This window comes from Chiloscyllium plagiosum, unplaced genomic scaffold, assembly GCF_037043375.1.
Source record: "Chiloscyllium plagiosum isolate Xiang-an unplaced genomic scaffold, Cpla_swu_hap1 HiC_scaffold_5, whole genome shotgun sequence".
In the NCBI taxonomy this organism is placed as follows: Eukaryota; Metazoa; Chordata; class Chondrichthyes; order Orectolobiformes; family Hemiscylliidae; genus Chiloscyllium; species Chiloscyllium plagiosum.
This window is the reverse complement of record NW_028270143.1, coordinates 93,147,763-93,219,851: the sequence shown is the minus strand read 5'-3', so window position 1 is coordinate 93,219,851 and position 72,089 is coordinate 93,147,763. Positions and strand designations below refer to the sequence as shown.

The window sequence follows — 72,089 nt, the reverse complement described above, 5'->3', positions numbered from 1 at the left end:
TTACCCCTTCTCGGGACGACAGCGCGCACAACGGCCTACTCACCTTGCAGCTCTCAGAGCAACTGGCATCATGACGGCCTACCCACCTTATGCCTCTCAGGGTGACCAGCATCTGGGCAGCCTCCCCACCTTTTGACTCTCTGGGCAGCCTACCCACCTTCTGTTTCACAGGATGACCTGCCCACTCTCCAGCTCTCTGGGCAGCCTACCCACCTTTCAGTTCTCAGGGTGGCCTACCCACCCTCCAGCTCTTGGAGTGACAGCTTTCGGGATGACCTATGTGCCTTCCAGCTCACAGTGGGGCCTGCCAGATCCCGGGACATACAAGATAGTGCAGGTGATAAACCTGACAAGCAACAAGACAGAGTCAATTACCAATAAACAGAGTCCCTACTCGTACACAAAGTCCATTAGTATAAACAATTCTCTTCAGAATGTAAAGTCCATCCAGAAACATAGTTAACTCCAGTATGAAAAGTGAATTGTCAGAAACAGAGTCCAAACCTGAAGGCAGAACCCACTCCAATGTGCAGAGTCCACTCTTGAAGGCAGCAAATGCATATCCCACAGCACACACACAGGTGTTCAATCTCCATAGAGGCCTGGTCTATCCACAGAGGACCAGGCCCACTCAGAGGAATATAGTTCATTATAAAAGGTGCAGTTTACTTACAGGGGATGGTCCACTCCTGAAGGCAGCAAATGCTTACCTCCCAGAACACACAATATTCAGTCTTTACAGAGGCCTAGTCCACCCACAGAGAGCCAGGCCTACCCACAGAGGAACAGTTCATCTGGAAAGGTCCACTATCTCATAGGGGTTCAGTTCAAACATCCAAAAAAGTGAAACCACATGCAAAATAGAAAGAAAAACAGAGTGCAAGGGCTAAGCCCCTCCACAAAAGCAAACGAAAAGACCAACATGCAGGCTATAACCATCCAGTGGAACAACAGTTCCCCAACAAGAACTGAACAATGCCTGCAACACACTGACCGTGTAGATCAGGCAGCCCAGAAATCAGTCTTCAAGAAAAATGGGCACCAGTTAACAAAATGGCCACGCAGACTAGTCAGCCCAGGAACCAAAAAAACCAGAAACCAACAGTAGCAGCACACATTGGCTGTGAGGCCAGCCAGCTCAGAGTCAGTCCCCTCAGAGACTTTATGGAGCTTGGTGCCCAATTTTGTTTGATAAAACCCATGTGAAACACTTTGTCTGTTTTACATGTTAAATGTACAGCAGTAATTCAAGAAGGCAAATCATTATCACCTTCTCAAGGACAACTAAGTGGTAATAAATACTGTCCCATTCAGCGAGTCTTCATCCCCAAATGAATAAAAAGCTTCTTGACAAACGCAAGTAGTTCTTGTTATCAATCAAAATTGTCCTTTGTGCTAGGAAGTTGTAACCTGTGGGATAACTTAAGAAAAAGTATTTGTGCCTCATTTATTTTCATTCAATGATAATGACTGATATGAAGGCACTGTGTACAATGTATCCAGGTTTACAGATGGTACAAAGGGAATTGCCGATGTAGGGAGCAAGGAAAATACAAAGACAGTTTGGGTGAGTGGGCAAGAACACATCAATGAAATTCACTGTGGCAAAGTGGGAAGTTATCCAGAACTAAAGAAATTTTTGAATGGTGAGATACTGGAAGTTTTGCACTTAGAAGTATCTGCATGTCCTTCTACAGGAATAACAGAATGTTACCATGGTACAGCGAACAATTAGAAAGACAAATGATATGTTTGTTTTTGTTACAAACTAACGGGAATATAAGAGTAAAGAAGTCCTGTTAAAATTATACAGGGCCTGGGTGCAGCCTCATCTGGAGCACTGTGCTTATTTTTGTCTCCTTACTAAAGGGAGGACATACTTAGGAGTGCAACCAAGATTCACTGACTGATTTCTGGGATAGGCCTGTATTCCCTGCTGCATGAGAGGTATTCGATTTGAACCATACAAAATTCTTAAAGGACTTGACAAGTTGGATGCTGAGAAAATAATCTAAGTAAATAATCTAATCTAAGGGTAAAATGTCGGGGAATGGGTTTGGGTGGGTTGCGCTTCGGCGGGTCAGTGTGAACTTGTTGGGCTGAAGGGCCTGTTTCCACACTGTAAGTAATCTAATCTAATCTAAAATGTTTCTCATTCCTAGAATTCTAAAACACCCTCATAGTCTCAGAGAAATGGGCAGCTACTCAGGTGTGAGACATGACAAAATTTCTTTATGTGAATGATTATAAATCCTTAGAACTTTTACCACACCCCAGCACAGATCAACTAATACAACATGAGGTCGGTATGAAAACTGAGGAGCATCCTCAACTCCAATATCACATTGGGTTACAAAACTCTTAGAGGTATTCCTTCACAGAAATGTAGAGAACTGTTTCACATTTCCTGCCTGCATATGATTTGGCCTGGTTATTTTCCCAGCTAAGCAGGGACAGTCCTGTTTGACCTTGCGAGTTCTCAATGACTGAGTAGTGAAAGATGAAGAAAGGACCATATAACTGCTGTCTGAGCTGGTTGTTACTCATGCCGCTGGCAATGGATGCACATTCCATAGCTCACATGCTTCCTGCTTTCTGTCCTATCTTTGCCTCATGTCAACGCTGCTCTGAGGCCTACTGCCAGGCATCGCCTCACGAGACTCCAGATTGAATCTGCTATACTATAGCTTCCTCAGAGGACGCTATAGGATAGCAGATTGATAGGGAAAGCACGGGTGGTATCGGAGCCAAACTATGATCTCCAGAGATTCACACTTGGAAAAACAAAAATTGGAAGTGTCCATCTTATCATGAGTACCAGTCCATTTGCATTTATTACAAATGAGGCATCAAATAAACCAGGTTTACTGTAGTTAGTTCTACTTCTCTTCCAGATCGCTAGAACCCGAAGGTCATCTTCACACTGTTTGACTGCTGTTAAATCTCACATTCATGTTTGGCATTAGGTTGCGTGTGCTGCTATGTTTTCCCCAGGCTGGCAGGGATCCTGCTACTGTTCGAGAATTGTGAGCGTTTCAAATCCAAGGGGAAGGCTGACACTTATTTGGCCTTCATCAGGCCATCACTTCAAATAAGGTCATCCACCAGCAACAGCCCTGTATTCTGGGAGCTCCCGGCAAGCAGAGACTGACCGGTGACTCATCATTGTGTCCGTTACGAGCAGAAGTGGCAGCTGGCAATACTGTACCCAACAGAGGCCTAGCATCGCAAAGGGAACCCAGGCCACAGCCTGATAGAAATCAAGATGTGGGGCCTGAGGGTGGATGTTGTGAAGAAGAAAATAGTAGGTTGGAGGCAAAGGAAAGGAGTCTGTTTCTTTTCAGCAACTATTCCCTGCCTGATGCAGGGTCCCACAGAATGTGTGATGGTGAGGGCTGGATCTAGGTGGAATGCTCATCAGAGGGTCATTGCGGACTCGACAAACTGAATGGCTTCTCTCTGTGGGGAGTCTATGATGCTGTGACCTGACAGGGTAGATGCTGAGTGGTCACATTCCGTTGTGGGAGAGTCTAGAATGGGAGGGCGTTACCATTTAAGAGAGAGCTGAGGTGAAAGTTCTTCTCTCACAGGGAAATGAAACTGTCGATTCCTGACCAGAGAGCTTTTTTAGATTACATTACAGTATGGAAACAGGCCCTTCGGCCCAACAAGTCCACACCGACCCGCCGAAGCGAAACCCACCCATACCCCTACATTTACCCCTTACCTAACACTACGGGCAATTTAGCATGGCCAATTCACCTGACCTTGCACATCTTTTGGACTGTGGGAGGAAACCGGAGCACCCGGAGGAAACCCACGCAGACACGGGGAGAACGTGCAAACTCCACACAGTCAGTCGCCTGAGGCGGGAATTGAACCCGGGTCTCAGGCGCTGTGAGGCAGCAGTGCTAACCACTGTGCCACCGTGCCGCCCATCGTGCCGCTATTGAGACCGAGGTTGTTAAAAATATTATGGCTGATTTAGACAGGTATTTAATCCGGATGGGAATGGAGAATTATGAAGAGAAGTCAGGAAAGTGAGCTGAGGATGATCCGATCAGCCATGATGTCATTGAATGACAGAGCAGGCTGATAGCTTGAAAGGCCTACCTCTGCTGCTTTGTCCTATGATCTTAACTGCTGCATCAATGGCTTTCGTCGAAATAACTGAATAACAATTCTTAGCTGAGTTTTAGTGGCAGACGACAACACAACCCCTTATCATGTGACCGGTAACAAGTGCAAAGTGCTTCTCAAGTTTTACAGGGTGGGTTTCATGATGATTGCTCAAGCTGTGCTATGGTTACACACCTTTGAGACTCACCCTGTCTGGTTTGGTTGGGGAAGATCAGCAGGATAGAAGGGAAGGGTTGATAAGTTCATTCACTTCCATCTGTCACAAACTGAGTACCAACCTTTTCTCTTGTCCAACACAAAACAAAGATACAGATAATCTGGATATTTTATAGTTCCATTGTATTGGCCTGTCTTTCAACAAAGAGCTATGTAGATTTTCTGGATGGCGGTGAGTGTCTATATTTAATCAGGTATTCCTTTGAGACTTTGTACCATCAATAGCTGAAACGCCATATGTTACATGATTTGCCACAGTCATTTTAATAGCTTTTTTGTGTCCAGCTTTTAAAGTATAATCTGAAATTCATGATATGTTATCGTTATACTTAACATGAGACTCTCAAAAGCCTACTTCTCTATTTCTCCCTGGCTTAACTGACCTCCTGAAAATCTGTTTCCTCAACCCGAAACTTCACCATTCCTTCCTGCGGTTGCCTATTCTCCTTCATGACGTGCCTTGAGATGTTTTACAACATTAAACATGCCAAATAAATGTAAGCTAACATCCTTGTTTTATAGAATACAGTGAGTAGAAATGTCTGCTGGAGCTTATGATCATTTGTCTCCCTCATTAATTTTACTTCGTGATTAAGTAAACTTTCTCCATCTTGCTTGTTGACATGTCTTTGGTCCCTTGTTTGCTATTGTGGTTCAGACAAATGCAGTTACCATGGGAACAGGAAACCATGAATGGTCAGGATCTCTCAGTGGTCATTATAATTACTTTTTTCTAACCTTGTTTATCCTGTCACAAACAGAACTAGCAGACAGAAGAGCAAGAAGCTTTGGCAAATATGACCTGATGCATCCACAAGAGTTATAATTTGGCCAAAAATGCCAGAAAACTCCTCAGCATCAAAGTTTGCCATCATTTATAAATGATTTGAAGTTACCGGTGTTGGACTGGGGTGTACAAAGTTACAAATCACACAACACCAGGTTATTGTCCAACAAGTTTAATTGGAATCACGAGCTTTCGGAGCGCTGCTCCTTCATCAGGTGGTTCATCAAGTGAAGGAGCGGCGCTCCGAAAGCTAGTGTTTCCAATTAAACCTGTTGGACTATAACCTGGTGTTGTGTGATTTGTAATATCATTTATAAAGGTAAAGAACAATAGCCACTTCAAATGGGAGCATTTGATTTTGTTACAGTGAAAGAATTGCAATGATAACTTTGTAAATTATAGAACACGACGGATAAGAAGTTGAACACCCCGCCCGGGACTCTTCTCCTCTGCTTGGCCTTATTCTTTTATTGACTTTTCTGAGCAGTCCCAGAGAGGTGCGAGAGGAGACCTGTGCCCTGAAGTAGAGTGAGGGGGAATCCCGAGTCCCGGTGCAGTGTGAGGGGGAATACCGAGCCCCGGTGCAGAGTGAGGGGGATTCCCGAGTCCCAGTAGAGAGTGAGGGAGAATCCCGAGCCCCGGAGCAGAGTGAGGGGTAATTCCGAGTCCCGGTGCAGAGTGAGGAGGAATCCAGAGCCACGGAGCAGAGTGAGGGGGAATCCCGAGTCCCGGTGCAGAGTGAGGAGGAATCCCGAGCCACGGAGCAAAGTGAGGGGGAATCCCGAGTCCCGGTGCAGAGTGAGGGGGAATCCTGAACCTCGGAGCAGAGTGAGGGGGAGCCCCGAGTCCGGGAGCAGAGTGAGGGGGAATCCTGAGCCTCGGAGCAGAGTGAGGGGGAGCCCCGAGTCCGGGAGCAGAGTGAGGAGGAATCCTGAGCCTCGGAGCAGAGTGAGGGGGAATCCCGAGTCCCGGATCAGAGTGAGGGTGAATCCCAAGTCCCGGTACAGAGTGAGGGGGAATCCCGAGTCCCGGTGCAGAGTGAGGGGGAATCCCGAGCCCCGGAGCGGAGTGAGGGAGAGCCCCGAGTCCCGGTGCAGAGTGAGGGGGAATCCCGAGTCCCGGTGCAGAGTGAGGAGGAATCCCGAGCCACGGAGCAGAGTGAGGGGGAATCCCGAGTCCCGGTGCAGAGTGAGGGGGAATCCTGAACCTCGGAGCAGAGTGAGGGGGAATCCCGAGTCTAGGAGAAGTGTGAGGGGGAATCCCGAGTCCCGGATCAGAGTGAGGGTGAATCCCGAGTCCCGGTACAGAGTGAGGGGGAATCCCGAGTCCCGGTGCAGAGTGAGGGGGAATCCCGAGCCCCGGAGCGGAGTGAGGGGGAATCCCGAGCCTCGGAGCAGAGTGAGGGAGAGCCCCGAGTCCCGGTGCAGAGTGAGGGGGAATCCTGAGCTCCGGAGCAGAGTGAGGGGGAATCCAGAGCCCCGGTGCAGAGTGAGGGGGAATCCCGAGCCTCGGAGCAGAGTGAGGGAGAGCCCCGAGTCCCGGTGCAGAGTGAGGGAGAGCCCCGAGTCCCGGTGCAGAGTGAGGGGGAATCCAGAGCCCCGGTGCAGAGTGAGGGAGAATCCCATGTCCCGTTGCAGAGTGAGGGGGAATCCCGAGCCCCGGTGCAGAGTGAGGGGGAATCCCATGTCCTGTTGCAGAGTGAAGGGGATTCCCGAGCCCCAGAGCAGAGTGAGGGGGAATCCCGAGCCCCGGTGCAGAGTGAGGGGGAATCCCGAGTCCCGGAGCAAAGTGAGGGGGATTCCCGAGTCCGGGAGCAGTGTGAGGGGGAATCCCGAGCCCCGGAGAAGAGCGAGGGGAAATCCTGAGTCCCGGAGCAAAGTGAGGGGGATTCCCGAGTCCGGGAGCAGAGCGAGGAGGAGTCCCAAGTCCCGGAGCAGAGTGAGGGGGAATCCCAAGCCCCGGTGCAGAGTGAGGGTGAATCCCGAGCACCGAAGCAGTGTTAGGGGGAATCCCGAGTCCCGGTGCAGAGCGAGGGGGAATCCCGAGCCCCGGAGAAGAGTGAGGGGGAATCCCGAGTCCCGGAGCAGAGTGAAGGGGAATCCCCGGTCCCGGTGCAGAGTGAGTTGGAATCCCGAGCCCCGGAGAAGAGTGAGGGGGAATCCCGAGTCCCGAAGGAGAGTGAAAGGGAATCCCGGGTACCGGTGCAGAGCGAGGGGGAATCCCGAGCCCCGGAGAAGAGTGAGGGGGAATCCCGAGTCCCGGAGCAGAGTGAAGGGGAATCCCCGGTCCCGGTGCAGAGTGAGTTGGAATCCCGAGCCCCGGAGAAGAGTGAGGGGGAATCCCGAGTCCCGAAGGAGAGTGAAGGGTAATCACGGGTACCGGTGCAGAGTGAGGGGGAATCTAGAGCCCCGGAGCAGAGTGAGGGGATTCCGGAGTCCTGGTACAGAGTGAGGGGGAATCCCGAGTCCGGGAGCAGTGTGAGGGGGATTCCCGAGTCCCTGTGCAGAGTGAGGGGGAATCCCGAGCCCCGGAGCAGAGTGAGGGGGATTCCTGAGTCCCGGTGCAGAGTGAGGGGGAATTCCGAGTCCTGGTGCAGAATGAGTGGGAATCCTGAGACCCGGTGCAGAGTGAGGGGGAATCCCGAGCCCCGCAGCAGAGTGAGGGGGAATCCCGAGTCTGGGAGCAGTGTGAGGGGGAATCCCGAGCCCCGGAGCAGAGTGAGGGGGATTCCCGAGTCCCGGTGCAGAGTGAGGGGGAATCCCGAATCCCGGTGCAGAGTGAGGTGGAATCCTAAGCCCTGGAGCAGTGTGAGGGGAAGTCCTGAGCCCCGGTGCAGAGTGAGTCGAAATCCCGAGCCCCGGAGCAGAGTGAGGGTGAATCCCGATTCCCGGTGCAGAGTTAGGGGAATCCAGAGTCCCGGAGCAGTGTGAGGGGGATTCCCGAGTCCCTGTGCAGAGTGAGGGGGAATCCTAAGCCCTGGAGCAGTGTGAGGGGGAATCCCGAGCCCAGAGCAGTGTTAGGGGGAATCCCGAGGCCCGGTGCAGAGTGAGGGGGATTCCCAAGACCCGGTGCAGTGTTAGGGGGAATCCTGAGCCCCGGTGCAGAGTGAGGGGGAATCCCAAGCCCCAGAGTAGAGTGAGGTGGAATCCCGAGCCACGGAGCATAGTGAGGCGTTTCCCGAGTCCCGGTGCAGAGTGAGGGGGATTCCCGAGCCCTGGAGCAGAGTGAGGGGGATTCCCGAGTCCCGGTGCAGAGTGAGGGTGAATCCCGTGGCCCGGTACAGAGTGAGGGGGATTCCCGAGTCCCGGTGCAGAGTGAGGGGGAATCCCGAGTTACGGTGCAGTGTGAGGGGGAATCCCGAACCCCGGAGCAGAGTGAGGGGGATTCCTGAGTCCCGGTGCAGAGTGAGGGGGAATTCCGAGTCCTGGTGCAGAGTGAGGGGGAATCCCGATCACCACAGAAGAGTGAGGGGGAATCCCGAGCCCCGGACCAGAGTGAGGGGGAATCCCGATTCCTGGTGGAGAGTGAGGGGAATCCGGAGTCCCGGAGCAGAGTGAGGGGGATTCCCGAGTCCCGGTGCAGACTGAGTGGGAATCCCAAGCCCTGGTGAAGAGTGAGGGAGAGCCCTGAGTCCCGGTGCAGAGTGAGGGGGAATCCCAAGCCCCGGTGCAGAGTGAGGGGGAGCCCCGAGTCCCAGTGCAGTGTGATGGGGAATTCTGAGCCCTGCAGCAGAGTGGAGGGAAATCCCGTGCCCCGGAGAAGAGTGAGGGGGAATGCCATGACCCAGTGCAGAGTGAAGGGGAATCCCGTGTCCCGGTGAAGAGTGAGGGGGAATCCCGAGTCCCGGAGTACTGTGAGGGGGAATCCCGAGTCCGGGAGCAGAGTGAGGGGGATTCCTGAGTCCGGGAGCAGAGTGAGGGGGATTCCTGAGTCCCAGAGCAGTGTGAGGGGGATTCCCGAGCCCCGGAGCAGAGTGAGGGGGATTGCCGACTCCAGGAGCAGTATGAGGGGGAATCCCGAGCCCCGGAGCAGAGTGAGGGGGAATCCCGAGCCTCGGAGCAGAGTGAGGGGGAATCCCGAGTCTCGGTGCAGAGTGATGGGGAATCCCGAGCCCCTCAGCAGTATGAGGAGGAATCCCGAGTCCCGGAGCAGAGTGACGGGGAATCCTGAGTCCCGGTGCAGAGTGAGGGGGATTCCCAAGTCCCGGAGCAGAGTGAGGGGGAATCTTGAGTTCCGGAGAAGAGTGAGGGGGGATCCCCGAGTACCGGTGCAGAGTGAAGGGGAATCCCGAGCCCCAGAGCAGAATGAGTGGCAATCCCGAGTCCCGGAGCAGAGTGAGGGGGAATTCCGAGTCCCGGAGCAGAGTGAGGGGGAATCCTGAGTCCCGGTGCAGAGTGAAGGGGTATCCCGAGTCCCGAATCAGAGTGAAGGGGAATCCCGGGTCCCGGTGCAGAGTGAGGGGGAATCCCGAGTCCCGGAGCAGAGTGATGGGGAATCTTGAGTTCCGGAGAAGAGTGAGGGGGATTCCCGAGCCCCGGAGCAGAGTGAGGGGGAATCCCGAGTCTCGGTGCAGAGTGAGGGGGAATCCCGAACCCTGGAGCAGGGTGAGGGGGAATCTCGAGTCCTGGTGCAGAGTGAGTGGGATTCCCGAGCCCCGGAGCAGAGTGAGGGGGAATGCCATGACCCAGTGCAGAGTGAAGGGGAATCCCGTGTCCCGGTGAAGAGTGAGGGGGAATCCCGAGTCCCGGAGTACTGTGAGGGGGAATCCCGAGTCCGGGAGCAGAGTGAGGGGGATTCCTGAGTCCGGGAGCAGAGTGAGGGGGATTCCTGAGTCCCAGAGCAGTGTGAGGGGGAATCCCGAGCCCCGGAGCAGAGTGAGGGGGATTGCCGAGTCCAGGAGCAGTATGAGGGGGAATCCCGAGCCCCGGAGCAGAGTGAGGGGGAATCCCGAGCCTCGGAGCAGAGTGAGGGGGAATCCCGAGTCTCGGTGCAGAGTGATGGGGAATCCCGAGCCCCTCAGCAGTATGAGGGGGAATTCCGAGTCCCGGAGCAGAGTGACGGGGAATCCTGAGTCCCGGTGCAGAGTGAGGGGGATTCCCAAGTCCCGGAGCAGAGTGAGGGGGAATCTTGAGTTCCGGAGAAGAGTGAGGGGGGATCCCCGAGTACCGGTGCAGAGTGAAGGGGAATCCCGAGCCCCAGAGCAGAATGAGTGGCAATCCCGAGTCCCGGAGCAGAGTGAGGGGGAATTCCGAGCCCCGCAGCAGTGTGAGGGAGAATCCCGAGTCCCGGAGCAGAGTGAGGGGGAATCCTGAGTCCCGGTGCAGAGTGAAGGGGTATCCCGAGTCCCGAATCAGAGTGAAGGGGAATCCCGGGTCCCGGTGCAGAGTGAGGGGGAATCCCGAGTCCCGGAGCAGAGTGATGGGGAATCTTGAGTTCCGGAGAAGAGTGAGGGGGATTCACGAGCCCCGGAGCAGAGTGAGGGGGAATCCCGAGTCTCGGTGCAGAGTGAGGGGGAATCGCGAACCCTGGAGCAGGGTGAGGGGGAATCTCGAGTCCTGGTGCAGAGTGAGTGGGATTCCCGAGCCCCGGAGCAGAGTGAGGGGGAATCCCGAGTCTCGGTGCAGAGTGAGGGGGAATCCCGAGCCCTGGAGCAGGGTGAGGGGGAATCTCGAGTCCTGGTGCAGAGTGAGTGGGATTCCCGAGCCCCGGAGCAGAGTGAGTGGGATTCCCGAGCCCCGGAGAAGAGTGAGTGGGAATCCTGAGTCCCCGCGCAGAGTGAGGGGGAATCCCGAGCCCCAGAGCAGAGTGAGGGGTAGTTCCGAGCCCCGGTGCAGAGTGAGGGGGAATCCCGAGCTCCGGTGCAGAGTGAGGGGGATTATCGAGCCCCGGTGCAGAGTGAGGGGGAATCCTGAGCCCCAGAGCAGAGTGAGGGGTAGTTCCGAGCCCCGGTGCAGAGTGAGGGGGAATCCCGAGCCCCGGTGCAGTGTGAGGGGGAATTCCCAGTCCCGGTGCAGAGTGTGGGGGATTATCGAGCCCCGGTGCGGAGTGAGGGTAAATCCTGAGCCCCGGTGCAGAGTGAGGGGCAATCCCGAGCCCCGGAGCAGAGTGAGGGGGAATCCTGAGCCCCGGAGCAGAGTGAGGGGGAATCCCGAGTCCCGGAGCAGTGTGAGGGGGAATCCTGAGCCCCAGAGCAGAGGGGGAATCCCGAGTCCCCGTGCAGAGTGAAGGGGAATCCCGAGCCCCGGAGCAGGGTGAGGGGGAATCCCGAGTCCTGGTGCAGACTGAGTGGGATTCCCAAGTTAAGGAGCAGCGCGAGGGGAAGTGAGTCCCAGAGCTGCGAACTGACCTTGGTGCAGCTGAGCGCTGGTGTGGAATATACGGGAGGCTGGGAGTCGAGCGGGACAGTTGTTGGCCTGGGGCCTGGTATGGACAGTCCAACCATGTGCTCACTGGACTACTGTAGTGTCTTAGAGTCATAGAGCCATAGAGATGTACAACACCGAAACAGACCCTTCGGTCCAACCCGTCCATGCCGTCCAGGTATCCCAACCCAATCTAGTCCCACCTGCCCATATCCCTCCAAACCCTTCCTATTCATATACTCATCCAAATGCCTCTTAAATGTTGCAATTGCTCTGGCAGCTCATTCCATATACGTACCATTCTCTGTGTGAAAAAGTTACCCCTTAGGTTTCTTTTATATCTTTCCCCTCTCACCCTAAACCCTCTAGTTCTGGACTGCCCAACTCCAGGGAAAATACTTTGTCTATTTATCCTATCCATGCCACTCATAATTTTGTAAACCTCTGTAAGGTCACCCTTCAGCCTCCGACACTCCAGGGAAAACAGCCCCAGCCTGTTCAGCCTCTCCCTATAGCTCAAATCCTCCAACCCTGACAACATCCTTGTAAGTCTGAACCCTTCCAAGTTTCACAACATCTTTCCAATAGGAAGGAGACTAGAATTGCACGCAATATTCCAAAAGTGGCCGAACCAATGTCCAGTACAGCCGCAACATGACCTCCCAACTCCTGTACTCAATACTCTGACCAATAAAGGAAAGCATACCAAACGCCTTCTTCACTATCCTATCTACCTGCAACTCCAGTTTCAAGGAACTGTGAACCTGCACTCCAAGGTCTCTTTGTTCAGCAACACTCCCTTGGACCTTACCATTAAGTGTATAAGTCTTGCTAAGATTTGCTTTCCTAAAATGCAGCACCTCACATTTATCTGAATTAAACTCCATCTGCCACTTCTCAGCCCATTGGCCCATCTGGTCCAGATCCTGTTGTAATCTGAGGTAACCCTCTTCGATGTCCACTACAGCTCCAATTTTGGTGTCATCTGCAAACTTACTGACTGTACCTCTTATGCTCGCATCCAAATCATTTATGAAAATGACAAAAAGTAGAGGGCCCAGCACCAATCCTGTGGCACTCCGCTGGTCACAAGCCTCCAGTCTGAAAAACAACCCTCCACCACCACCCTCTGTCTTCTACCTTTGAGCCAGTTCTGTATCCAAATGGCTAGCTCTCCCTGTATTTCATAAGATCTAACCTTGCTAACCAGTCTCCCATGGGAAACCTTGTCGAACGCCTTACTGAAGTCCATATGGATCACATCTACTGCTCTGCCCTCATCAATCCTCTTTGTTACTTTTTCAAAAAACTCGATCAAGTTTGGGAGACATGATTTCCCACACACAAAACCATGTTGACTACCCCTAATCAGTCCTTGGCTTTCCAAATACATGTACATCCTGTCCCTCAGGATTCCCTCCAACAACCTGCCCACCACCGACGTCAGGCTCACTGGTCTTTAAGTGGGATCTACACACCCCAACCCCACTCCTTGGCCGATGTAGCAAGAAATGTCAGCCAAGGTTTCAGATACTGATGCTGTTAAAGTGAAAGTGCAAGACGAGTGATGTGATGAGTCTCTGCTGTGTAATTTGCCTGCTCTTTGTTTGAAAACACTATGACTGCTAATTGAAACACCTTTCGACTTCAGTAGACCACTTGGGTCTCCTGACACCTGCCATGAATCAGGGCTCTCAGACACCAGGAAAGAGGAAGAAAACGCAAAGGCCACAACAAATACATAAATGTATATTTATTGCAAAGCAAGTTTACATCTGTAATTCCAGAAATAGCTCCAGTATGTACATATTCCATGAATAGCAATTAAAGTTAACAAAGGGTCACAGGATCTGAAACGTCAACTTTGATTTCTCTTCACAGATGCTGCCTGATCTGCTGAGCTTTTCCAGCAACTTCAGTTCTTGTTTCTGATTTACAGCATCCACAGTTCTTTCGGTTTTTCTGCATATTCCATGTTGACTGGCAGCCAGGGAGCATTCCAGTATGTCATTCACCTCTTAAAACAAGGGACTTTGATTTAAGCCCTGGGTCTTGGAGCATGTAATCTGGGTTAAAGATAATTGTACAAAGTATTTCCCATACAAAATAAAATAAAATGGGTTTGCAATTTGGAGCACTTTTCCCCATATCCCAAAGCACTTTTCAGCAAATGGCGTACATTTACCTGTAACCAGGACTATAACATAGGAAACACAGTGACTGCTGTGTCTGTGGCAAGTTCCAACAAACACCAAGATGGCAAATCAGGTTGTGATATTGGTTGAAGGATGACTGTTGTCCCAAACTGCTCAAACTAGTGCCAAGAAATCTTATAGCAACAATTGAGAGAGCAGACAGAACATTGAATTAATATGCCCTCCAATAGATAGCGATTCTTACCCAATGCACTAGAGTCAACGTAGAGTTTGTATTCAAGTCACTGGTTAGGGACTTGAACACACAACCTATCGACTCAGAGATACAAGTGCTGGCAACTGAACCACAGCCTGATTATAATGTTTGTTACTTCTTAAGCCTAATACTGAAACACCATTTTTTTCTGGCCATCAAATTGGGTGGAAGTCACTTCTATTTGTTTCTTTCCCCTAAAATATAACGTGTCTCAAATGACACAATCTCAGCAGTGACTGATTACTTTTAAAAATAAATTAAATCTTTCAGTCAATAGCTGGAAGTATGACACATCAAGATTTCATTTTTCTTTTAGATGTTTACTATAACAAGACTAAAATTACGGTGAATTAAATGTTAACTTCATAGGCAACTTGTACTTTACACCACAGAATGGATCAACTTCCTTCTGACTTGTGGCACTGTTGCAAAAACACACATCATGGGGATTCATTATCCTTTATGAAAGCAGTCAACTCTTCCAGAATCAGTCCAAGTTGTTTCTCAGCTGCTGAGGGATTACTCCCGTTCCTTTTCTTCCTTATCCAATCACAGAACACTTTGAGAGTATTAATTGGAGACGGGCACTACAGTACAAACCAAATGAATCTGCCAATGTCATTCCAATTTTTCACAAATTTGTTCTTTTCAAACTGAACCCAGGTTTTCAATCACATTCCCATCTTGCTGCTCTCCTTCTCGTGGATCCTGGCAAACATAGACCAGACCATAAAGACATTGGCTGAAAAGATAGTCAAAATATCTCCTTTATTGAAGGAAGGAGGACGATAGGAAGTGTAAATGATGTGCGTAGCTGTCTGATCCAGCAGTAGCATAGAGCTTACTGCTTCTGCTCACTGGTTTCAGATATCTCTGGACATTGGAGTTCGTCAAAGAAAAATTAACAAACAAGTGAAATTTATAGCTGAGCTGAAAATGTGTTGCTGGAAAAGCGCAGCAGGTCAGGCAGCATCCAAGGAACAGGAGAATCGACGTTTCGGGCATAAACCCTTCTTCAGGAATGAGGAAAGTGTGTCCAGCAGGCTAAGATAAAAGGTAGGGAGGAGGGACTTGGGGGAGGGGCGTTGGAAATGCGATAGGTGGAGGGAGGTCAAGGTGAGGGTGATAGGCCGGAGTGGGGGTGGGGGAGGAGAGGTCAGGAAGAAGGTTGCAGGTTAGGAAGATGGTGCTGAGTTCGACGGTTGGAGGAAGAGCGCCTCATCTTCCGCCTGGGAACCCTCTAACCACAAGGGATGAACTCAGATTTCTCCCGTTTCCTCATTTCCCCTCCCCTCACCTTGTCTCAGTCAAACTCGAACTCAGCACCGCCTTCCTAACCTGCAATCTTCTTCCTGACCTCTTCGCCCCCACTCCACTCCGGCCTATCACCCTCACCTTGACCTCCCTCCACCTATCGCATTTCCAATGCCCCTCCCCCAAGTCCCTCCTCCCTACCTTTTATCTTAGCCTGCTGGACACACTTTCCTCATTCTTGAAGAAGGGCTTATGCCCGAAACGTCGATTCTCCTGCTCCTTGGATGCTGCCTGACCTGCTGCGCTTTTCAAGCAACACATTTTCAGCTCTGATCTCCAGCATCTGCAGTCCTCACTTTCTCCTCGAAAATGTATAGCTGACCCTGGAGAAACCTATGTGGCAAAACTCACAGCTGGGGAGCAGCCACCTGGTTAGTTTTTAAGAGTAATTTTACTGTTTTTGTTTGTAAATGTACAATAGTGAGTAAAGTAGGTTCTTTATATTGAGAACTGTCTCTTGATTTGTGATGATGCTGCTCCTTTAACAAGGTTGTGTTGACCTTGGTTTTTTAGAGGAGGTCATATAAGACACAGTTTCTGAAAAGTCAGGACTTCGATGGGTTTTAGGGCCAGTTTGGGTTTAGCTAACAGATACTGCCTCAGGTGAAAGGATTTCAAGATTTTGAAAAAAAATTATGCAATGAAAGGGGAGTGGCCAATTCTCCCAGTTCAGCTTTTCTCTGGTTTGGTCTGGCTATTCACTGAAAACAGTCAGGCAGTAGTAAAAGCTAATGAGTTTTGAGAAGATTTGTAGCTCTGGTTGAGGTTCTGGATATAGGTTTCGTCACCGTATGGTGATGAAACGTCTGAAAAGGAACCTTCCAGCTCAGTGAGCAAACCTACATCCAGACCAGTAAAAGCTGCTGGGCCCAAAGAGGCAGGTCCATGCTGATCCTCCTCTGTCTCTGACATCTCTCCTGTAAGAGTCTGTGTTTGATTTTACCTTTTGTGCCAAATGGTGTTTATGAGGATGGTTGTAAGTATTCAGAACAGCATCATTAAGTTGGGGTAGTCTGTTGGGTTTTCAGTTAGGTTACGTTATTCGCTGTTCTGTTCCCTTTTGTTTGTGTTTCATTCACTAATCTGGTCAATAAATTCGGTTTTGTTTAGAACTGCATGGTTTCACCAACTGCATCCCTCATTGAATATATGTGTTGCACCTGCTTAAAACAACTAGCAAGATTAGGGTGTGGGCTACTTTCTTGAAATGTTTTGAGGGTGTCTAGCCTGGTCCATGACAGATTAGACTTCAAAAATATAAAACATTAAGTATTAAGTTAGCCTGGAGCAGTGTTTTCAGACCAGATTGTGCTATTTCCTGTAAATTGTTAAAGTGCAAAGATGGCCTTTATAGAGTGATGTGTTCCTCCTGTCAGATGGGGGAGTTTAGGGTGAATTTCCATTTTACTGATGATTATGTCTGCAGGAAATGTGCTTGGTTGCGAATCCTATTGGATCGCATGGATCTGTGGGAGCAGCAGTTGGAGGCAATGAGGAATTTACAACAATGAGGGGGTGTGATGGATGACAGTTATCGAAAGGGAGATAAAAACCCACAGATAAGTTCAGATAGATGGGTTAACTCCAGGAAAGGTAGGAGGGGTAGAAAGGTAGTGCAGGAATCTTCTGTGGCTATCGCCATCTCAAGCAAATATGCTGTTTTGGAAAATGTAGAGGGTGATGGACTCTCAGGGGAATGTAGCACGAACAGCCAAGTTTCTGATATTGAGAATGGCTGTAATGAAATGAGGGGTATGTCGGGTTCCAAGCGATCGATTGTGATAGGGGACTCTCTAGTCCGAGGCACAGATAGATGTTTCTGCGGCTAACAGCGAAAAATCAGAATGGTGCGTTCCCTCCCTGGTGCCAGGGTCAAGGATGAGGATAGAATATAGGAAGCTAGGCAGGAATTTAAAAAGTAGGTCCTCGAGGGTTAGTAATATCTGGATTACTCCTGGTACCATGAGCTAGTGAGGGTAGGAATAGGAGGATAGAGCAGATGCATGCATGGCTGAAGATCTGAGAGGAGAAAGATTCCTGTTATTGGATCATTGGAATCTCTTCTGCTTTAAGAAGGATGGATTGCCTTTGAATTAGAAAGGGATTAATATACTGGCAGGGACATTTATTAGAGCTGCTCAGGAGGTTGTAATCTAGTAATAGGTGGTGGGGGATGGTGGGAGTGGAATATGGTGGGACCCAGAGAGATAATGAGGAGACCAATCAGTCTGAGACTGTAACAGTTGGGAAAAAGAGTGAGTCAAACAGTCAGGGCAGGCAGGAACAAAGCAGAGAACAAGGTAGGACTGATAAATTAAACTGCATTTATTTCAATGCAAGAGGCCGAGGTAAGGCAGATGAACTCAGGGCATGGTTAGGAACGTAGGACTGGGATATCATAGCAATTAGAGAAATATTGCTCAGGGATGGATAGGACTGGCAATTTCATATTCCAGGGTATAAATGTTATAGGAAGGACAGAAAGGGGGGGTGGGGGTGGGCAGGAGAGATGGGGATGTGGTGTTTTGATTAGGAATAACATTATAGCTGAACTTAGGGAGGATATTCCTGGAAAGACATCAGAGAAGTTATTTAGGTGGAACTGAGGAATAAGAAAGTGATGATCATCTTGTTGCGATTTTACTATAGACACCCCAATAGTCAGAGGGAAAGTGAGAAACAAATTTGTAAGGAGATTTCAGTTATCTGTAAGAATAATAGGGTGGTTATGGTAACTTTCCATACAAAGGCTGGGACTGCCATAGTGTAAATGGCTTGGATGGAGAGGAATTTGTTAAATGTGTATTAAAACATTTTCTGATTCAATATGTGGATGTACCAACTAGAGAAGGTGCAAAATTTGACCTACTGTTGGGAAATAAGGCAGGGCAGGTGACAGAGGTGTCAGTGGGGGAGCACTTTGGGGCCAACAACCATAAGACTTATTAGTTTTAAAATAGTGATGGAAACGGACAGACCAGATCGAAAAGTTAAAGTTCTAAATTGGAGGAAGCCTAATGTTTGACGGTATTGGACAAGAACTTTCAAAAGTTGACTGGGGACAGATGTTTGCAGGTAAAGGAACGCGGGAAAATGGGAAGCCTTAGAAAATGAGATAATACAAGTCCAGAGACAGTATATTCCTGGTAGGGTGAAGGGCAAGGCTGGTAGTTACAGGGAATGTTGGATGATAAGAGAAACTGAGGTTTTGGTTAAAAATAAGAAAGAAGCATATGTCAGGTACAGATAGCAGAGATTGAGTGAATCCTTAGCAGCAGTAGGAGTATACTTAAGAGGGAAATCAGGAGAGCAAAAGGGGATATGAGATAGCTTTGGCAAATAGGCTTAAGGAGAATCCAAAGGGTTTTTATAAATACATTAAAGACAAAAGGTAACTAGGGAAAGATCAGCAAGGCAGCCTATGTGTGGAACCGCAGGATGGGGGAGATACTAAACAAGCATTTTGCATCAGTGTTTACTGTTGAGAAGGACGTGGAAGGTATGTAGAATGTGGGAACATAGATGGTGACATCTTGAAAATGTCCATGTTACAGAGGTGGAGGCGCTGGATGTCCTGAAACACATAAAAGTGGACATGTCCCCAGGATCTGATCAGGTGTACCTAAGAACTCTGTGGGAAGCTAGGGAAGTGATTGCTGGGCCCTTTGCTGAGATATTTGTATCATCGATAGTCACAGGTGAGGAGCCAGAAGACTGGAGGTTGGCTAATGTGGTGCCACTGTTTAAGAAGGGTGGTAAGGACAAACCAGGGAACTATAGACCAGTGAGCCTGATGTTTGGTGGTGGGCAAGTTGTTGGAGGAAATCCTGATGGACAGGATGTACATGTATTTGGAAAGGCAAGGACTGATTAGGGATAGTCAGGATGGCTTTGTGTGTGGGAAATCATGTCTCAGGAACTTGATTGAATTTTTTGACGAAATAATGAAGAGGAGTATTGAAGGCAGAGTGGTAGACACGATCTATATGGATTTCAGTAATACTCTCGCCAAGGGTCCTCATGGTGGATTGGCTAGCAAGGTTAGATCACATGGAACAGAAGGAGAACTAGTTATTTGGATACAGAACTGGCTCAAAGGTAGAAGACAGAGGGTGGTGGTGGAGGGTTGCTTTTCAGACTGGAGGCCTTTGACAAGTGGAGTGCCATAAGGATTGGTGCTGGGTCCACTTCTTTTCGTCATTTATATAAATGATTTGGATGTGAACAAAAGAGGTATAGTTAGTAAGTTTGCAGATGACACCAAAATTGGAGGTCTCATGGACAGTGAAGAAGGTTACCCTAGAGTAGAATGGGATCTTGATCAGATGGGCCAATGGGTTGAAGAGATGCATATGGTGTTTAATTTAGATAAATATGAGATGCTGCATTTTGGAAAGATAAATCAGGGCAGAACTTTTACACTTAATGGTAAGGTCCTGGGGAGGGTTGCTGATCAACAAGAACTTGGAGTGCAGGTTCAGAGTTCCTTGAAAGTGGAGTCACAGGTAGATAGGATAGTGAAGAAGGCGTTTGGTGTGCTTGCTTTTATTGGTCGGTACATTGAGTACTGGAGTTGGGAGGTCATATTGCGGCTGTACTGGACATTAGTTAGGCCACTTTTGGTGTACTGTGTGCAGTTCTGGTCTCCCTGCTATAGGAAGGATGTTGTGAAACTTGAAAGGTTCAGAAAAGATTTACAAGGATGTTGCCAGGGTTGGACAGCTTGAACTCTCGACAGTGGCTGAACAGGCTGGGGCTGTTTTCCCGGGAGAGTCAGAGGCTGAGGGGTGACCTTACAGAGGTTTATAAAATTATGAGGGGCATGGATAGGATAAATAGACAAAGTCTTTTCCCTGAGGTGGGGGAGTCCAAAACTAGAGGGCATAGGTTTAAGGCGAGAGGGGGAAGATATAAAAGGGACCTAAGTGATAACTTTTTCATGCAGAGGGTGGTATGTATATGGAATGAGCTGCCAGACGAAGTGGTGGAGGCTCGTATAATTACAACGTTTAAAAGGCATCTGGATGGGGATATGAATAGGAAGGGGGATATGAGGGGGATATTGGACGAATGCTGGCAAATGGGACTATATTAAGTTAGGGTATCTGGTCGGCATGGATGAGTTGGACCGAAGGGCCTGTTCCTGTGGTGTACATCTCTATGACACTATGTTTGTTTCAGCAAAGCCTGTGACCTGATCTGACATTGGCCTCCTCAGTCCCCTTTCTAACCCAAAACCTATAAAATGACAATGTGAATTACAAGTGCTTTATATCCAGATTGAAATGTTAGTTAACTATGCTTCAGACCTCAACTCTCTTTTATCTCAGAAGTAGGTCGACAGGTTAAATCATCTCTGTTTGCAACCCAACATTCTCAACAATTATTTGGGACATGAAAGGCTTGCGGTTGAGCCACTGTTAGCACACAGGCTACTTCTGTTCTCTCCAAATCCAAGGACCTTACATCTCCTTCTCAGTAATACAGTCAGGGCTGTTTAATTCCCAGCATTCAAGGCACCCAGGCTTCCTGTCAGACAGACGTCAGGGCAGGTTACATGGCCCCTTTCATTGTATTGCAGAATCTCTACAGTGAGGGGCAGGCCTTTCGGCCCACCAAGTCCACACCCATCTTCCAAAAAGCATCCAGTCAGACCCACCCGCTACCCTACATTTCCCATGGTTGATCCTGTGGGCAATTTAGCATGACCAATCCACCTGAACCGCACATCTTTGGACTGTGGGAAGAAACCAGAGCACCAGGAGGAAACGCGCACAGACACGGGGAGAAAGTGTAAACTCCACACAGACGGTCGCCCGAGGATGGAATTGAACCCAGGTCCTGGTGTTGTGAGGCAGCGGGGCTAACCACAGAGCCACGATGCCAGCCTTGAATGTCCATTTAATTTGGGCAGACTACAGTCTAGTGGTATTATCACCATGCTCTTAATCCAGAGGCATGGGTGGTGAGGACCTAAGTTGAACTCATGCAACAACAGATAGTAGAACTTAAATTCAATAAAAATCTGTAATTAAGAGTCTAATGATAACCATGAAACTGTTGTTCATTATCAGAAAAACCCATCTGTTTCACTAACGACCTTCAGTAGAGAAAACTGCCATCCTTACCTGGTCTGGCCTACATATGTCTCCAGACCCACAGCAATGCAATTGGCTCTTAGCTACTTTCTTCACAATTCGGGATTGGCATTAAATGCAATTACCACTTTCTGTGAATTAAAAAAAAGAGACATACGCCATCAACATAATAATCTTATAAACATTTTAATTTGAACACAATTCTCCATCATAATCTAGCCTTTCCTGTGATCTACCTGCTGATTCCCAGTTCCCATAAACTCATGTGAAAAACTGAATATTGAGTCATAATAAACCTCAAATATTGGAGATTATGGTGAAACATTAGCAGAGTTGGATTTTACCTTAAAACGAGACAAGTGGTCCCCATGGAATAAGTATATATTCCATACTTCTTAAAGATAAAAAGTTAAAACTAGGGAGTACTATGGATCTGAATTTGATTGCTCATATCTGATTCTGCCATACCCTCTCCCCAAAATGGTAATTAATGACTTTAAGTACTCAGCATACTTACCAAAAACAGAATACATCAATGTGAAGTCTAACGTGGGTTTTGAGGACCCCATGCCAAACTTTGCGTACCCTGGTGGCAGCATACAGTCACATTTGACACCAAATTAATCAGAATTATTAAGATGAAGCTGCTTGGAAGTCAGAATCAAATATGTAGGAATTAGTGACTGCTAGCAAAATCATTATTTTACATTGTTCATTCATGGTACGAGGATACTATGGCTCTAAGAAATGTTTTTTGTCCTTTTTTATGAAGAAAGGTTGAGATTAGAGGTGCCAATCGGTCTACTTCAAAGCCAATAAAGTAAATGGTTTGTGAGGCCTTTGGGTGTTTGTTTTTTCTGAGGTTGGTACAATAGAAGTCGCCTGAATGGGTGGGGTCAAGCTCCCATAGAACCAAGATTTTTAGTTTTAGTTTTTCAGGAACAGTTGTTGCTGGGGTCTTGAAGCTGGGTTTGGAAACTACAGTACATCTCTCCCTGCTACTCTCTCTCTCTCTCTCTCTCTGTCTCATTTTTCTCATCATGTTTTCCTCCTGGACGAGAGAATTGCCTGTGAGATAATCTATTTTTTTGAACTTGCTTTTGTCAAGGACGTGTCATGGGATGTTACTATACTGGAACAGTTGCTGATTAATAGTTAACAGAATAATAGTTTATTTAAGTTTTTCGATGGAGTAAAATTATTCCAGTTGCTTCTTTCTTTTGTTGTATTTTCACTATTGTGTGTGAATAAAGTGTGTTTTGCTTAATATCAAATAGTTCGACCAATCAACTTGCATCTGGAATGCAACATCTTACACTTACCTTTAAAATGAGAAAGGTTAGGGTTTAGACTATCCTCTGAATATACTTTGAGAAGGTTTGGTTTGGTCCATAACAATGGGATGCGTGTGGCACTGGCAGAACCGATGTTTAGATTAAATTAGATTCCCCACAGTGTGAAAACAGGCCACGGTGCCGCATTGAAAATTGCTCAAGCGCAGGTAGTGGTGAGGCATCTTCTTGAACAGTTGACTTGGTGGCAATGAAGGAGCGATGATAATTCCAAATCAGGATGACATGGGGCTCAGTGGGGATTCTGGATGTGGTTGTGCTCACATCCATCTGCTGTCCTTGTCCCTCTGTCAGATTTCTGCTTGTGGGGGTTTGCTGTATGGACATTGACTGTCATGTTCCCTACATGACAGCGGTGAATACACCACAAAGTATTTTATTGGCCTTAAAGTACTTTGAGACATTGGATAGTCATAAACATTAATTTTCTTTCCTTCTAGGCAGTAGTGGTTGCAGTTTTGGAAGGCCACTTGACTGGATATTAAGTATGTTAAGAGTAAATTTGACAGAAAATTGGCTGGTGCACGTTCTGTCTCAATGACCTTGTGAAATTTCTGGATATCAGAGTTCATTTTCCATGGGGTCACCTGTTAAGGTCAGCACTATTATTAGCTCAAGGAAGGTAAATAGTTGCAGGTATTTATTATTCTTTGTTCTCACGGATTCCCAATGTGCTTCATTGCTGATGAACTGGTAACACTGTGAAGGCTGAAAGAGGGAAGAGTTGTTTAAGTGTGTTCAGATGAGTTTCTGAACCAATGTGCAAATGATACTCACCCTCGGTGCACGTTGGCAGCCAGACAGGGGTGTGAAATGTGGTGAGATGCCACAGGCATTTTTCTGGGGCTTACCAGCTTATCCCTAACCCTACTGTAATTTCATTGGGTTACCCAACAGCCAATTGAAACCCTGAAATAATCAATAATTTACCACTTAAGGGTCAGAGTATTGAAGCCAGAGGAGGAAATCAACGATTGATGGGTGAAAGGTCAAACAGGCTATCCAGCTCAAGACTTGGTAGAAAACTTGAGGTGAGAGAAGCAGCAATCCACATTCTTAGGAACCCACAGTCCTTTCCATTTGGACTCTTGGCATTGCCTGTAAGTTACAGTTCTGGGAATATGACAATGTGAGGCTGTAGCTTGACTAGTCTGTGAGACAGCTTTCCCAAGTTTTGCTCTAGCCACAACTATTGTGAAGGAGGACATCGCGGGGTCAATAGGTTTGAGTTTGCCATTGTTATTTCCGACACTTAGGTCACTGTCAGGTAGTCCGTCCAGTTTAACTCCTTCAAGATGTTTTAGTGGTTAAACATGACTGAGTGGCTTGCTGGGCTGTTTCAGAGGGTAGTTAAGAGTCAACCACTGCGCTGTGGGTCTGGAGTCACATGTAGGTCAGACCAGCTCAAGGGCAGACTTCCTTCCAGAAAGGACATTATTGAACCAGGTGGGCTTTTATAACAATCAACAATTATTTCATGACTATCATTAGACTTTTAATTGCAGTTTTTTAAAAATTTAAATTGAACAATCCTGTGGTGGGAATCAAAGGCATGCCTATGGTCCCTGGATTATGATTCAGCAATAGTACAATCAGACTATATTTCTGAAAACATTTTTTACACAAGGAATTAACCATTTAGGGAATTAAATACTAGTGGAATGTTTGTTTTCACAAGGAATTAGTTGAAGGAATTTAAGTGTGTTGAAATTTTTGGTTATCATGAATGTGTTTTATTCCGGTATCAATAAATACTATTTTCTGAGATTTTTACATGCCTTCTGAGATTTTTACATGTCAGATACCAGGTGAATTGGCATGGAGAGGAAAGGCCACAAGGTGATGGGTAAGGGGGAATAGGTTGGCATGATTTGGCAAAAGGGTTATAAAGAGTCATTGGGATTAATAGGTTGACACAGGGATTACAGACTATGGAGTTCAGTAGATGGAAATATGATGGGACAGAGGGTATGAAAGACCATTGGCTGTGGGTAAATGTGTACAGTGTGGCACAGGGGCTACTAGGAGATATGGGGATGGGTGGATTTGCCATAGTGTGACTTGGTGAGTGGATGAGTATTTCATTTTTCACCTTTGTCGATTCTAACCACTGTGCTGGAGTCCCGAGACAGGCTTTTGGGAACTGACATCGTCCAATGCGATTCGTGACTTGCCTGGCCTCTCTCAAAATCCAGACCAGCAGCCCACCATTCCAGACGCAAAATCAGAACTGCGGGAGGCCATTTTTGAAAGCTGGGTTTGTGGAGTGGGGGTTTCTCCTACCTCTGTATACCTGAATCAGGACCATAACCTGGAGTCCCCTAGTGCAAGGAGAAAGTGAGGACTGCAGATGCTGGAGATCAGAGCTGAAAAATGTGTTGCTGGAAAAGTGCAGCAGGTCAGGCAGCATCAAAGGAGCAGGAGAATCGACGTTTCAGGCATAAGCCCTTCTTCAGGATTCCTAAAGAAGGGCTTATGCCTGAAATGTCGATTCTCCTGCTCCTTTGATGCTGCCTGACCTGCTGCGCTTTTCCAGCAACACATTTTTCAGCCCCCTGGTGCAAACCCCTACCTGTGTTCACCTGCCCCACTCCCCCACCAGTGCCAGAAATGAGAAGGCAAGAGACAAGGGCATAACATAAGATAGGAGGGTAGGGGTAACTATCTCTATCCCCCACCCAATTAATTACCCATTTAGTGGCCACTTTAGGGGCACCTTTCTGTTTACTGTGCCATGTCATATGTTCTGTCTCCTAGTTCAAGACATGGGAGCCCATGGAGGGCCCTCTTCAGAGGTAAAGCCCACTCCTAATTAACGGCCACTCCAATCCAGTCTCTAGGTAGCCCCACCACTGAGTCCTGCCTGACTGGGCCTGGTGGACCTACCCAATTCAACTTGTCTCTGAGCGTCTAGCAATGCTCCTGGGTTGGAAAAACTGCAGTCCCAGCCAGGACCATCACTACTGAGGCTGAAGAGCTACCTGTGTAGTTTTCTAACAGCCCTTTGAGGTGGAAAAGAGGGACAGAAGCCACCAACTCAGAAAACGAATTGCCTGAGCCATTTCAAATTAAGATATGTCTTTCAGGGCCATGTCTATACTTTAAATCTCGGTTGTAGAATATTGAAATAAATAAATGAACTATTTGGCTCATTACGCCTTTCTTGTGACCTTTTTCAATCTGCTGCTGAAATTTATGTACCCTTGCATTGCTTCTGACTAACTTCTATACTTGACATTTATCATTAACTACTATTGTAGCTTTATTTTAATTTTCATTTCCTTCTTTATACAGAGAGTTCTAGCTTAGGATTCCCCATTGTTCCTCTTTTACCACAGTGTTGTGACTTTACCTGATGGGCCTCTGACCTGAACAACTTCCATTGCTTATTTACTGTTGTCCTGACCAGCCGATGTTTCCACTTCACTATTGCCAGATTCCTCTCAAATTACTGAAGTTGGTTTTCTTTCAGTTGGGTATTTTCACCTTGTCCCTTCCCTTGAACAATTTTAGCCCAAATTACATTATGATTGCTATCACGAAATTGTTATTCTAATTAAATAAGCTACATTTGCCCTACTAAATTCCCAGAACAATATCCGGCATGCTTCCTTCCCCATAGTTTAGAAAGCAATTCTTCTGCATGCACTTTAGAAATGTTTCGCTTTTTATCCTTTGCTGTTTTTTAACCTTAGACTGTTCTGGTGTAATTGCAGTATTTATACATTTATTTGTAGTTAACATGGAAAGAGTTTTATAAAAGAAAGGAACAATGTGTTTATGCTGCTGGTAGGAAACAAATCCTTCTGTGTAAATGCAATAAAATATTGGTGAACAACCTAGAAATTAGTTCACATAACATTCATATTTTTTGTTGGCAGCAAATAAATCTGAAGGCTTATCAACATTTTAAAAGAATGTTTAAAATGGTGAAGTGCCCACAAAGAGTTTGTCACATCAACATTTGTGGAACAGGTTTTCCTAACATCATTGAAAAAGTATTTTGGAAGTTTTTTTTTTCCTGAAGGCAGTTGCACTGGCACAGCAGGTAGGTTCAGGCTTGTCGGAGCCCATCCACAGCAATCTTTTCCCTATGTGATTTTCATTTTCTTTTTCTTTCCTTTCTTCTTTTTCGAGGTCAGAGTGGTGTCAGTGAAGGGATGGCTGCAACATTGGTGGCATGGATCAGGATTCCTGGTGGAAGTGGCAATACCTGGACTCTTGGTCACAGTGATAGAACCAGAGCCTAGACTCTTGGCAGTGGCAGTTCCCAGAGAGCAGACTCCTGGTGACGGTAGGCCCAGAGCCTGGACTTCTAGTGGTGTTGGAAGGCAGCAGAGCCAGGATCTCCTGGGACATTAGCATCATTGTTGAGGGCCAGAACACTTGGCAGAGAACTTGCAGAAGCCCCGGAGCCACTTGAGATCCAATTTGAACAGAAGATAAACTTTATTGAAGTAATTTCTTTTCATTCTTTGTGTAGCTCAAAATGACACCGGATTGTGGCAACAACGTACCTTCAAGATATATGTGACAATAAAATCTTTCATTCATTCAAATCAATGTATAGGTGTCGTACATCGATGTAATTAAAAGGCTTGTGTTTATCATGCAATCATTAGATGAGGAAAGGGATATCTCTTATATGTGGCAGTTGTCATAAAAACATAGAAACTAGAAGCATAACTCAGCCATTCAGTCCTTTGAGCCTGTTCCATCATTTAATCTCATCATGGCTGATCCTCTGCCCTAATGCTACGTTCCAGCTTTCAGTGGCTCCCCAATCTGGGAAAACATCCAGCTTGCATTGAATGAGTCCAGACCTGTTTCAATCAGACCTCCTCTTATCCTGCTAAATGCAGGAAGAGCAAGCTATGAGGAAGCTCCCCTGGTATCTGCAGCAGCGTCATCAAGGACAGTCAGCTGAGGCCTCCAGACAACAGATAAGGGACTGTTGAAATGTTAATTTATTCCTTGCTTTCTTAATTTAAACTAAGAAAGACTTTAATGTTAACTATTACCTATTTCTTTATTTTCCTACTTATTCTGTGAAGTAATGCTTAACTTTTTAACTCTGTTTCTCTTACTACATTGTACTTAAAGTCTCTTATACCTAGGTATTTTCATACCTAAGCTGGCGCCTGGCATGGCAACATTATACACTTTTCACTGTACTCCTGTACTTGAGTACATGTGATAATAAAATCTAAAATCTACATGTAAATCTAAAAATGTCGATCTAATGAATACTGGCCCACTCAAACCATTCTCTCCTCTTAGGACAATCCTGCCATTCCCAGTATCAGCCTCTGCTGCACTGCCCATGGTTGGCATGTCTTTTCATAGGTAAGGGGACTAAAATTACACGTAATACTCCATTTACAAAAGCTCCTTAAACAGCACCTTCCAAATCCATGATCACTTCCCACTCGAAGGACAAGGGCGGCAGATACATGCAAATACCACCACCACTCACCATCCAGACCTAGGAATGTATTGCTGTTCCTTCAATGTCATTGGATCAACATCCTGAAAGTTCATCCTGAAAGGCATTGTAGGTTCACCTTTAGCACATTAACTACAGCAGTTCAAGAAGGCAGTTCACCACCACCTTCTCAAGAACAACTCGTGTCAGGCAATAAACTTTGGCCTAGCTAGCAACTTGCACTTCTCATGGGTGAATAGAAATGTGACGCGGCCTCAGCAAGGCCTGGAAGACATGACTATTTCTGAACTTAAACCCTCTTGCAATGTATCATTTGCCTTCCTAATTGCTTGCTGCATCTGCCTGTTTACATTCATTGACTGGTGTACAAGGACACCCAGATCCCTTTGTACAATTCCCAATTAATCATATTTAAATACCACTCTGCCTTCCTGTTTTTCACATCGTGAATAATGTCACATTCAGCCATGCTATACTTCATCTGCCATGTGTTTGCCCACCCAGGCAACCTGTTGAAATCATCTTGAAGACTCCTTGCAACTTCCTCACAACTCACAATCCCACCTAGGGTGTGTTGTCAGCAAACTTGGAAATATTGTATTGAGGGTTCCCTCATTCAGGTCATTTATGTGTATTTATGAATAGCTGGGGCCCAAACACTGTACCCCAGTTGGTAAAAGACTCATTTATTCCCATTCTCTGTTTCCTGTTTGTCAACCAGTTCTTGATCCATACCAATCTATCACCCTTTATCTCATATACTTTAATCTTGCCCCCAACCTCTTTTGAGGAACCTTCTCAAAACTTGTGAAGTTAATTCGGTTTGCCTAAAAAAACCATCTTGCTGAGGAAACCAAATCATATTTATTAAAAGCACTACGTTAAATGTCACAAATGTCTTACTGAATAAATGCCAATGAAGCACAATATAGCACAGATGAGGAATTAATAAGGGCCCCAATTAAATATCAAAGCATATGCTTCAATAGAAGACGGCATTGATCAGACCACATCAGGGGTACAGTGCAGAGTGTTGGTCACCTTATTTGTGGAAAGACATAAATATGGTAGAAGCAGTTCAGAGGTGCTTTATCAGATTAATACCTGCAATGGGAGGCTTTTCTAATGAGGAAGCTTGGACAGGATAGGGTTGTACTTGCTGAAGTTTAAAAAATTGAGAGAAGGTTGACTGAAATGTACAAGACTCTGAAAGTTTGGAAAGGTTGGAAGTGGTGATGATGTTTCCTCTTGTGGGAGAATCTATAACTAAGGGGTCACCAGTTAAAAATAAGATCGCCCATTTAAAATAAAGATGGTAACATTTTTTTTTCACAGAAAGTCTTTGGAATTTCCTTTCTGAAAAGGCAATGGACACTGAGTCTTTGAATATTTTTAAGGTAGCCGTGGATAGCTTTATGATAAGTAAAGGGCGAAAGGTTATCGGGATTGACAGGAATGTGGATTTGATGTTAAAAACAGACCAGCCATGATCACATTATATGGCAGAGAATTGTTGAAGGGCTGAGTAGTGTACTCCTGCTCCTTGTTTGTGCACTTATTCAGGAACATGAAAGGATAGCAGTTTTCAGCAATCTAGTCATTTTTCTCAGACAGGCAGCGAAGGATTAGAATGGGCTCCTTTTCAGATAAGGCAGTGACCATGGAATGTTTAACTCAGACACCTTTACATGATTCAAAGACATCCCATGCTTGGCATGTCTGATGAAAGAACATTGCAATGTGGAGTGAGATTCTCCTAACATTATTCCTTTTCCCAGTACTGCCTTCCATTTGCTTCTGTGAAAAGCTAAGGTGTGAGATGGATAATGTCTACTGATTAGGAAAACGCACAAACATGGGGCTTGTGTTGGTAGCCTACATGCTCAGCATAAACAAAAAGCATAACATCAGCCAAACGAGGAAATGTTTCAAAATAAGCAAGTTACTGGAATGCAAATAGAGGAAGATGTTGAGAGAAATTTCGGGTTTTACAAAGATCACATTGTGAGAAGAGTATACTTCTATGATTGCTATAGATTTGCATTGTATATCAATGGCTTGGATCTGAGCACCAACTGTACAGTAGCTAAATTTGTTAATGACATCAATATTGGTAAGGAAGTAGAAGCAAAAGTTTTAATTTCTGGAGAAACTCAGCTGGTCTGGCAGCATCTGTAGAGAGAAAACAGTGATGCTTCTTCAGAACGGTCTGAAGAAGCATCACTGGATCCAAAACGTTAACTCTGTTTTCTCTCCATAGATACTGCAGACATACTGAGTTTCTCCAACAATTTTTGTTTCTGTTTCTGATTTTCAGCATCCACAGTTCTGTGTATTTGTTTGGTATAAAAGATTTTTTTGATTTCTTATTGTCACATGTATCGAGGTACAGTGGAAAGCTTTGTTTTGCGTGTAGTGCAGGCAGATCATTCTGTACAAAGTACATTAGGGTAATAGTACAGAGCAAGGAATACAATGTTACAGCTGCATAGAAGGTGCACAGAGAGTAAGATTAACACTAAAGTTCAAATTTGAAACTATGTTGTCAAGAGAAGGTAGAGAGTCCGCAACATGATATAGTCAGGTTAAATAAATGCATAATAATTTGGCATTTAGAGTAGAATATGAGGAAATGTGAATTACAATAGATACAATAAACAATAGGTGCAGGAGTACACCATTCTGCCCTTCGAGCCTGCACCACCATTCAATATGATCATGGCTGATCATCCTTAATCAGTATCCTGTTCCTGCCTTATCTCCATAACCCTTGATTCCACAATCCTTGAGAGCTCTATCCAACTCTTTCTTAAATGAATCCAGAGACTGAGCCTCCACTGCCCTCTGGGGCAGAGCATTCCACACAGCCACCACTCTCTGCAGGTCCTTGGACTCCTCCATCACCAGACCATAGCAACACGACGGCTGGAGGAAGAGCGCCTCATCTTCCGCCTAGAAACCCTCCAACTACAAGGGATGAATTCAGATTTCTCCAATTTCCTCATTTCCCCTCCCCCCACCTTGTCTCAGTCCCAATCCTCGAACTCAGCACCACCTTCCTAACCTGCAATCTTCTTCCTGACCTCTCCGCCCCCATCCCCACTCCGGCTTATCACACTCACCTTATCACCCTCACCTATCGCATTTCCAACACCCCTCCCCCAAGTCCCTCCTCCCTACCTATTATCTTAGCCTGCTGGGCACACTTCCCTCATTCCTGAAGAAGGGCTCATGCCCGAAACGTCGATTCTCCTGCTCCTTGGATGCTGCCTGACCTGCTGCGCTTTTCCAGCAACACATTTTCAGCTCTGATCTCCAGCACCTGCAGTCCTCACTTTCTCCCAGGAGGACCAGTTCCACCACAGAACACACCAGATAGCTTCCTTCTTTAGAGACCGCAATTTCCCTTCCCACATGGTTAAAGATGCCCTCCAACTCATCCACATCCCACATCTCCGCCCTCAGACCCCACCCCTCCAACCGTAACAAGGACAGAGTGCCCCTGGTGCTCACCTTCCACCCTACCAACCTTCGCATGAACCAAATCATTCGCCGACATTTCCGCCACCTCCAAACAGACCCCATCACCAGGAATATATTTCCCTCCCCACCCCTTTCCGCCTTCCGCAAAGAACGTTCCCTCCGTGACTACCTGGGCAGATCCACGCCCCCCTTCAACCCACCCTCCCATCCTGGCACCTTCCTCTGCCACCGCAGGAATTGCAAAACCTGTGCCCGCACCTCCTCCCTCACCTCTATCCAAGGCCCTAAAGGAGCCTTCCACATCCATCAAAGTTTTACCTGCACATCCACCAATGTCATTTATTGTATCCATTGCTCCCGATGCAGTCTCCTCTACATTGGGGAGACTGGACGCCTCCTAGCCAAGCGCTTTAGGGAACATCTCCGGGACACCCGCACCAATCAACCACACCGCCCTGTGACCCAACATTTCAACTCCCCCTCCCACTCTGCTGAGGACATGGAGGTCCTGGGCCTCCTTCACCGCCGCTCCCTCACCACCCGACGTCTGGAGGAAGAACGCCTCATCTTCCGCCTCGGAACACTTCAACCCCAGGGCATCAATGTGGACTTCAACAGTTTCCTCATTTCCCCTTCCCCCACCATACCCCAGTTCCAAGTTTCCAGCTCAGCACTGTCACCATGACCTGCCTATCTTCTTTTCCACCTATCCACTCCACCCTCCCCCACCTGACCTATCATCTTCATCCCCTCCCCCACTCACCTATTGTACTCTATGCTACTTTCTCCCCACCCCCACCCTCCTCTCACTTATCTCTCCACCCTTCTGGCTCTCTGCCTTTATTCCTGATGAAGGGCTTTTGCCCAAAACGTCGATTTTACTGCTCCTCGGATGCTGCCTGAACTGCTGTGCTCTTCCAGCACCACTAATCCAGAATCTGGTTTCCAGCATCTGCAGTCATTGTTTTTACCGAGCTAACATTACAAACTTATCATCAACCTGAACTACAAATCTTCTCAAAATTTGCCACGGCAAATTGAATATTGTGAGAAGACTAGAGCTGTGGGATCCAGTTTTAAGAATGAAAGGTCCTTTTTTTATGTAGGAAATAAGGAGAACTTATTTCTCTCTGAGTGTCATTAATACATGGGACAATCTTTCAGCAAGTTGGAGAAGCGTGGTCATTGAATATATTTGAGGCTCAGTTCGATATAACTTTTTTTCAGAGAAGGGAGTCAGGTTATAGGGGCCAACAGAAAACTGGAGTTGATGCCATAATAAGATTAGCATAATCTTCTTGAATGATTGAGCAACCGTAAAAGGCCAAATGTCTTATTCATAGAATATAGATATTGAACAGTACAGCACAGGAATGGGATCATTGGCCCATGATGTCTCTGCGGACCACAATACCATTCTAAACTACTCTCATCTGTCTGCATATGGTCTGTATCCCTCTTTTCCCTGCCTGTTCCTGTGTCTGTCTAAATGACTCTTAAACAATGCTTTGGTAACTGCTTCTACCACTTCCTCTGGCAGCACGTTCCAGGCACCTATCATTCTCTGTGCTAAATACTTGCCTCACACTTCTCCTTCAAACTTTCTCCCTCTGACCATAAACTACGTTCACTTGGATTTGACATTTCTATCCTGGGAAAAAGACTCCAACCTTCTACCCTACACCTGTCTCTCATAATTTTATAAATTTCTATCAAGTTGCCCTCAGCCTCTGTTGCTCAAGTGAAAACAATCCAAGTTTGTTCAACCTCTCCTTATAGCTAATACACTCCAATCCAGGCAACAAATCTCCTTAGTACCCTTTCCAAAACCACCATATCCTTCCGATACAGTGTAGTGACCAGAACTATGCACAATACAACAAATATGGCCTAACTAAAATTTATACAGCTGCAACATGACTCACCAACTTTTATACTTAATGCCCCAACTGATGAAGGCAAGCATGCCATATGTCTTCTTTACTACCATACCACTTTCAGGGAGCTATGGACTTGCACCCCAAGATCCCTCTGCATATTAATGCTCCTAGGGGTCATGTCAATTACTATGTACTTTCCTCTGGAATTTGATCTCCAAAATGCACCACCTCACACTTTTCCTGATTAGACAGTAAGACCATACAATATAGGAGCAGAATTAGGGCAAATGGCCTGCTCTGCCATTTGCTCATGGCTGATATGTTTCTCAAGACCATTTTCCTGTATTCTCCCCATAACCCTTGAAACCTTACTAACCAAGAACTTATCTGATGACACTTTATGACATGATCCCCACAATGTTCTGTGGCAATACGTTCTGGCTGAAGAAATGCCTCCTCATTTCAATTCTAAGGATCGTCCCTTCACTCCGAGGCTCTTCCCTCAAGTCCTGGACTCTCCTACGACTGGTAACACATTCTCTAATCTATTCTATCCAGTGTCTCAGTGCTCTATGATTTTAAATCAGATTCCCCCTCACCCTTCTGAAACGCATTGAGTACAGACCCAGTGTTTCTAACTGCTTCTCATGTGACAAGACTTTCATCCCTGGAATCATTCTTGTAAACATCTTCTGGACCCCTTCCAATGCCAGCACATCCCTTCTTAGATACAGGGCCCAAAACTATTCACAATATTCAAATTCGGTCTGACCAGAGCCTTATGCAGCCTCAGCAATACATCGCTGCTCTTGTATTCTAGCCCTCTTGAAATTAATGCGAACATTGCATTTTCCTTCTTAACTACCAACTGAAATTGCATGTTAACCTAAAAAGAATCCTGGACTAGGACTCCTGAGTCCCCATTTGCTTCAGATTTCTGAAGCCTTTCCCCATTTAAAAAATAGTCTATGCCCCATTCTTTCTACCAAAGTGTGTAATGTCACAATGTCCTACACCGTATTCTATCTGCCACTTTTTTGCCCACTCTCCTAGCCTGTCCAAGTTCTTCTGCAGCCTCCCAACTTGACCAACACCACCTGACCCTTCACCTTTCTTTGTGTCATCTACAAACTCAGCAACAATGCCCTGTGTTCCTTCGTCTGGATCATTAATGTATAACATGAATAGATGTGGTATCACCACTGTCCCCTGAGGAATTCCACAAGTCACTGGCAGCCATCCTGAGGAAGACCCTGTTATTTCCACTCTTTGTCTTCTGCCAGTCAGCCAATCCTCTATCCATGCCAGTATCTTGCCCCTAGCCCATGGGCTCTTATAAACCCCATTTGCCGTTTCTCTGTCCAAATTTCCAACTGATCTATATCCTACTGTATCCTTTAACATCCTTCCTCACTATCGACAACTTCACCAATGTTCATGTCATATGCAAACTTGCTAATCAGACATATATTTCATCACATCAGCTATTTATATTAAAAACAACAAAGGTCCCAGCACTGATCCTTATGGAACATCACTGGTCACGGAGCGAAAGTCAGAGAAATAATTCTCCACAACTACTGTCTGTCTTCTATGACCAACTTGCCAACTCACCATGGATCCCATGTGACTTAATCTTCTAGGCCTGCCTAACATGAGGGAGTTTATCAAATGCTTCAATAAAATCCACATAGACAACACCCACCACCCTATCCTCATCAACTATCTTCATCACTTCCTCAAAAGCACAATCAAACTTATGAGACAAGACCTCTCCTGCATATTAGCCATGCTGACTATCCCTAATAAGTCCTTTCATTTCCAAATGTGAGTAAATTCTGTTCATAAGAATCTTCTCTAATAATTTCCCTATCACTGATGTAAGGCTCAATAGTCTATAATTTCCTGGATTATCCCAGTTGACTTTCTTAAACAAAGGAACAACATTGGCTATTTTCCAGTCTTCTGAGACCTCTTCTGTGGCTAAAAAGGATCCAAAGATTTCTGTCAAGGTCCCAGCAATCTCCTCGCTAACCATCTTGGATAGATCCCATCAGGCCCTGGGAATTGTCTATCTTCATGTTTTTCAAGGCACGCAACACCACCTCCTTCTTTAATACCAACATGCCCTAGAATATTAACACAATCCTCTCTAATCTTACCATCTCCATGCCGTTCTCCTACTCATACTCTTGACTCCTTTGTTTCTGTAATGAGCATTACTAACAAAGCCAGAACTTGCCACCCAACCATAATTGCCTTTGAACTGGGTGGTTGACTCAGCCATTCCAGAAGCAGCTAAGAGTCAACCACAATGCTGTCATATGTAGGCATATGAGCATATAAGAAGCGTATATCTCCAGATGGGTTGTGAATCATAATTGTTCAGAATGTGGTGCTGGAAAAGCACAGCAGGGCAGGCAGGGTCCGAGGGAGAGTTGACGTTTCAGGCTAAATCCCTTAATCAGGAAATGATAATTGTTCACCTTTACCAAGGTTAGCTTTCAATTTCATATTTATTATTAACTGGATTCAAATTTCCCCATCTGCTCTGATGGAATTTGAACTTCTTTCCTTTGAGGTTTGATTTGGAGAACTAAACTAATACTGCATCTATGCCTGTTATTTCCCTTAATCTAATAATGTAGAGCAGCAAAGACAAAGACCAGGTCAAAACTCCATATATTCACCTCACTCCAGTGCACACCTGCGAATGTTTTTCTTGCAGCATCTCCTCTAGTTTTGGCAAATCAGTGATTGTTTTAACTAAGGACAGAGCAGAAATATTTTGCGAATGGCAGAATGCTGCGGAACACTGTTATGGAGTTGCACCGACTTGCAAAGTCCAATCATGGTGAAAGATAAATTGCATAACTGGGTTAGTGGGAATGGGTGGCAGCATGGATTGGAACCCTGCCTTTTCATGTCTGGAATCTCAGAACTAATTCAGCTGATGCCACCCCCCATATACACACAACTCCCTGATTTCACAATGTTTTTTTTGCACAGGCATGGATGCAGGAATGAACTTGTGAAATCCTATGAAAATACTCTGCAGCATTTAAATTGTGACACCTTTAAAATACTATATTGGAATTTAAAAGACATCTTCAAAATAATGGCAGAATGACTTGCAAGGCTTCAGTAACTTGTTCCATGTGGGAAATTGTGTTAATTATTTGGTGGGATTGTGGTTTTAAAGGTTATTTCTGATAATAGATTAGATTCCCTACAGCGTGGAAACAGGCTCTTCAGGCTAACAAGTCCACACTGACCCTCTGAAGAGTAACCCATCCAGACCCAGCTCCCTCTGACTAATACAGCTAATATTATGGGCAATTTAGCATGATCAATTCACCTGACCTGCACATCTTTGGACTGTGGGAGGAAACTGGAGCACCCAGAGGAAACCCACGCAGACACAGGGAGAATGTGCAAACTCCACACAGACAGTCACCCAAGGCTGGAATCGAACCTGGGACCCTAGTGCTGTGAGGTAGCAGTGCTAACCACTGAGCCACCATGCCACCCTAATGATAGACATAATGCTAGATATAATTCTATAAATACAGAGTCTTATGGCCCTGCTCCACAGTTACCTGATGAAGGAGCAGCACTCCGAAAGTTAGTGCTTCCAGATAAACCTGTTGGACTATAACCTGGTGTTGTGTTATTGTGTGGAGTTGTGGGGTGGTTAGGGTTTGGCGATGGAGGAGGCCCAGGACCTGCATGTCCTCGGCGGAGTGGGAGGGGGAGTTGAAGTGTTTGACCATGGGGCAGTGGGGTACCTGGGGGTTGCAGTAAGAGAATGACTCACTGAAATCTTTGTAGAGAGAGGAGGAGATCTTCTTCAAGGTAGGCATCTTTGGAAGAGGATTCACAGTGAGGTTAAAATCAACTAGGAGAAAGTAGGGACTGCAGATACTGGAGATCAGAGTTGAGAGTGTGGTACTGGAAAAGCACAGCAGGTCAGGCAGCATCTGAGGAGCAGGAGCCTCGGGAGTGGAGACATAAATGAGAGGGGTGGGGCTGGGTGGAGGTAGCTGAGAGCGCAATAGGCGGATGGACGTGGGGGTAAAGGTGATAGGTCAGAGGGGAGGGTGAAGCGGCTAGGTGGGAAGGAGGATGAACAGGTAGAACAGGTGATAATTTTTAACTTTGTCCACCCCAGTCCAACACCAGCTCCTCCACATCACAGAAATTATTATCTATTGAACAGAACAAACTGCAAAGAGATCGGGGAAAGGACACAAATATGAAATGAAGAAGCCTTGGAGTGGAACACATAAGGAGAAAGGTAATGAAGAGATATGAGAGAGAAGCATAATGTTCACAGATAGTTTGTGAACTATTAATGCAATGTTAGTTTCCAAAGTTAGGCAATTATTTTTCTTGTACATACATGACTGCAATACTAGAATTACGGAGTCTTTTAAATGTTTTGCTCTTATTCATGCCCGTGTCTATACAAGAAACTATGTAGGAAAATATTGTTGTACTTACTGCAAAAATGGGTGGTACAAGGAACATAAACTCTCAAATATTGTCAGGAGTTGATCCAAGGAGAAAATGCAGTGATTTGTGAAATGCGTCAGGTGGACTACAGAAGATGAAATGTACTTTTCACAACATAAAATACTGCACACAGAAAGAAAAATTGGCAATAAATATGAAGCACGTTGAATAATATCAATAAGATGATATCTTGAAGCTTTGACTGTCAGTTAATCTGGAAATACAGAGAGAAGCACTCAAAGTGTTTCTGTAGCCTCCAACACAAACCATTGCTATCTGTTATAGTACGCCCCAAAGTGACCTTGCCAGTTTTACAGTGCACTTAAGGTATCCCTGAATTCTGGAGAAGTGAAATGGATAATAAGTGAAAGGGTAAGCAGCTGTATCAACATATGAGACCATAAGAACTAGGAACAGGGGTGGCTGTTCAGCCCCACAAGCCTGCTCCACTGTTCAATAGGATCATTGCTGATCCGACACTCCTTATGTCCACTTTCCTGCCCTTTCCCCCTTCCCCTTGATTCTCCCACTGGTCAATAATCTATGTATCTCAGCCTTAAATACAAGCCCCTGAATGTTTGGACAGGTTCAATGTGGAGAGGATGTCGTCACTCTCGGAAAATCTACAAGTAAGTGTCGCTGTTTAAAAATAATGGACCATCTTGCATGGAGGATAACTTGCAATATTGAAATAGATTTGACCTTTTACCTTCAAAGATCCGATATGGACTTGCAGCTCTATTCCCTCCAGCAGTGATTAAGGTATTGCATAACCCCTCAGCCCATCTGAACATGGGAACTCCTAATCAAATATTCCCCACTCCAGACTGACATTGCCTTCTGTTGATAGTTTTTAAGAGCAGGCAGAGGTTTCACACCAATGGGACCCAGGAAATCTGGTAGAAACGCAGGTTCATTGGCCTGGAGCTGCATCTTGGGACTGAAAGTCTGCAGCAGTTTCAATGTAAACAACGAGCAGTTCTTTACTCCCAATCTATTCAAACTCAGTGAAGGATCAGTCAACATGAGGCTCCGTGAATGTCTCCAAAACATGATGTCAGACGTCTGCCATTATGCTTTGAGCCATTGGTAGTGCTGCTACCTTTTAGAGCTTATGAAGGTAGTTCTGGCCCGACACTAGAACTTAAATCTAAGCTGATAACTCAATGTCAGGAAGAGCTTTCATGACAGTTTCTCCCGAGCTTTAGGAAGGCACATGAAATTATTACTGTCACGATAGTGTTAATATGGACTAATGATTTTCAAATTACATTATTTGACTTTAATCCTTGGGACTTTCATAGACTTGACTGGTCTTAAGGAGGTGAATCTCTCATTTAAAATGGCCACAACAACTAAATTGACCACACAAGTTAACCAGTCTTCATGAAATCAAGGTGGAATAAACAAGCACGGAAATGTGTTGCTGGAGAAGCGCAGCAGGTCAGCAACACATTTCCATCTCTGATCTCCAGCATCTGCAGACCTCATTTTCTCTTCCGGAATAAACAAGCATCCAAACTAAAATTAACATTATATTGTTAGACTTTGAAACTACCCCATCCAGTCAGGTACGAGAACACCCTAAATTCCTGTTTGATTTACACCTATATATGAACATAGGAACAGATGTAGACCATTCAGCTCCTTGAGCCTGTTCTACCATTCAATGAGATCATGGCTGATATGTTGCCCAACTCCATAGACCTGCCTTTGGTGTATATCCTTTACTACCTTTGCTTAACAAAAAAATATCTATTTCAGATTTACAATTCACAACTGATCCAATAACTACTGTTGTTTGTGGAAGACTGTTCCAAGTGACTGCCACTCTTGCTCTCCTGAATAGTCTGGTCCTAATTCTCTGACCCTCTAGTTCTAGAATTACTGACCAGTGATAAAGTTTACTTTTATCTACCCTATCTTTTCCTGTTCATATCTTCAAGATTTCAATCAGATCATCCTTAGCCTTCTAAGTTCTGGAGAAATCATGCTTAATTTGTATAATTGCTCCTCATAACTTAACTCCCGTAGTCCTGGTATTATTCTTCAAACCTACATTGTACTTCCTCCAAGACCAAAATATCCAGTAATATCACTTTCAAATACTAGAGATTGAAGACATTGCCTACAATTATCACACTTGGAAACATTTAACTTCATCAATGAAGTACATAAATCAACTTCTATTTCAGGAAACTGCTTTTACAAAGTTGGGAGAGTGCTTATTGATTGCAGAACCAACCAAAGTTTTTTCTGTGCTTCTGAAAGGACAAAGCATCTAATGACAACACGCATTCGAGAAAACATTTAGACACCAATTATTTAAAAAGGATATTTATAATATTCAGGATTGCTAGTGGCTCAAGAGTGAAATAATCTTGCGCAGGTTCACTCTTATGTCCCAAGGACACCCTAAGGACTTTAAACTGTATTCTTATTTCATTTTCCTTTTGTGTGAACACCATCTTTTCTTTAATGTTGTACCTTGGGCATATGTGCTTGAAATGCATGCTTATTATTTTTCTTGGGATAATAAAATGACTTTGCCTTTCACCCAATAAACCTTGGGCTTGGTTTCTTCCAGATACAGCAGATATTGGGCGGCACGGTGGCACAGTGGTTAGCACTGCTGCCTCACAGCGCCAGAGACCCGGGTTCAATTCCCGCCTCAGGCGACTGACTGTGTGGAGTTTGCACGTTCTCCCCGTGTCTGCGTGGGTTTCCTCTGGGTGCTCCGGTTTCCTCCCACCATCCAAAGATGTGCAGGGTCAGGTGAATTAGCCATACTAAATTGCCTGTAGTGTTAGGTAAGGGGTAAATGTAGGGGTATGGGTGGGTTTCGCTTCGGCGGGTCGGTGTGGACTTGTTGGGCCGAAGGGCCTGTTTCCACACTGTAATCTAATCTAATCTAATCTAATATTGGGCAACTACATTTTTAATTGAGAAAAGTATATGCACATCCTTGTGCTTAAAAGAACATAAATCTTTGTTGTGGCCAACTGAGGAGGTTGAAAAGGGGGAAGCTATTCACTCCTACACCTAATTATAACACTGTGGATAATTGAGGGAAGCCTCATGGAAATTCTAACCTGAGATATTACAACCAGTTTCTGAAAAGAGTCATACTGGGCACATTGCAGAGTAAAGACAGTAAGAGCATTAGTTTTGTTTTGACTTTAGTGCAGAAGCATTAACATTTTCAATTTAATTCAGAAGAACTAGAAGTTGAGTTCAGAAGAAACAGGAATTGAGCTCAGAAGCACATTTTTGAGACCAGTTCAAGGGAACCAGTCACCTCAGCTGAAGTGATTTATAGTCTGTGAATCTTCCAGTATTGGAGAGTTTGAGTAGAAGATTTCAACATGTTAGATCTGAGAAAGTTTAAGCCATTATAGTTGTGAGTGATCCATCAGCAGACTCAGAAATGAATCATAAAAAATATGGTCTTATTCTTCAAACAGAGCAAAGGGAAGAAATTGGGAAGTCTCAGGTAAACAAAGATGCTTTAAAAAACTGTAATATCAGTTGATACATTGGGTTACTTTGAACAGTTATGAGTGTCCTGCTATAATGTCTTTAGTAATAACTTAGAGTCATAGAGATGTACAGCATGGAAACAGACCCTTCAGTCCAACCCGTCCATGCTGGTCAGATATCCCAACCCAATCTAGTCCCACCTGCCAGCACCTGACCCACATCCCTCCAAACCCTTCCTATTTTTATACCCATCCAAATGCCTCTTAAATGTTGCAATTGTACCAGCCTCCACCACATCCTTTGGCAGCTCATTCCATACATGTACCACCCTCTGCGTTAAAAAGTTGCCCCTTAGGTCTCTTTTATATCTTTCCCCTCTCACCCTAAACCTATGCCCTCTAGTTCTGGACTCCACGACCCCAGGGAAAAGACTTTGCCTATTTATCCTATCCATGCCCCTCATAATTTTGTAAACCTCTCTCAGGTCACCCCTCAGCCTCCGACGCTCCAGGGAAAACAGCCCCAGCCTGTTCAGCCGCTCCCTGTAGCTCAGATCCTCCAACCCAGGCAGCAACCTTGTAAATCATTTCTGAACCGTTTCAAGTTTCACAACATCTTTCCGATAGGAAGGAGATCAGAATTGCATGCAATATTCCAACAGTGGCCTAACCAATGCCCTGTATAGCTGCAACATGACCTCCCAACTCCTGTACTCAATACTCTGACCAATACAGGACAGCATACCAAATGTCTTCTTCACTCTCCTATCTACCTGCAACTCCACTTTCAAGGAACTATGAACCTGCACTCCAAAGTCTCTTTGTTCAGCAACACTCCCTAGGACCTTACCATTAAGTGTATAAGTCCTGCTAAGATTTGCTTTCCCAAAATGCAGCACCTCGCTTTTATCTAAATTAAACTCCATCTGCCACTTCTCAGCCCATTGGCGCATCTGGTCAAGATCCAGTTGTAATCTGAGGTAACCCTCTTCGCTGTACACTACACCTCCAATTTTGGTGTCATCTGCAAACTTACTAACTGTACCTCTTATGCTCGCATCCAAATCATTTATGTAAATGACAAAAAGTAGAGGGTCCAGCACTGATCCTTGTGGCACTCCACTGGTCACAGGCCTCCAGTCTGAAAAACAACCCTCCACCACCACCCTCTGTCTTCTACCTTGGAGCCAGTTCTGTATCCAAATGGCTAGTTCTCCCTGTATTCCATGAGATCTAACCTTGCTAATCAGTCCCCATGGGGAACCTTGTCGAACACCTTACTGAAGTCCATATAGGTCACATCTATTGCTCTGTCCTCATCAATCTTCTTTGTTACTTCTTCAAAAAACTCAATCAAGTTTGTGAGACATGATTTCCCACGCACAAAACCATGTTGACTATCCCTAGTCAGTCCTTGCCTTTCCAAATACATGTACATCCTGTCCCTCAGGATACCCCACAACAACTTGCCCACCACCGAGGTCAGGCTCACCAGTCTATAGTTCCCTGGCTTGTCTTTACTGCCCTTTTTAAGCAGTGGCACCACATTTGCCAACCTCCAGTCTTCCAGCACCTCACCTGTGACTATCGATGATACAAATATTTCAGCAAGAGGCCCAGCAATCACTTCTGACATCTTCCTGATGATAGATCCAAAGCAAACCGCCTTTTAGTTTGTTGCTGTCAGTCCTGCTCCTTTTTAGAATAAAGGAGTTACATTTGTTCTTTCCATTCTAATGAAGCCTTCCTGAAATGAAAAGAATTTTGAAAAATCTAAATACATAGTTTAACTATCTCACTAGCCACTTCTTGAAAGTTGGTAAGATGTTCACAATCGCCCTTATTTAACTTCAAAATGCCAGTCTTGGACCTACTTTTCTCTCTCTACATCTGAATATAGAAGTCAATCACATTATGATAGCTGCTGCCTATAGCACCTTCACTGATAGAGTCACCGAGCTGTACAGCACGGAAACAGACCCTTTGGCTCAATTCATTCATGCTGACCAGACGTCCTCAATTAATCTAGTCACATTTGCCATCATTTGGCTCATATCCCTCTAAACCCTTCATATTCGTGCACCCATCCAGATGCCTTTTAAAAGTTGTAATTGTACTCAACTCCACCACTTCCTCTGCTGCTCTTTCCATATACACACTACCCCTTTGGTCCCTTTTAAATCTTTCCCCTCTCATTTTAAACCTGCGCTCTCTGGTTTTGGAATCTCCTACCCTGGTGAAAAGAACTTGTCTACTTACCCTATCCATGGCTCTTCATGATTTTATAAACCTCTATAAGGTCACCCCTCAGCCTCCGACACTCCAGGGAAAATAGCCCCAGACAATTCAGCCTCACCTATAGTTCAAATTGAGTTTGTGAACAAATTCTATCTCATTGTAGAATAGCTTGACACAAAAACTGCCAGACCTGCCAAGTTTCAACTGCAATTTCTGTTTTTGTTTCAGATCGCCAGCATCCACAGTTCTTTGTTTAATTCTTGTATAGTCTATTCTGGTTAGCTCCAGGTTGTACTGTTCAAACAATCTCAAAAACATTCTATGAATTGGTCATCTAGGCTCCTTTCCCCCATCTGATTTTCTTTTGTCTATATGTAGATGACAGCCCCCATATGATTGCTGCACTTTTCTGACAAGTTCCTGTTATTTCCTGCTTTACACTCCCACCTATTGTAGGTTCACTGTTAGGAGACTTGTGCAATACTCCTATAGATTACTGTAGCAGCTTCAAAGTGATTTAGATAAGTTGAGGGAGTGGGCAAACTCATGGCAGATGCATTAAAACATGGCTAAATGTGGAGTTACACACTTCAGTATCAAAAAACAGAAAGGATGTTTCTGTTGAATTGTGAATATTGGAAAAAATGGATGTGCAAAGGGATCTGGGTGTCCTTATATACTAGTAAAAGCAAATATACAGGCAGGTGCAGCAAGCAATTAGGAAGGCAAATGATATTTTGGCCTTCATTGAAACAGGATTGGAGTTCAGTAGTAAGGATACTTAACTGCAGTTCAGTGGGGCTTTGGTGAGAGTGCACCTGGAGTATTGTGTGCAATTTTCTTCTCCCTACCTAAATAATGAAATATCTGCCATAGAGAGAGTGCAACTTTGGTTCACATGCCTGATGTCAGGGATGACAGGGGCTGTCTTGTGATGAGAGGTTGTTTGACTGGGCCTGTATTCACTAGCATTTAGAAGCACGAGAGTCCCAGATGAAATACAACGAGGATGTGAGGTTATGCATTTTGGCAGACAAAATGGAGGAGGTGAAGGGAGAAGGACTGCAGAAAGCTACAGAACAGAGGGATTTGAGGGTTATTTATCTTCAATCACAAAAAGCTAGCATCCAAGTTCAGCTGATCACTGCATAGGAAAATAGAACGTTGGACTTTATTTTAAAGGGAATGGAGTATAAAAGTCCAAAGATGTGCAGGTTAGGTGAATTGGCCATGCTAAATTGCCCGTAGTGTTAGGTAAAGGGGTAAATTAGGGGAATGGGTGGGTTGCGCTTCGGCGGGTCGGTGTGGACTTGTTGGGCCGAAGGGCCTGTTTCCACACTGTAAGTAATCTAATCTAATCTAAAAAAAAAAGTGGGGACGGCAGTAATATAGGACACAGCTATACAAGATGCTAGTCAGGCCACAGCTGGAATAGGGTGAACAGTTTTGGTCCTTTCATCTAAGGAAAGATATTGAGACATTTGAAACACATCAGATAAGGTTCATGAGGCTGATACCAGGTATGGAAGGAATGCTGTATGAGAACAGGTTGTGTAGGCTGGGCTTGTACTCACTGGAATTTAGAAGAATGAGAGATGACCTTATAACATTTATGAGATTATTTGGGAACTTAGGATAGACATGGAGTATCTTCCCATTGTGAGAGAGTCTAGGACCAGAAGTCATAGTCTCAGAGTAAGGAGTTGTCCAGTTTAAGACAGTGATGAGGAGGAATATTTTTCTCTGAGAGGACAGTGAAAGTTTGGAATTCTTTATTACTGAGGACAGTGAGCTTGGATCGTTAAGTATGTTCAAGGCAGAGATAGGCAGATGCTTAATCAGTAAGGGAATTGGGGATTATGGGGTAAAAGCAGGAAAGTGGAGTTGTAGGTTAGACAATAGACAGTAGACAATAGGTGCAGGAGTAGGCCATTCTGCCATTCGAGCCTGCACCACCATTCATTATGATCATGGCTGATCATGGTTATCAGAAAGGCAGAGAAGACTTGATGAATTGAAAGGCCTCCTTCTGTTTCTATGTATTATGTTGTTATAGTGCTTTGATTTGATTTGCTTATATTTAATGATGAACTGCAACCTCCTGTGAATTGTCCAAACAATAACCCATTTAACGATGCAGGGTTCACCAAAACTGCTCCAGTAGTGAGTAAGACAGCATCAATACTGACTGCACAAGCACAAAACAGCCTTCCACCAGACAACAAGTTGATTTCAACCCTGAAATCAGACACATGTAGCTAGTTAATAATTAATTGATATGGGATGTGCATTTTCCATGATTTTTATTATTATCGTCTATCTTTTCTCATTAATAATTGATTTTATTTTTGTTGTGTTTATTCTTTCCAAAGTTTTGATATTACTTTCTCAGATTTCAAAGTTATTGTTTGTACTGAGTACGGGAGAAATTCAGAATATGTTCAGAACCATATTTCTTATCATCAAGCTGAATCCTGTGTCCTATATTACTGCTGTGTAGACCTCACAGGCCACTTCCATCAGCTTTGGCTCCACCGCGTCTAACTCCACTGGCAGGACCACATCACAAATATTCGTAGCATTTATGTAAGCAGACAACATCAACATCCTCCTACAAAATGCATTGGGTGGGTCATGCTGCTTGGGTTGATAACCTTCCAAACCCATTACCACTTCCAACTAGAAGGACAAGGGCAGCAGATACATGGAAACATCACTATCTGCAAGTTCCCCTCCAATCCAATCACCTTCCTTGCCTTTCCTTCACTGTTGCTGGGTGAAAATTCTGGAATTCCTTGCCTAATGGCATTGTTGATCTACCTGCAGCACAGGGACTGCAGCCAAACGAAAAATGCTGGAAAATCTCAGCAGGTCTGGCAACATCTGTAAGGAGAGAAAAGAGCTGACGTTTTGAGTCCAACTGACCCTTTGTCAAAGCTCGGGGACTGCAGAGATTCATGAAGGCAGCTTACCATAATCTTCTCAAGGGCAACTAAGGACGGGCAATAAATGCTGGCCAGCCAGTGATGCACAAATCCCGTGAATTTATAGATAAATAAAAATTCATTTAGGAGACATTTTTGATGAGCTAGAAGTTCTTGTGGTGCAGTGGTGGTGTCACTGTATCTAGGCTCATGTCCCATCTCACCTTGTGTTCGGGGAGGGGGAGTTGTATTTTCCTGAGTGTGGTGCACCTATAGTTCAGTTAATCCTATTGTATTTTAATTTCTTTTGCATAATAAACCAGATTTCAGCCTAGGTTCAAACTTTTCCAGTAATAATGTCAGCTGAGATCATAACATTCTGTAGATCTTTTACACTAAATCAAATGATTAATACATTCAGAGCCCTCTTTTTCTCCTCAAGTATTCAGTGTCAATTGGTGCATTTTAAACAATGCCGGTGAAAGCTTCCCACTTCTCTTTCATGGGATGTGGGAATCACTGCAAGACCAGCCCCTTGTTTCCCATGCCTTATTATTTTTATACCGAGTGGCTGACTCTCCTGCTCCTCGGATGCTGCCTGACCTGCTGTGCTTTTCCAGCACCACACTCATGACTCTAGTCTCCAGCATCTGCAATCCTCACTTTCACCTAGGCAATATTAGAAGGTAACTCGGAATTTATAGGCACATGTAGGCCAGGAGATTTCCTTCCCTAAAGGCCATTTGTGAAATAGATGGGCTCTTTCCCCAGCAAGAAATGATAATGGTCATCACGACTGCAACAGAGTTTTAATTTCAGAGTCAATACTTGTCAAGGTGAGATTTAAACCTTTGTCCACGGTCATTAGTCTGGGCCTTCAGATAACAAGCACAGTGACATTACCACTGGGCCACCATCTCTGTCTTCTGAAGTTATTTAATAGCTTTGAGAGTCTTTGACACCTTAATTAAAAGCTTCTGACTTCTTTCAGAACTTTGATGCTTTGACACCAATGATAGCTTGCTCAACGCTGAAGGTTCCTACCAGTCCTTTGATATCTAGGAGTAAGATCATTCATTACAAATGAAAAGACTTGATGGTTGCAATATATGTTTGAGCAATAAAAGCAAAACCAGTGTTGACATTTCCCAATAAGGATACCACCAAATACTGAGGGTTTTGCTATGTGCAAAAGTGACTGCTACATTTGCCTACAAACAGCATTGGCCACACTGATAAAGTAATTGTTTGGTTGTCTGTAATTATCCATAAAGTGCTTATGAGTACAGATCTTTCTTCTCTTTTGTGTTTTTACATGAGAGCCCCTTTCAGAAGTAGGGAGGAGAAATATGAAGAGAATTGAAAAGCAAGATAATTATAATCTTTTAAAGATTGTTTTGCTAAGCTGGAACCTGCCACTACCAATACTGCATCCTGTACCGAAGTAGTATGTCTACAATGCAGCATTGGGTGTGGTAACATATACATGTAATGTAATGCAACATGATATAGGAGGCACTCTCACCTATATCTTGCACGCTATTCATTATACTATTCCCCTCTGCAATGTTTCCTGGCTCATGCCCACTTTGTGCAGCTTCATGCTTCCCAGCTGATTATATCTGGCACGAAATGTAGAATGGAATGTATCTAATTACACAATACCAGGAATTCAAGTATACACCCAGCATTAAACATTAGCTAACTCGCTAGTGAGACTAAGCAGTGATTATTCCTTATTATTTTACCAGCACCCACACTACTCCCAAAGCATAATTAGGTGGGAGGCAGGTTGCTGAACTAAAAATTGGAATAAAGTTGATAGGCACTGTTGAGGACTGACTTTGCTGAGAATTTCAATATAAACGACGTAATGACTGTGTCGTTTTCTTGCAGTCTATATCAGCTACGTTTAGAAATAATTTTACTGACATTTCTACACAACATAGCTTTTCCAACATTCAAAATAGATTAACTTTCCTTTTAAAAATATCTCCTAAATATCTATATTATGACCTTATGGCGAAGGCAGCTGGGTTAATATCCTGGGACTCTCTTCCTAACAGGGTTGTGTGTTCTCTAACCCTCATAGACTGGAGAAGTTCACAAAAACGAGTCAGCATCATCTCCTCCAGGATGACGAGGGATGGGCAATAAATGCTGACCCAGCCAGTAAAGCCCACATCCTGTAAATGATTGTTAAAAAATACGGTATAGAAAATATAAATGGTTTATCTTCGCAGCTAGAATCCAGAAGATAAATGTTGAGCGATGGGTAGTGAGGGGCTTCACTTCTGTGATCTTTTCTGAAACCAAATGAGATCCAATGAGGAAAAGAGAAAATATGGCCAGTGAGGTGCCCTCTTGATAGCTAGAATGCCTTGTATTCCCATCATGCATATGTCTCTCCCACCCCCAAGGTTTTGTCAGGACAAGCTTGACATTGAATGGCTAGGAATCCTTAGAGCTTTTAATTCACTGTCTGCAAGGTTTTGCAGCTACCTGATGCAGGGTAGCCGTGAACAGTCTGTAGGGGGAAACCAACAGTGGCATACCGATTGTCCTCAGTGGCATACATCTTGGGAGGTGAATTCAACCATCTTTTAGGCCACAAATGTTTTTTTATTCAATCATGGGATGTGGGTGTTGCTAGTTAGGCCAGCATTTATTGCCAATCCCTAGTTGCCCTTGAGAAGGTGGTAGTGAGGATTTTGACTCAGCAACAGTAAAGGAACAGTGTTTTTTTCAAGTCAGGATGGCAAGTGGCTTGGAGCTGAACTTGCAGGTAGTGGTGTTCCCATGTATTTGCTGCCCTTGTCCTTCTAGATGGAAGTGGTCGTGGGTTTGGAAGGTGCTTTCTAAGGATCTTTGGTGAATTTCGGCAGTTCATCTTGTAGATAGTACATACTGCTGCTACTGAGGGTGATTGGTGGAGCGGGTGGATGCTTGTGGATGCAGTGCCAATCAAACAGGCTGCTTTGTCCTGGATGGTGTCAAGCATCTTGATATTGTTGGAATTTCACTCATTCAGGCAAGTGGGGAGTATTCCATCCCACCCCTGACTTGTGCGTTGTAGATGATGGACAGGCTTTGGAGAGTCAGGAGGTGAGTTATCCTTTGCTGTATTCCTGCTCTTGTAGCCAATGTGTTTTTGTGGTAAGTCCAGTTGTGTTTCTGGTCAATGAAGTTTATAGTGGAGGATTCAGTGATGGTAACACCACTGAATGTCAGGGATGTGATTACATTGTTTCTTATTGGAATTGGTCATTGTTTGGCATTTGTGTGGCGTGAATGTTACTTGCCTCAGTCTGGACATTGTCCACATCGTGTTGTGTTTGAACATGGGCTGCTTCAGTATTTGAGGTGTCACAAATGGTGCTGATAATTGTGCAATTGTCGGCAAAGATCACACTTCTGACCGTATGGAGGGAAGGTCAGTGATGAAGCAGCTGAAGGTGGTTGAGCTGCTAGGTTGCCCTTGCCTAGTATCAGGTGAGGTCAGAATGAAAGTTCATGTAGCTGTCCTGAGGGTAGGTGTCAGCCAATGTTTATGATCCAGCATCACATGAGCTTGGATAGAACTATACTGCTTGGTTAGAAATGCTGTACTTTCACTGAGGTGTGAAGAAGAAGGTCCTGTTGCCCTGACCAATTGAATCTAAAAGTTGGAGAGCTAGCTCAAAAACCTGGCCTCTATTCCTCCTTCAGCTAAAAAAAATGAACAGTGAAGATTAAGTTATCCATCACATTTGCTGTTGCTGGGAGCTCACAGGAGATTATGGTGGCTGTTATAATTACCCACATAGCAATTGTGATTACACTTCAGAAACAATTGTGAAACGATTTTAGGAGATCTGAACAGACTCTGTGGTTAGAATCTTCCACTATAGAGTTTAAGTATGGCGTCAGACACATTAGAAACCATCATTCTGGTCGGGGTTAGGATATGTTTTCTTGCACAATTACACAGGTTTTAGCTCATTATGTAAACACGCGAGTAGTTTTGCAACCTGAAAAAATGAATCTAGTGATGTGGGAAGACGAGAAATTCTCACATACCTGTCAGGACGTTCCAGAGTCAAAGGTCTCGTCCACCTGGAAAGAACTTCACTCACTGCAAGGCTGCAGCATCACTGGAGCCTATGTCAGTCATTTCACTGCTGCCTGGAAGTGTCTCACACACAAATCAGAAACTGGCCCATGTATCAGTGACAGCAGGTTCTGTACCAGGTGATGGGAGCAGGGATTCCTCCTAGTAGTGACCTGGATCTAGGTGGCAGTGCAGGTCAGTACCAAGGGCTCACACCATACAGCCATAGAGTCAGAGTGATGCACAACATGGATACAGATCTTTTGGTCCAACTCGTCTATACCGACCAGACATCCCAACCTAATCTAATCCCATTTGCCAGCACTTGGCCCATATCTCTCTCAACCCTTCTTATTCAAATACCCATCCAGATGTTTTTTAAATGCTGCAATTGTACCAGCCTCCACACACTTCCTCTGGCAGGTCATTGCATGCATGCACCACCCTCTGCATGAAAAAGTTGCCCCTTATGTTCCTTTTATATCTTTCCTCTCTCACCCTGAACCTATGCCCTCTAGTTCTGGACTCCCCAACCCCAAGGAAAAGACATTGTCTGTTTATCCTATCCATGCCCCTCATGATTTTATAAACCTCTATAAGGTCACCCCTCAGCCTCTGATGTCCAGGGAAAACAGCCCTAGCCTATTAAGCCTCTCTCTATAGCTCAAATCCTCCAACCCTGGCAACATCCTTGTAAGTCTTTTCTGAACCCTTTCCAGTTTCACAACATCTTTCCAATAGGGAGGAGACCAGAATTGCACACAATATTCCAAAAGTGGTCTAACCAATGTCCTGTACAGCCATAACATGACTTCCCAACTCCCATACTCAATACTCTGACCAATAAACGTAAGTATACCAAATGCTTTCTTTACTATCCTATCTACCTGCGACTCCACTTTCAAGGAGCTATGGACCAGCACTCCAAGGTCCTGGAGACAGCGCTGAATGAGAAGGCACCATCTCATGCACTCTGCAAGGTGCCAGGTATTCCAATCCACACCCCTTTCAATAAACTGGCCACAGAGTTAGCAAGGGAGACCCCTGATAGTATCTGCACTGACAGAGGTAGGATGGTCACAGGAAGCCAGCAAGGGTGTCTGTCGTCTGTTGCTCTCAGATACACAACATCAGATGAAAGTTATTTATAGAATTTGCATATCCAGCATCTAGCTCTTTGTGTCTTCTCAACTGCTGATATCAGAGACCACTAGAAAAGAACAAGGCATGAAATGTCACAATGTCCTCTGCAGCAGCAACACCTCAGAGGATAATGAGTCATACAGTTATACAGAACAGAAACAGATCCTTCAGTCCAACTTATTCATGCTGAACTGTCACCACAATCTGATCTGGTCCCATTTGCCAACATTTGACCCATATCCTCCAAACCCTTCCTATTCATATACCAATCCAGATGCCTTTTAAATGTTATAATCGTACCAGCCTCCACCACTTCCTCTGGCAGCTCATTCCATACACATACCACCCTTTGCGTGAAATAGATACCCCTCAGCTCCTTATAGAGTCATAGAAATGTACAGCATGGAAACAGACCCTTCGGTCCAACCCGTCCATGCCGATCAGATATCCCAACCCAATCCAGTCCCACCTACCAGCACCCGGCCCATATCCCTCCAAACCCTTCCTATTCATATACCCATCCAAATGCTTCTTAAATGTTGCAATTGTATCAGCTCCACCACATCCTCTGGCAGCTCATTCCATACACATACCACCCTCTGCATGAAAACGTTGCCCCTTATGACAATAGACAATAGGTGCAGGAGTAGGCCATTCTGCCCTTCGAGCCTGCACCACCATTCAATATGATCATGGCTGATCATCCTTAATCAGTAACCTGTTCCTGCCTTATCTCCATAACCCTTGATTCCACTATCCTTGAGAGCTCTATCCAACTCTTTCTTAAACAAATCCAGAGACTGGGCCTCCACTGCCCTCTGGGGCAGAGCATTCCACACAGCCACCACTCTCTGGGTGAAGATGTTTCTCCTCACCTCTGTCCTAAATGGTCTACCCCGTATGTTTAAGCTGTGTCCTTTGGTTCGGCACTCACCCATCAGCGGAAACATGTTTCCTGCCTCCAGAGTGTCCAATCCTTTCATAATCTTATATGTCTCAATCAGATCCTCTCTCAGTCTTCTAAACTCAAGGATATACAATTCTGGATCAGTGGTGCTGGAAGAGCACAGCAATTCAGGCAGCATCCGAGGACAGGCAAAATCGACATTTCGGGCAAAAGCCCTTCATCAGGAATAAAGGCAGAGAGCCTGAAGCGTGGAGAAATAAGCTAGAGGAGGGTGGGGGTGGGGATAGAGTAGCATAGAGTACAATAGGTCAGTGGGGAAGGAGATGAAGGTGATAGGTCAGGGAGGAGAGGGTGGAGTGGATAGGTGGAAAAGGAACTAGGCAGGTCGGACAAGTCCAGACACGTCAGGGGATCGTATTGCTGGAGGTTAGAAACTAGGATGAGGTGGGGGAAGGGGAAATGAGGAAACTGTTGAAATCCACATTGATGCCCTGGGGTTGAAGTGTTCCGAGGCGGAAGATGAGGCATTCTTCTTCCATGCGTCTGGCGGTGAGGGAGCGGCGGTGGAGGAGGCCCAGCACCTCCATGTCCTCGGCAGAGTGGGAGGGGGAGTTGAAATGTTGAGCCACGGGGCGATTTGGTTGGTTGGTGCGGGTGTCTCGGAGATGTTCCCTAAAGCGCTCTGCTAGGAGGCGCCCAGTCTCCCCAATGTAGAGGAGACCGCATCGGGAGCAACGGATACAATAAATGATATTGGTGGATGTGCAGGTAAAACTTTGATGGATGTGGAAGGCTCCTTTAGGGCCTTGGATGGAGGTGAGGGAGGAGGTGTGGGCACAGGTTTTACAGTTCCTGCGGTGGCAGGGGAAAGTGCCAGGATGGGAGGGTGGGTCGTAAGGGGGCGTGGACCTGACCAGGTAGTCACGGAGGGAACGGTCTTTGCAGAAGGCGGAGAGGGGTGGGGAGGGAAATATATCCCTGGTGGTGGGGTCTGTTTGAAGGTGGCGGAAATGTCGGCGGATGATTTGGTTTATGCGAAGGTTGGTAGGGTGGAAGGTGAGCACCAGGGGCGTTCTGTCCTTGTTGCGGTTGGAGGGGTTGGGTCTGAGGGCGGAGGTGCGGGATGTGGACGAGATGCGTTGGAGGGCATCTTTAACCACGTGGGAAGGGAAATTGCGGTCTCTAAAGAAGGAGGCCATCTGGTGTGTTCTATGGTGGAACTGCTCCTCCTGGGAGCAGATACGGCGGAGGCGGAGGAATTGGGAATACGGGATGGCATTTTTGCAAGAGGTAGGGTGGGAAGAGGTGTAATCCAGGTAGCTGTGGGAGTCGGTGGGTTTGTAGAAAATGTCAGTGTCAAGTCGGTCGTCACTGATGGAGATGGAGATGTCCAGGAAGGGGAGGGAGGTGTCAGAGATAGTCCAGGATATACAAGCCCAGTCGCTCCAGTCTTTCAGTGTAAGGTAGTCCCGCCACTCAAGGAATTGACCTCGTGAACCTACGCTGCACTCCCTCAATAGCCAGAATGTCTTTCCTCAAATTTGGAGACCAGAACTGCACACAGTACTCCAGGTGTGGTCTCACCAGGGCCCTGTACAGCTGCAGAAGAACCTCTTTGCTTCTATACTCAATCCCTCTTGTTATGAAGGCCAGCATGCTATTAGCCTTCTTGACTACCTGCTGTACCTGCATGCTTACCTTCATTGACTGGTGTACAAGAACACCCAGATCTCTCTGTACTGCCCCTTTACCTAAATTTAGATATTATTACCATTTAGGTAATAATCTGCCTTCCTGTTCTTGCCATCAAAGTGGATAACCACACATTTATCCGCATTAAACTGCATCTTCCATGCATCTGACCACTCACCTAACCTGTCCAGGTCACCCTGTAATCTTCTAACATCCTCCTCACATTTCACCCTGCCACCCAGCTTAGTATCATCAGCAAATTTGCTAATGTTATTGCTAATACCATCTTCTTTATCATTAACATATATTATGAAACGCTGCGGTCCCAGTACTAGATTAGATTACCTTTTAGATTAGATTACATTACAGTGTGGAAACAGGCCCTTCGGCCCAATAAGTCCATACCGACCCGCCGAAGCGCAATCCACCTATACCCCTACATTTATCCCTTACCTAACACTATGGGCAATTTAGCATGGCCAATTCACCTGACCTGCACATCTTTGGACTGTGGGAGGAAACCGGAGCACCCGGAGGAAACCCACGCAGACACGGGGAGAATGTGCAAACTCCACACAGTCAGTCGCCTGAGGTGGGTCTCCGCCGCTGTGAGGCAGCAGTGCTAACCACTGTGCCACCGTTCCGCCCACTAAGGAGTCAGGTAGGAGTCAGGACAGTCCCCTCTCACCCTAAACCTATGCCCTCTAGTTCTGGACTCCCTAACCCCAGGGAAAATACTTTGTCTATTTATCCTATCCATGCCCCTCACAATTTTGTAAACCTCTATAAGGTCACCCCTCAGCCTCTGATGCTCCAGGGAAAACAGCTCCAGCCTGTTCAGCCTCTCCCTAAAGCTCAAATCCCCAAACCCTGGCAACATCCTTGTAAGTCTTTTCTGAACCCTTTCAAGTTTCACAACATCTTTCCGATAAGAAGGAGATCAGAATTGCACGCAATATTCCAACAGTGGCCTAACCAATGTCCTGTACAGCCGCAACATGACCTCCCAACTCCTGTACTCAATACTCTGACCAATAAAGGAAAGCATTACAAACGCCGCCTTCATTATCCTATCTACCTGCGACTCCACTGTTAAGGAGCTATGAACCTGCACTCCAAGGCCTCTTTGTTCAGCAACACTCCCTAGGACCTTACCATTAAGTGTATAAGTCCTGCTAAGATTTACTTTCCCAAAATGCAGCACCTCACATTTATCTGAATTAAACTCCATCTGCTACTTCTCAGCCCATTGGCCTATCTGGTCAAGATCCTGTTGTAATCTGAGGTAACTCTCTTCGCTGTCCACTACACCTCCAATTTTGGTGTCATCTGCAAACTTAATAACTGTACCTCTAAGGGACTGGAATGCTTTCCTATTGACAAACATGCTTGGAGTTTGCCAGGGAGCTCTGATGGCAATGTGGATGCAATTAACAATACTCTAGATTTGTGAGGAAACTGCTCAGACCACCCTGGCTACCTGACTCCTTGCATCGAGGGCAAGTGCCAGCTTTGTGCACTTTGGTGAAGAAAGCCTCAGTCACCTCCCAGAGATATATGCGAATGGTGCACATGGAAATACTTCAGCAATCCTGATTCACTCCCCAAAATGATACACTTAATAAAACCTGCAGCCAGCTGTTAACTTCAAGGTGACCAACATGGGATTGCCACCCAGTCCTTGTGGGCAGCGGTGTTTGGCCAGCAGCTAATATATGTATGAGATGCCATTCTGGGACTTCCTGAGGTGCTTTTGGCATTGCTTGCCTGTGAGTTGGTGATGTTTGCAGTAACATACAGTGACATGTGGTTTCTGGCCATCTGTTCATCATTAATGTGCCCGTTTGTTACTGTGGGGAATATACCACTGATATCTCCCTGCACCTGTTTCAACTGCTGTCCATTTTTAGAACCACACAATCTTGCAAGTGTACCAAACAGTCACCCACCTGTTCTCTTAAGTTAAACTTTGAACATTCACCAGTTTCTGGAGAATGAAAAGAAAACTGCATAAAATGGTTTCTACCCACGTGACTTTACCTATTTTTGAAATAATTCACTCCTCTCAGTTCACCCCATCTCTTGTCAAAAGCACCAACTCAGGCAGTTCCTAAATCACCGTTCAGCCCTCTATCCAGTTGGCCAACACAGGAATAGGATTAGACCATTCAGCCTGTTGAGCCTATCCCATCATGCAAAATGATCATGGCTGACTGAACATTCCAATGCCTCTTACCTGCCCTATTCCCAAAACACTGTAAGCTGCTAATGATCAGAAACCTATTAATCACTACCCTATATATATCTATCATGTCACTCATATGACCTCAGACATGGGTAGTTGTAGACTATTTGACGTGGGCAGCATCAAAAATATCTCAATTCAGTTCTGCAGAAGAACAATTTCTAGTCTGCTGGAACAGCGAATGTGGTGGAGGACACCGGATCATAGCCAAGAATGTAGTCCCAGGCCAGTATATTCTCCTCATCATCCCAGTGATACTGGGAGAAATTTCAATTATCTGTTTCCTGACTGAGATCTACCAACCAAATGTCACCCGGGAATAAAGCCTCAGGAATATGATTCTGTAGCGCTTATTTCTTTATTTTCTATAGTTGTTTTCTAGCATTCAACTGCACTTATTTTCTTTTACATCAACTGAAGGGACAACCAAATAGTTACATCTATGATGCTGCTTGGAACCAGAGACAGACCAGAGGTGGATAACTAGCAAGGCTTGCACTCTTTACATGTTTAAAATTATGCTTCTAGTGGGATAGGTGGGCATGCCAGGAGAAACTGGGAACCAGGGCATCGTTAAAAACGCAAATGAGAAGACAGTCATTGGTCATTTCTGCTGCCAATGGTTGTCGTAGATGGCTCCTTTTGTCTCAGCAGTCTTTGTCTAAGGGGTGTTGCACAGCTGATGGATAATAACTGCGCAAAGTACTTGTTCAATATCAAACTCAAGCAATGTTAGAGAAATACTGCAAATTAGTAATGCATCTGGTGGAATTATGTTACACATTAGGTTTAAGGACATAAAACAATGCTGTGTTAGGCAGAGGGATGGACTGTGTGGTAAACGGAAGTGACTGCTATTAACAATTCTGAAACAATTCACACAATTCAGAAAGACCATAATGCTACTTAAATGGAAGCTCTTTAATGGGCTTATGTAATGATTATTTAGGTCAGCAATTTCTACTCATGATTGGTGAGGATGGCTGTAATGTTTTTGATATGCACCTGCGCAAACAACAGAATGAGAAAATTCACAAGACAAAAGAGAAGGTTTGATTGCTGATATTGGTCTTGGTGAAAACTGATGGGTTGAAGTCACATTCTATAATGTTAGGAGTGAAACCGAGTAAATGAACTTTGAGACTGAATTTAATGCCTCACCCCAGAGAGGTGTGATATTATAGACTTCAGAACTTTAATAATTGTTCATGGTTTGAATGAATCAACAAAAGATAAACTGTTATACTTTAAAGCAGCAGAAATAACTGTATTTGGAATAAAATATTAAAGGAAAGGTCAAACTTATACAGGAATTGAAAGCAATTATTCATGTCTGGCAAAAGGAGAAGTGTAGGCGATATGGACAAAACTGCTTTGACAGCTGCTTGGTAAACTGAATGTTTTATTGCCATGAAGGATAAGGATTGCAGGCAGAAGAATTTAAGGAGTGAACTGCAGGGAAGCTATATCTTTGAATAGATAGTTAGGGCCAAGTGTAACAAGGAACAAAGAAGCTACTTCTGATAAGAAGGTAAACTGCAGGCTTGCAGTAATTTAGATGAAAGGACTTTAAAAAATTGATCAGTAGTGTCACACATTGACAGAAGGATGAAAATCTGTATAAGAATTGAATACCTCCAGAACTCCACCTGAGCGAAACTTGAAGAACAAGACTATACAAAGATCAAACCTTGGACACTTCCAGTGACAGACCACCATTGCCTGAAATCCAGGCCAGATTCCACTATTAATTGGGTCATAGCCAAGTTGGGTTGTGAGGCTCAACTTGCTTACTTGAGGGGTTATGTTTTGATTGCTGCATGCAATGTAGTTTAAAACATTATTGGAGTACTTGAATATATATGAGATTTTTAAATAAGTAGCTGAATTAAAGGTTACTTGTGGTGGTTTACCCATAACAGAGATGAGGAGACATTTTAGTGCTTGAAGGGTGTGGTTGGGAGTGCTGTTGCTTTCTTGCTTCTGCCCACTTGAGCACGCCCGTCTGGATGTTAAGTCTTGTGTTATTGCCCGCTTGAGGTGCCACAATGCAGTAAGCCTGAAAAGCAAATTCCTGTCAGATTACTTGTAGGCTCTGTTATGATGATGGGTCGGAGTTCCCCACAAACAAAACAACAGGGATTTTTCTTTTTAAAGGAGATCTGCAACAGAGACAAATTACCTGCAGGTGTAACCAACGGGAGTAACAACTAAAGGTGACTGCAACGGTAATGATGGGTTGCTGAATCCCTGGGTTGTGAACGTCACAGTGGTAAGACTATCCCATCATCACTCCACTCTTCAGAACCTCTCTCACTCGGAGTGCTAAATATCAACTAGCTAGCAGCCAGACAAAATGGAAACAGGAAACAAAGGACTTTCTCTCAACCAGAATGCTGGAATTCAATCGCGGTTGATAGAAGTCAGAACTTTAGAATCTCAACCAATCTGCAAAACTAAGGATCATGATACTGACTGTTCAATGCTGGAATACTCAACTATCTGCTTTTTGCGAACAATTAAGCTCATTTGTTTCTTAGCATTTTCTTAATTTTTGGAGTCATCACTTATTTCAAAATAGTATTTCTTCTCATGTGTAGAGATTAATAAACTCACTGTTTGGTCATTCAGGAAAGCCTGGTTAGTTGACTCCTTTTTGAGGTCTGGGAGGAAGGAATCCATAATGAAGGGGCCTTTTTTAAAATTAACCTCCTTGTGGCCACCTGAGGTGTATGGGTGAAAAGAGAAAGAGAGTTAGTTAATCTCTCCTTACCAGTTGAGATAACACATCTGAAACTGTAACAATTGGGGTTCCCCTCTCAGGGTCTCATCGTAATAGCTCCCACAGGGTTCTCTTGTTCAAAGACACTTACAGTCTGACTGAAGGCCCCAGGTTGAGACCCCATAGGCCCCATCCCATTCTGACTCACCTTTGGGTTTCTGAATCCTTATTGCCTCTGGGTCTCCCGTGGGTTTATTGCCAGCAGATCCTACCACTCCCTGTGCTGCAACTTGTACTAGAAAGCTGTCACTTTCTGACTGGATGGCAGCTTTCAGAGGGATTTCCTAACTTTGGTAAGAGGAGACTCACCGCCAATGTCTAGCCAACAGCGATCCCCATTGATTGAATTAAGCTCCTCCTTCCACCCCGTCCCCTGAGATATGCAGATCCTCCTTTAAACAATCTCCAGAATACCAAACCGTGTCAGGATTGGAGCTAACGGCTGTGAGTATGAAAGCAAGTAACAGTCAGTGCATTTTCATCACCCTCCATAGCCAGCCAGGATGCACTCCCTGGCTCTGTGAAAGGAGAAAGGTACAAAGAGAAAATTGAGATTCGAGGTGGGGACGAGAGCAAAGTAATTCTCACCGGCTGCGGCCTGTATGTCAGAAGAGGGTGTAGGATGAATGGAAGTTGGAATGTGAGAAGGAGGATCACAACTCTCCTCATCCCTACTCTCCTGTGATTCCCCTACTCCTTGACCTGCCTCCTGCCATCATTCAACACTTTGGGTCTGAGATCCAGCGATGATCTTAGGCCTCAGTTGAGCATCATACTGGCAGCCACCACCTGAAAATGAAACAGAGGGCTCTCATGAGTTAGAGATGCTGGTTGCCTTCATTAATATAGCACCAGTTGTGCAGTTATTCAATTTTTCAGATATCACATTCACTACCTATACAGCTGGCAGCAACTGTAGCAGCCAGAGCACACTTCTCTTTTATGAACTGCACTCCAGCTTTAAGCAGTGTTAATTAATCATGTCATTGACCACAGATCAAGTGCTCAGCCAACCAATAGAGCTGTTAGCACTGGCTGGATGTTGAAAACATTTAAAGCAGTCAGCATGTTGTTGGCATGATGCCCACATTATATGATCATGAAGTAATCACATGTCATCATCCCAGAGCTTTTTTAAAAGGGTGATTGAATTGAGCAATTAAAAGATGGTTACGTTTTGCATAATCCACAATAACCGATAATTGTGGCCGAACATATCCTGAGTGAGACAGCTAGACAAAATGTTAATAATGTTCATAACTTAGTGTTTCTTCAAATTTAAATATTTTATTGTACATTTGATGTTATACTGAATGTATTTCATTTTCACACTGCAGGTCTATTCTGATCTGTATAACTAAAAGCTAGTCTAATATTTTCAATGTAGGTTCATCATTATCAAGCAGATGAATCTTTCTACAAGTTTCTGTTTAGGTTTCAAACTTTCTGCGCGAGTAGATTTTTTTAATACGTTGATTGCTGCCTGTACCTTTAGCTCCTATTTGTAGCTAAGAAACTGTCTCCATTAAATATAGTTGAACATCTGGTATTCCCAAAAAACTAATCATATTGCTGCAATGAGTGGTTACTTGGAAACCCTTGTAAGCGAATAGCCTGAGGAGAAGTCATTAGAGAGAATTTACAGAAAAAGGAAAATTTGGTTAAGTCTGAATCTATTTACCAACTACTTCACCATGGCAATCTCCGCAATAAGCTCAGTAAGATGACCTGAACTCATTCCCTTGAATTCTGCAAATCCCAACTCTAGAAAGTCCAAGAGAATTGCAGGTCTTTGACAGATCACTTGTTTGAATGGAATTGTCAGGAAATGTGAAGAAAACTATTTATGAAATGGCTTTAAAAAAAATCTATTCACAAGATGTGGCTATCACTGGCCAGGTCAGCATTTATTGCTTGTCCCTAATTATCCAGAGCACAGTTAAGAGTTAGCCACATTGGTGTGGAGCCAGAGTTACGCAGAGGACAGACCAGGTCAAGATGGCAGACTCCTGAGGTGGAGTGAATAAACTTGATGGATGTTTCCTCTCATTAGACTCTTCATTCCAGATTTTTTATTGAATTCAAATTCCACCATCTGCTGTGGTAGGATTTGAACCCAGATCAAACAGGTGCATTTCCTGGTTCTCTGGATTAATAGATCTAGCAATAACACCAGCCGTTGAGGGAAGTAAATGCACCCAACATGATCAAATTTCTTTGTCAGAGGACTGAAACAGAAAAATAACAACAGGAGAAAGTTATTTGGTCCTTTGGGCCTGTTCTGCCATTTATTACGATCATCAGCTATCCAACTTGGTAAACTGTTCCTGCTATTCCCCCATATCCTTGGAAGCATTTAGCTCCAAGTGCTATATCCAATTCTTTCTTGAACTTTCTATGGCAGAGATCTCAACAGACTCGCCACTCTCTGGGTGAAGACATTTCTCCTTGTCTCACTCTTAAATGGCTGACCCCATTTCCTTAGCCTGTAAACCTTCCTGACATTGGCATGGGCTCCCTGATCATTGGGAACATCCTTCCTGTATCTAGTCCTGTTAGAAATTTATAAATTTCTGTGAGATTCCACCCCGCACCCCTTGAAACCCCAAAGAATAATGTCCTGCCAAAGCAGCTTCACTTTACACGCCCTGCCATCCTGGGAATTAGGTCCATAATCCTTTGTTGCACACCCTCCAAAGTCAGAACACCTTTCCTCGGCTAAGGAGATGAAAACTGCGCACAATCCTCCAGGTGTGGTCTCTCCAGAGCCCTATACAATTGCAGCAAAACATCCCTGCTTCTGTATTTGAATTCTCTTGTCATGAAAACCAATATAGCATTTACCTTCTTCACCGTCTGCTGCATCTGCAGGCCTACTGTCAGTCACTGATGTAGAAGGGCACCCAGGTCTTGTTACATCCCTCTGTTTCCCAGTTTATTACCATTCAGATAATAATCCCCGCTACTGTTTTTGTTGTCAAAATGGATAAGCTCACATTTATCCACATTATACTTCATCTACCATGCATTTGCCAACTCACTCAACTTGTCCAAATCACACAGAAGAAACTTTGCACCCACCTCACAGTTCACCCTCTTGCCCACCTTTGTGTCATCTGCAAACAAACATTTAGTTCTCTCATCTACATCATTAATATTTATTGTGAATAGCACTGATCTTTGTGGAAATGAAAGGGAATGAAAATGACTTGTTTATTCCTGCTTTTTGTTTCCTGTTTGTCAGCTAGTTCTCTGTCCATGTCAAAACACTACCCCTAGTTCCATGCGCTTTAATTTTACTCACTCATCTGTTAGGTTGGACCTTATAAAATTTTTGAAAATCCAAGTCAACCACATCCACCGATGCCCCCTTGCCAACTCTACTAGTTAAATCCTCAAAACCTTGCAATAGATTGGTCAAGCATGATTTCCATTTCACAAGTGCATGCTGACTCTATCCTATCTGCCATCTCTTTGTTCCTCATTATAACTTACCCTGTTTCTGATTTTGAGGGACAGACATTTAGCTTCTCTCAGTCTTTCTCTTCACATACGTAGAGAAGCTTGTGTGTTCCCCATAAGCCTACTCATGCACTATTATTTCTCCACTCACAATCAATCTTTTTGTCCTCCTTTGCTGAAATCTAAGCTGTTTCCAATCCTGAAGTTTGCAGCTTTGTTTTTGGCAAATTAGTATGCCCCTTGCTTAGATCCAATGCAATCTCAAATTTCCCTTGCTTGTCATAACTGGGCCATATCTCTCATATGGGTTTTAAAATGTTTGATATTGTCTATCCACCTTCATCCCTTTAAGTATCAGTCCTCTATTTATCAGAGCCGGCTCACACCACATACCATTGTATTTTCCTATATTTAGATTCAGGGCCCAAGTCTCAGATTCAAATCTGTTTACCAATGAAAGATTCTATCATATTATAGTCACCCTTGCCCAAGAGGCTTCATACAGGTAGACTGTCAATTTTTCCTTTCCCATTATACAATACCTCCATTTGCAGCAGTGTGAATGGTGAGAGCATGGGCTGCTGGGAAGGTAGGTTTTCCTGGTAAATACTTACTTCATGAATAGGTGGAATGAAAGCTCAACAGGAGCAGTAGCAGACACAGGGAACGCTGGGTACATGAACTGATATATGGGCTGTAGTAGAACCCGAGACACTACACCTGTTGTGTTTCCCACCCGTCCTCCTCCTCTAACCAAAAAAAACAGCACTGTGTAGAGGGTTAGTAAGGTAATCTTTTGTTTATTTATTCAATCTCTCTTGGCAATTTAGAGGAGAGGGGATGGAGGCTGGGACAGTTGCATGCTCCTCTCGCAGGATGTGGGAGGTAAGGGTCACAACATCTTTCCGATAGGAAGGATATCAGAATTGCATGCAATATTCCAAAAGTGGCCTAACCAACATTCTGCACAGCCGCAACATTACCTCCCAACTCCTGTACTCAATACACTGACCAATAAAGGAAAGCATACGAAACACCTTCTTCACTATCCTATCTACCTGCGACTCCACTTTCAAGGAGCTATGAACCTGCACTCCAAGGTCTCTTTGTTCAGCAACACTCCCCAGGACCTTACCATTAAGTGTATAAGTCCTGCTAAGATTTGCTTTCCCAAAATGCAGCACCTCGTATTTATCTAAATTAAACTCCATCTGCCACTTCTCAGCCCATTGACCCATCTGATCAAGATCTTGTTGTACTCTGAGGTAAACTTCTTTGCTGTCCACTACACCTTCAATTTTAGTGTCATCTGCAAACTTATTAACTATACCTCTTATGCTCGCATCCAAATCACTTATATAAATGACAAAAAGTACTGATCCTTGTGGCACTCCACTGGTCACAGGCCTCCAGTCTGAAAAACAACCATTCACAACCACCCTCTGTCTTCTACCTTTGAGCCAGTTCTGTATCCAAATGGTTAGTTCTCCCTGTATTCCATGAGATCTAATCCTGATAACCAGTCTTCATGGGGAACCTTGTCGAACACCTTACTGAAGTCTATATAAATCACGTCTATGGCTCTGCCCTCATCAATCCTCTTTGTTACTTCTTCAAAAAACCCAATTAAGTTTGTGAGACATGATTTCCCATGCACAAAGCCATGTTGACTATCCCTAATCAGTCCTTGCCTTTCCAAATACATGTACATCCTGTCACTCAGGATTCCCTCCAACAACTTGCCCACCACTGATGTCAAGCTCACTGGTCTATTGTTCCCTGGCTTGTCCTTACCACCCTTCTTAAACAGTGGCACCACGTTAGCCAACCTCCAGTCTTCCGGCACCTCACCTGTGACTATCGATGATACAAATATTTCAGTAAGAGGCCCAGCAATCACTTCTCTAGCTTCCCACAGAATTCTATGGTAATCAGGTCCTGAGAATTTATCCCCTTTTATGTGTTTCAAGACGTCCAGCATTTCCTCCTCTGTAAAATGGACATTTTTCAAGATGTCACCATCTTTCCCCACATTCTACATCTTCCATGTCCTTTTCCACAATAAACACTGACGCAAAATAGTTGTTCAGTATCTCTCCAATCTCCACCAGCTCCAAACAAAGGCCGCTTTGCTGATCTTTGAGGGGCTCTATTCTCTCCCGAGTTACTCTTTTGTCCTTAATGTATTTGTAAAATCTCTCTGGAATCCCCTTAACTCTATTTGCCAAAGCTATCTCATGTCCCCTTTTTGCCCTCCTGATTTCCCTCTTAAGTATTCTTCTACTGCTTTAATACTCTTCTCAGGATTCACTTGATCTATCTTGTCTATACCTGACTTGCTTCTTTTTTTTTAACCAAGCCCTCAATTTCTCTAGTCATCCAGCATTCCCTGCACCCACCACAGCCTTTCCTTTCACCCTATCAGGAATATACTTTCTCTGGATTCTCATTATCTCATTTCTGAAGGCTTCCCATTTTCCAGCCATCCCTTTACCTGTGAATATCTGCCCCAATCAGCTTTTGAATGTTCTTGCCTAATATCGTCAAAATTAGCCTTCCTCCAATTTAGAACTTCAACTTTTAGATCTGGTCTGTCCTTTTCCATCATTATTTTAAAACAAATAGAATTATGGTCGCTGGCCCCAAAGTGCTCCCCCACTGACACCTCAGTCACCTGCCCTGCCTTATTTCCCAAGTGTAGATCAAGCTTTGCACCGTCTCTAGTAGGTACATCCACATACTGGATCAGAAATTTTTCTTGTACACACTTAACAAATTGGAAAGTTAAAATCCCCTATCATAACCACCCTATTATTCTTACAGATAGCTGAGATCTCCTTACAAATCTCTTTCTCACTTTCCCTCTGACTATTGGGGGTCTATAATACAATCCCATTAAGGTGATCATCCCTTTCTTATTTTCTCAGTTCAACCCAAATAACTTCCCTGGATGTATTTCCGGGAATATCCTCCCTCAGCACAGCTGTAATGCTATCCCTTATCAAAAACACCACTCCCCCTCGTCTCTTGCCTCCCTTTCTATCCTTTCTGTAGCATTTGTATCCTGGAACATTAAGCTGCCAGTCCTGCCCATCCCTGAGCCATGTTTCTGTAATTGCTATGATATCCCAGTCCCATTTTCCCAACCATGCCCTGAGTCCAGCTGTTTTCCCTGTTAGGCCCCTTGCATTGAAATAAATACAGTTTAATTTATCAGTCCTACATTGTTGAGAAAGTGAGGTCTGCAGATGCTGGAGATCAGAGCTGGAAATGTGTTGCTGGAAAAGCGCAGCAGGTCAGGCAGCATCCAGGGAACAGGAGAATCGACGTTTCGGGCATAAGCCCTTCTTCAGGAATGAGGAAAGTTTGTCCAGCAGGCTAAGATAAAAGGTAGGGAGGAGGGACTTGGGGGAGGGGTGTCGGAAATGTGATAGGTGGAGGTCAAGGTGAGGGTGAAAGGTCAGACTGGGGTGGGGGCGGAGAGGTCGGGAAGAAGATTGCAGGTTAGGAAGGCGGTGCTGAATTCGATGGATTTGACTGAGACAGGGTGGGGGGAGGGGAAATGAGGAAACTGGTGAAGGGCTTATGCCCGAAACGTCGATTCTTCAAAATTCACATTTTTTTAATTGTGGCGGTCAGTCTGTGAGGATTATTTCGTTGAATTTCCTGCACTCTCTGGTATTTTAAATACATTCATTTTAAGATTAAAATAAAAATAATAAAGGACGAAAAGAAACATATTAATAAAAATTAAAAGATTTGTTCTGCAAAATTTGGATTTATTCAAAAGGCCACGCACAATGGCCTGGAAGGCCGCAGTTTCCCCATCCCTGGACTAGAGAGCCCCCTAACGTAATTGATCTCTTGAAACTCAACGTACCCCTCATTGCATTAGATTCAGTCTCGATACCAGAAACTTGTCTGTGCTACATTCCCCTGAGAATTAATCACCCCCTACATTTTCCAAAACAGCATACTTGTTTGGAATGGTGATAACCACAGAAGACTCCTGCACTACCTGCCTCCCTCTCTTATCTTTCCTGGAGTTAACCCATCTGCCTGACTCTAGCTGCAACTTTTCTCCTTTCCTAAAACTGCCCTCCATCACATCCCCTTGCTCCTGTAAATTCCTCATTGCCTCTAACTGTCTCTCCAACTGATCCATTTGACCTGAGAGGATTTGCAACCAACAGCATTTATTGCAGATATAATCCTCAGTAACACGTAAACTCTCCCTAAACTTCCACATCTGACAAGAAGAGCACATCACTCTACGGAATGCCATTTTTGCTTCTTCCAATCTACCGACCCAGAAACTAGCATTGTCTTATTCAACTACAAAACACTGCTCCAGGCTAACTTGATACTTATGGCTTACATTTTTAGGTTTAATCAAGAGACATATCTCAATAAAACATATAACCTAGAAGGAATCCACTCTACTCACTGCTGTGGACTTACTCTAAGGCCACACTTAAAAATATTCACTTATCTGTTTCTGTGCTGTGATCTCTCCCAAACAGGTTCCTCGATCAGTTGTGAATTTCACTGTTTGTTAATTTTCCCAGACGCACTCCAATGTCCAACGATACATGAATTCAAACAGCAAAGGTAGTAACTGTGCAGGTTCATTGCTGTGTCAGTTAGCAGTGTGGGTTTCTTTCTCTCTCTCTCTCTCCCCTGCACTGACCTCACCATGTGCTGCCTTTGTCTGTTCCTCTCTCTTTTAAAAGGGCTCATTGATGGACTGGAGGCCTGTGACCAGCAGTGTGCTACTGGGATCGGTGCTGGGTCCACTGCTTTTTATAAGTTATAAAAATGATTTGGAGGTGAATAAAGGAGGAATGGTTCGTAAGTTTTGCAGATGACACCAAAATAGATGATGTAGTGGACAGTGAAGAAGATTATCTCCGAGTACAATGGGACCTTGATTAGGTGGGCCAAAAGGCTATGCAGTGGCAGATGTAGTTAAAATTAGATAAATGTGAGATGTTGCATTTTGGAAAAACAAACCAGGGAAGGACTTATACACTTAATGGTAGGGCAGAGGGGCTGTTGCCAAACAAAGAGACGTAGGGGTGCAGGTGCATAGTTCCTTGAAAATGGGTGGTGAAGAAAGCATTTTGCATGCATGCCTTCATCGGTCAGAACATTGAGTATTGGAGGTGGGAGGTCATGTTGTAGCTGTACAGGACATTGATGAGGCCACTTTTCAAATACTGTGTACAATTCTGTTTGTCCTTCTATAGGAAGGATGTTATTAAACTTGAGAGGGTGCAGAAATGTCTTAAGGATGTTGCTGAAACTAGAGTGTTTGCATTATCGGCAGAGGCTGAATAGGTTGAGACCTTTTTTCCTTGGAGCATCAGATGCTGAGGGGGAGACTATAGAAGTTTATAAAATCATGAGGCACATGGAGAGGGTGGGTAGCCAAGGCATTTCTCCTATGGTGAGGGAGTCCAAATCTAGAGGACGTACAGCTAAAGGTGAGAGGGGAAAGATTTAAAAGGGAACTGAAGGGCAACGTTTTCACAGAGGGTGGTGCGTACATTGTATGAGCTGACAGAGGGAGTGATAGAGGCAAGTACAATTATAACATTTAAATGATATTTGTACATGTACATGGATAGGAAAGGTTGAGAGGTATATTGGCCAAATGCAGATAAATGGGACTAGTTCAGTTTAGGAAAGCTGGTTGGCATGGACGAGTTGGGCCAAAAGGTCTGTTTCTGTGCTTATGAATCTATGAGGAACAATACAGTGATATTAAAGAAGCAGTAAACCAACAGCAAACATATATTGTTTGTCTCACTAAGGGAACTGAACAAAGGAGACAAAGTTGGGAGCATCATGGTCATAGTATCATTCAGAATATGATGATCTAAGGACATGGGTTAATAAACCAAAATTGATGAAATTTCAATTCAATAAATACCTGCAATTAAAAACTAGCCTAGTAATAACCGAGTAAACTCTGATCGGGGTAAAATCACCTGTTCACTAATGGACCTCTGGGAAGGAAATCTGCCATCCTTACCTGGTCTGGCTTACATGTGATTCTTGATGGATGGATGACAGTGTGGCTACTTCCAAATTGCCCTCCAAAATTGCTGAGCAAGCCATTCAGTTCAAGGGCAATTAGGGGCCGGCAGCAAATGCTGGCCTTTCCAGAAATGCCCACAGTCAGTGAAAAAAATAAAGTAAAGAAAGAAACCTCCTTTTTGAAGAATGATTATCCACCATGATTTGGTGAGCAACATCTTGACTGCAATGATTTACCGAGATCACAAGGTCAAGAATGGAATATACAGTCCTTAAGGTGAAGGCTCACACATTTCCCAGACCTGTTACAAACTTGTGGAAGAATTGTGAAATTTCCAAATTGCCTAAAGTCAGACTTGGGGTAATGGGGTCATGTCAAATATAATTACATGAATGAATATCAAAATGTTAATCATGAGAAAAAGAAAACTTACATAGAACATAGAACATAGAAAAGTACAGCACAGAACAGGCCCTTAGGCCCATGATGTTGTGCCGAGATTTAATCCTAATGTAAAATATAATAACTTAACCTATGCACCCCTCAACTCACTGCTATCCAGGTGCATGTCCAGCAGTCGCTTAAATATCTCCAATGACTTTGCTTCCACCACCACAGCTGGCAACGCATTCCATGTATTCACAACTCTCTGCGTAAAGAACCTACCTCTGATGTCTCCTTTATATCTTCCTCCTAATATCTTCAAACTATGACTTCTCGTACCAGTCAATCCTGCCCTGGGGAAAAGTCTCTGGCTATTGACTCTATCTATTCCTCTCATTATCTTGTACACCTTGAACAGGTCTCCTCTCTTCCTCCTCCTCTCCAGAGAGAAAAGTCCGAGCTTATTCAACCTTTCGTCATAAGGCAAGCCCTCCAGTCCAGGCAACATCCTGGTAAACCTTCTTTGGAGAGGGAGATGTTGTATAAATTGATAATTCTGAAAGGGTCAGACAATGACAGACTTGGTTGGAGAGAAAATAAAGTAGCTTAAAGACCTTTTGAGTGGGGCCAGGTTATTAGTGAGGCTACTTTTGGAGTACTGAATGCAGATCAGGTCACCCTGTCATAGGAAGGAATATTAAATTGGAAAGAGTGAACATAGAACATAGAACATAGAACAATAGAGCACAGAACAGGCCCTTCGGCCCACGATGTTGTGCCGAACATTTGTCCTAGCTTAAGCACCCATCCATGTACCTATCCAATTGTCGCTTAAAGGTCACCAATGATTCTGACTCTGCCACTCCCACAGGCAGCGCATTCCATGCCCCCACCACTCTCTGGGTAAAGAACCTACCCCTGACATCCCCCCTATACCTTCCACCCTTCACCTTAAATTTATGTCCCCTTGTAACACTCTGTTGTACCCGTGGAAAAAGTTTCTGACTGTCTATTCTATCTATTCCTCTGATCATCTTATAAACCTCTATCAAGTCACCCCTCATCCTTCGCCGTTCCAATGAGAAAAGGCCTAGCACTCTCAACCTATCCTCGTACGACCTATTCTCCATTCCAGGCAACATCCTGGTAAATCTTCTCTGCACCCTCTCCAAAGCTTCCACATCTTTCCTAAAGTGAGGCGACCAGAACTGCACACAGTACTCCAAATGTGGCCTAACCAAGGTCGTGTACAGCTGCAACATCACTTCACGACTCTTGAACTCAATCCCTCTGCTAATGAACGCTAATACACCATAGGCCTTTTACAAGCTCTATCCACCTGAGTGGCAACTTTCAAAGATCTATGAACATAGACCCCAAGATTCCTCTGCTCCTCCACTTTACTAAGAACCCTACCGTTAACCCTGTATTCCACATTCTTATTTGTCCTTCCAAAATGGACAACCTCACACTTGACAGGGTTGAACTCCATCTGCCACTCCTCAGCCCAGCTCTGTATCATATCTAAGTCCCTTTGCAGCCGACAACAGCCCTCCTCACTATCCACAACTCCACCAATCTTCGTATCATCTGCAAATTTACTGACCCACCCTTCGACTCCCTCTTCCAAGTTATTAATAAAAATTACAAACAGCAGAGGACCCAGAACTGATCCCTGCGGAACTCCACTTGTAACTGGGCTCCAGGCTGAATATTTACCATCTACCACCACTCTCTGACTTCGACCGTTTAGCCAGTTTTCTATCCAACTGGCCAAGTTTCCCTCTATCCCATGCCTCCTGACTTTCCGCATAAGCCTAACATGGGGAACCTTATCAAATGCCTTACTAAAATCCATGTACACTACATCCACTGCACTACCCTCATCCACATGCTTGGTCACCTCCTCAAAGAATTCAATAAGACTTATAAGGCAAGACCTACCCTTCACAAATCCGTGCTGGCTGTCCCTGATCAAGCAGTGTCTTTCCAGATACTCATAAATCCTATCCCTCAGTAGCCTTTCCATTACTTTGCCTACCAGTGAAGTAAGACTAACTGGCCTGTAATTCCAGGGGTTATCCCTATTCCCTTTTTTGAACAGGGGCACAACATTCGCCACTCTCCAGTCCCCTGGTACCACCCCTGTTGACAGTGAAGACGAAAAGATCATTGCCAACGGTTCTGCAATTTCCTCTCTTGCTTCCCACATAATCCTAGGATATATCCCGTCAGGCCCGGGGGACTTGTCTATCCTCAAGTTGTTCAAAATGTCCAACACATCTTCCTTCCTAACAAGTATCTCTTCTAGCTTACCAGTCCGTTTCACACTCTCCTCTTCAACAATACGGTTCCTCTCGTTTGTAAATACAGTGCAGAAAAGATTTACAAGGATGTTGCTGAGAATGGAGGGCTTGACTTATTAGGAGAAGCTGGAAAGCTGGGACTTCTTCCACTGGAGCGTAGAGATTGAGGGGTGACCTTACAGAGGTTTATAAAATGATGAGAGGCATAGATAAGGTGAATAGCAAAGGTCTTTTCCCTAGCGTAGGGGAGTTCAAACTTAGGGAGTTCAAAATAATTTTGAGGTGAGAGGAGAAAGATTTAAAAGGGACCTGAGGGGCAACTTTTTGCCACAGTCATTTGTATATGGAATGTGCTGCCAGAGAAAATGGCAAGTACAGTTGTAACATGT

General features: G+C 44.8%; 1 long non-coding RNA gene across 1 annotated transcript; it reads right to left on the bottom strand.

Annotated features, from left to right (window-relative positions):
- Positions 1-13,258: 13,258 nt before the first annotated feature.
- Positions 13,259-60,272, bottom strand: LOC122550068 (uncharacterized). Its single transcript, XR_006311734.2, has 4 exons — positions 60,094-60,272; positions 59,340-59,446; positions 21,360-21,460; positions 13,259-13,571 (listed from the first exon to the last, which is right to left on the bottom strand). It is a non-coding gene; the product is annotated as an uncharacterized LOC122550068 (long non-coding RNA).
- Positions 60,273-72,089: the final 11,817 nt, after the last annotated feature.